Consider the following 65,629-nt stretch of genomic DNA (forward strand, 5'->3'; position numbering starts at 1 on the left):
GTGATTTTGATTTGTATTTCGCTGATGAGGAGGGATGCTGAGCATCGTTTCATGTGTCTGTTGGCCATCTGGATATCCTCTTTGGAGAAGTGTCTGTTCATGTCTTCTGCCCATTTCTTTACTGGGTTGTTTGTTTTTTAGATGTGGTGTTTGGTGAGTTCCTTATAGATTTTGGATATTAACCCTTTATCTGATATGTCATTTGCAACTATCTTTTCCCATTCCATTGGTCTGAGCCTTAGTTTCTTACACATAGTTGTAGTAATAATACCTCTTTTGGGTTTATTATATGGAAGGCCTGCTGGTTAGCAGATGCAAGTAGCTACCAACCGCTATATCAGTAATGGAAGCAATATCATCTATTATAACTATCTTATTTCAGCCATTTTTTCAGTGAATGGAGTATCAGTCACTTTTGCTTCCAATGTCATACATTATTTTCCAAAAAATTTGTGGGAAAAATAAATTTTTGCTCCTATGGTTTCTACTTATCACAGACGAATGCCCCTAATGAAATAGAACAGCTAATGAGAAATATGTTTAAATTCTAGAATAAGATAAATTTTCTTAGCTGAAGTGTAACTTTGAAATTGGTCAAATGAAGAGACTGTGACACTGTGAATAATGTGTTAAACTGGGGTAACCCAGCAAATCTGCTTATGTGGGAGTATCTTAAAAAAAACTACTGCCAATAAAAACAGACATCCTTATAAAACTTTTGTCTGGAGCGAGTTTTAACAGAATTGAGGACCTTTGGGATCAACTGTGGTAGGGTAGGCCTAAAATGTTATTGACCACATTTCCAATATATTTATGTTAGAATTCAGAGAAATTGTATTTATTTCAGGAATTCTACCCAAATGAGTATTGTAATCATGTAACAAAAACTCATTTCATAATATTGTAGGCTTTCTTTCTTTTTTAAAATGTTTTTTATTTATTTCTGAGAGAGAGAGAGAGGCAGCATGAGCAGGGGAGGGTCAGAGAGAGAGGGAGGTACAGAATTTGAAGCAGGCTCCAGGCTCTGAGCTGACTGTCAGCACAGATCCTGACGCAGGGCTCAAACCCACAAACCATGAGATCATGACCTGAGCCGAAGTCGGCCGCTTAACCGACTGAGCCACCGACGCACCCCTATTTCTTTCATAAAAGAAAGCAATCCAGAAGGTATTTTTATGAGAACTTATTTTCTCCCACACTAACTTAAGGAAACCACTTTTCCTGATCTGTGTGTATCAAAGGAGAGGTTTAATGTTAATTTCACTTAATGGGAAAATGTACATGGTTGGTAACAATAGAGTGTGAACTTTGAAGCTTTCACACTTTAACTTTTCCTGATCAGGTTTTGTCTGGCATGAATTCTGAAAAGGAGCTCAGTGCAATCTGATTAAAAAAGAGATAGCCTTTATTTAATTACCCAGCTCTACTGGAGGGAACTGAAATCTTTCACCTAATAGGATTGGAAAATGCAACACTAAGAGGATTTTGCACTTTCTGCTAAAGATGGGCATTTTAAAAGTGTGATTAAATCTTTAGAAAAAGATGTTTTGCTTGAAATTAAAATCAAGGATTAATATAAAATAGGTTTTTAAAATGTATAGCTGGTTGTGAAATATATTACTTGATTGTATCACTTCAGAGCAAAAATTCCCACTTAAAAATTTCTTTTTGGCTCAGAGTTATTCTATTTTTTAATCTTTCTAATTAGTAAGTTTTATATGGTCTGTTCCATACAATTTATTAAAATACTCACTTTACCCAAAGTAAAGCGCTATGAAGTAGGGAAAATTATTGTTGAAGCTTTACAGATAAGGAAATGGAAACACTGCCTATGACCTACCATGGTCCTTCAATAGACCAATGTTGAGTAGAAGAATAGCGTAAGTGGCTGGTGAGAGGTGGTGCACCCAGATGGAGAGCTTTGGTCTGAGTCACAGAACCAGCATTTGAGCTGTCTTCTGCCATTTCCTACTGTGTGGCCATGGTCACTTCAATTAACTTCTAACATTTTATCTGGAGTTAGAACAACTTTTTTAAGGAACAGCTTTGCTTCTTCAACTTAATGTAACCATTAGATCATCTGATGGGTTGAATTTATTTTCTTATATTTTTCTAAAAACAGCAAAAATGTCTGAAAATGTGAAAATACTATCCAACGCTCATCATAATACTTAGACCAATAGTATCACTGCTGTATATCAAATTTATCTTATATTGTTGTCATTTAAAAATGTATCTAAAAGGCTCTGACATAATAAAGCTTCTCTTTAGTTTGGATTCCTGCAATGAAAACTACTGTTAAAAATTATAAGTTTATGATAGTTTAGAAAGCTAGATAAAATAGGTTTTAGCAAAATTCTGACATTTTCCCTGCTATGAATCCAAACATCTAAATATCTAGTTAAATCCAAGGGGCTTACTGAATTTATGTCTTCTGAGAATATACTAGTGTCTTAAAGTCATAGACTCTATTACTACATTTGATAGTTTTCTTTCCCTGTTGCAAATCAAGTAAAGAAATACCTGATAGGAAACCCTGACTAGTAGAACCAAAACAGAAAAAAAATTGATGTGGCCATTAAAATGGAAATGGTTAGAATATGAAAGAATGCTTATCTCAAGACTTTTTCTATGAAAAAGCTCTGAAAATGATAAAGGCTGTAAAATGCTAGTTCTGATTTTGTAACGTTTTTTAGAGAAGCACTAAAAATGGTAAGGTAGAAAATTACGATCAAGGAAAACTTGGGGTTACTGAATCACTAAGTACTTTTCTAAGGACTTTTACAAGTATCCTATTTATAAACACATAGAAAAAAAATGCAGCCTTTTTTTAAACTTAAAACATTTTTACTTTTTTAATTATTGCAAATGCAATTATTTAACAACCTCTGAATCATTTGAGCATGTCTCTTGTTAAAATATGAGATTATATATTAAATTATCCCCAAATTTACAGTTTAGGAAAATGCCTAGCATTAGAAATAGTACCATGCACACTAGAAATGTTTCTCAACAATGTTAACATTGATAGACAATCCTGCTAGATCTATAAAAATTCAAATGAAAACAATTATCAAAATATTAATGTGGATCATGAATAGGAAGAATGCTTTTTCTGCTATCCACAATAATACAAACTTTTTAAAAAGTTTCATATATTTCCTTCAGGGGCTCTTTTCTGAATGACCTGAGAATTATCGTTTTACCTTAATATGCTGATAATTGTTCTTTATCAGAGATGTGAAAAATAGTAAAACATAAGTGTACATCTTAATGACTTACCATATCAAATATTCATAGAGGTTTGCTAACAAACCAGCAGGTCTCTGCTGTTCCTTTCTTAAGCATAGTTTTACCCTGTCGCCTAAAGGTAAATACTGTTTTATATTTGTTGGTAATAGATGCCTTGCTTTTTTGAAAAGTTTTTCATGAGTAAAATGAGTTCTTAAACAATACAGTTTAAAAACCTATACATGGAATAGTAAATGTTTTTTAATGGCTGGTTTCTTTTGTTTAACTTTGTGTTCTTAAGGTCCACATTGTTAAATGTGGCTATAGTTTATTCATATTTGTGGCTGCATGATAATCCATTTTATGAATATAACAGAATTTGCTTATCCATTCTGTTGATGGTCATTTTGTTGTCACTATTTTGGCCATTATGAATAATGCTGGTCTATATATTCCTGCTCATGTGTGCCCATTTCTAGTGTATTCACTTTGGAGTGGAATTGCCATTTCCTCATGTTTATTATAGCAATTTACACCACTCGATCATTGCCAGTTCTTGATATTGTCAGACTTTCAATTTTTATCTATTGGTGTGTAGTTGTGGTTTAATATACTGCTTTTATTTTTTATTTTCTTTTTTTCTAATGAGGTTGAGCCCCTTTTATTGCATTTATTAGCCATTCAGATTTCTTTATTCTGATATACCTGTTTTAATCTTTTGTCCATTTTTTTAACCAAATTACCTGTCTTTTCCTTATTGAGTTATAGCAATTCCCCATACATTTTAGGTATGGGCCACTTTAGTTACACATATGGTAAGTATCTTCCATCATTCTGTCATTTCCCCTTTTTATTTAATAGTATCTTTTTAATAATAAAAAACTTTTAATTTAAAAAATCAAATTGAACACATTTTTTTCTTTAATTTTTTTGTGATACTAAAATAACCTTTTTCATCTTTGAGCATCAGTATATTTCTAGACGTCATCAAGACATTTCCTTATTTTCTAAAATTCTCTCTTCCAGTCATCCAAAAAGGCTTTTGTCCCCTACTTGCCTGAAAGTGTAATGCTATCAAATTCATATTTGCAGTTCTATCCCTTCTCTGAGCTGCAGATATGAATTTACAGTTGTTTACCTGACCTGATTGCTTGTACATTTCTAATGTAACGGATTCAGAAAGAAACTCTTAATTCCCCGCCCTCAAACTGGGTCCCCCTCCCAAATTTTCCTTTCAATTGTTCAGGCTCAAAATTTGAGTCAACCTTGATTACTTCCTTACCCTCAGTCCCCAAATCTGGTTAATCAGAAATTTCTGCTGTTTCTTTCTACAAATATTTCCTGAATTCAAGTACTTTTCACCAACTTCCCTGCTAGCTCCTCATTCCAAGTCAGTCCCATCATTTTCCGAGGTTTCTGCAGTAGTCTTCTGACTCATCTCCCTTCTACCTTTGTTCTATTGTAGCTGTTTCTCTTAGAGTGGTCATATTAATCTTTAGAAAATGGAGAATTTTCTTCACATAAGGCAGCAAGAAGTGCCAAGCCTTTAGAGTCTACTTAGCAGTTCTCTTGCGGAGAACCAATTACATAAACTGTTTTAGATTTTTTTTTTTTTTATGAATCATAATGTTAATAAATACTCATGCAGGAAAATTATTTTAAAAGAGTTTATTTGTTATAAGGTATACCAACAATCTGTGTACATATTTCACCAAGTTAGTTAAATTTGCCACTTCTTTTCCTTGAGGTAAATGACTTCAGTGTAGGTCGTTTCATAGTTTACATGAGGAGATACAAGATTTCATCACAATGCATGGAGCTGTCCTGATACCCAGGTGTTGTGATTCTCCTCCAAAATCTTGCCTTCAAATTGAGAATAAAATCAAAACTTCTTTGTATGGCCCATGTGGCTATTTCTTCAACGTCTTCTAACACCAGTTTCTCTTCAGTAGTTTTACTCCAACCACATTGACTTCTTACTGTTCCTCAAACTCACAAACTTGTCACCTCAGGACATTTATACTTGCTTATTTCTCTGCCTGGCCTGCTATTTCCTAGAAGATGGCTTGACTAGCTCAGAATAATGTTTGGCTCAAAAGCTACTGATAAATGGATGGGTGGAAGAATGAATGGACTGGTTAGATGGATGAATTTTGTAGGGAAAAACCCTTTTATTAATGTATTACCTGATTTTTATTGCATTAGTAATTTCAGTCTAATTTGTAAGATTGGAGGGTAAAGATAGAGGTTGCCCTGGAAAATGCCCTGTGAGTTTTGTTTGCTTTTTGAATTCCTCATTTTTTCCCCTCCAAAATGGATTTCTAGTTTATTTGAATTTTGGTTGCTTTTATTTCTTTACTCTAGAAGATTTATGTTTTATGGCTGCATACCAGCTTAAACAATGTCCAAATACTCTGAAATTTCTCTTTCTCTCAGAGATCTTATGCTCCTCCCAAACTATTTCCTTATCATGAGTAGAATCTTAGCCTGGAGGGGACCATGAAAATGATCTGCTTTTAAGCCTGACTTTTTGCAGAAGTCCTCTAAAACATTTTGCAGATGATCATCCAGCTTCTGCCTAAGGACTTCCCTTGATAAAGGACCTGTCCTTAAAAAGACAAGAAATATGTGGGGGAAAGATCTATTTTCCCCATAGGAGATTAATTAACTGATTGATTAGAAAAGAAAAGGACTGTGTTTTGATATTTGGATTACATAAACATATGAAAAATATAAAGAAAAAACTCATTTTGGATCTATTTGAACCATTTAATATTTAACAAATTGGAAAATAGGAATTGAATTGTGTAAATTACATCCTGTGACAGATTTAGATAAATAATCTAAGAAGTTCTCTGTTCGATTCTCATATAAACTACAGAGTAATTATTATTCATGGCAAAGTGATGCTCTGAAAAACTCACTTTTGATATTATAAAATATTTCCCCTGAATCTTTTAGGACCTCCCATAAATATTAAAATTGCTTTCATGGAGTTACTTAGGTCTCAGGAAAATGGAACCCTTCAGTATATTAAAAATAAATAAGGGGCTCCTGAGTGGCTCAGTCGGTTAAGCATCCAACATAGGCTCAGGTCATGATCTCGCAGTTCGTGAGTTCAAGCCCCACGTCAGGCTCTGTGCTGACAGCTCAGAGCCTGGAACTTGCTTTGGATTCTGTGTCTCCCTCTCATTCTGCCCCTCCCCTGTTTGCATTCTGTCTCCCTCTCTCAAAAATAAATAAACATTTAAAATAAATAAATGAAAGAAAGAATGAAAGATGGTCCTCAGATATCCCTTCTCTTCATAAAAATAAACGTATTTGTTAAATAATTTATCTTCAATAAGCTGAATTTGTTCTATTTTCTGTTAAATAAGTACTTTATATAGCTTTCAATACATAGGAATAAATAAAAATGTTTGTGACTATGTGAGGGCATGTACACACACACAAACACACACACGTACACACCAACACATGTATACACAAAAACCCATTCAAAGTTTTGAGGCTTACTTGAAATTACCAGTTTAATGTTGTCCTCACAGGGTGAAACCAGGGAGTGTCAAGTTGGATGCTTGCCTCAGTTATAGAGCTTGATTATAAGGCAGCAGAAAGTACCAAGCCTTTAGAGTCTGCTTGGCAATTCTCTTGTTGGAGAACCAATTAAATAAATTGTTTTGGATTGTCTTTCATAAATCATAACTTCCATAAATTCTTAGGTGGGGGAATCATTTTAAAAGAGTTCATTTGAAATGAGGTGTACCAATAATTTGCACATTTCACCAAGTTGGTTAAATTTTCAACTTGTTTTCCTTAAAAGTAAATGACTTCACTGTAGGTGTCTTTACAATTTATGTGAGGAAATGCAAGTTTTCATCACAATGCATGTTGTAGTTCTGATACCCATGTGTTGTGAGTTAGCTTTTAGAAGGAGGAAGCGCTGACACATAGGTGGTCAGGCATAACCAAGCTTTAATTAATGTCAGGATCCCATAAAAATTCAGTCACATTCATGATTCAGACTATATAAATTACCGTGCCATTAAATTTTAATGGATTTTATTTACATTCATTGGTAATGTGTAAGGGAGAGAAAGGGAGAAAAAAAGGAGAGAGAAACATTCCTTTCCTAAGAGTTTTATTGAAATTAAACAGTTTAACCTTTCTATTTGCAAAACAACTCTTCACATATGACTTAAAATTCATTACTTGGATTTAGCTATTGAGGGTCCTTACGTTCTCAAAAATAACTGCCACTGGGTGATCTTTAGTTCTTAAGATTACTCCTGTTTAGTTATTTAAAAGCACTGTATAGTTGGAAGTTACCTAAGAAGGTTGCATAGGTGCATTTCATCAGTTTATGAAAGAAGTAAATTCTCTCTTTCATATAGGTGAGAGATGTTTTATAAAGTTTATTTTAAGAGAGAGAGCAAGTGGGGGAGGTGCAGAGAGAGCGAGAGCGAGAGCGAGAGAGAGAGAGAGAGAGAGAGAGAGAATACCAAGCAGGCTCCACGCTGTCAGTTTAGAGCCTGACTCAAGGCTTGATCTCACGAAGTGTGAGATCATGACCTGAGCTGAAACCAAGAGTCAGATGCTTAACTGACTGAGCCACCCAGGTGCCCCAAGATATACTTAATAAAAGTCATCATAAAAATTATAATTCTTTGGGTCTCAGTTGAGGAGTGACTATTTTAGCTTTGATCTTAAATGTCTGAAATTCATCAGTTTCTATGGGAGTGTGCTCTTACAGGGTAATTAAGATTGTTGTACAGTGACTTCACATACTTAATTTTAGGACTTATACCACCTATAGAATATTGGATAATCAGAAATTTCAAATATTTTTATTTCTTCATGCTATTCTTTCTGTCTTGAATATTATTCTACCACTCCTTCCTTTGCAACTTTATACGCTTTGCTAACTTGTCAGCTTCAGTGAGACGTTTCAGAGAAGGCAACTTTGACATTGCAGACTTGTCCAGATTCCTCTAGTATCAACTCTCAGGATACCCATTTTTCTAAATATGAGCTCTTATCACAACTGTAATAAAATTGTTACCTCTGTAACTCATTTCCATGTTTCCTCTGGCACACAGCCACAAAACTATGCAACATTCATATAGCTTTCTTGAGAAAACAAAATCCATAGTTATAAAGAACAAATCGTGTTTATGAAATGACATTTATGTGACAGGATGTTAAAATAGGGCAACTTCAGTTTCTTTTGCAGCTGAAAGGCAAGGTTTTGGAATTTTAGACATACACCTGCATACAGACTTTGCCGCAGAGATGCCTTTATTGTTCTAGACCCCAGTTTTCTCGGTTATCCAATCACGGTAGGCTGTCACTCGCGTGTATACTCCTGGCTTATCTGGCAGACCACATTGATCCCCCCAGCTTACTATCCCCACAAGGAACCAAATCCGACGTGAGTCCTCTTGAACAAGTGGGCCACCAGAGTCACCCTAAAGGAAACACAATGACTGGTTATTTACCTGTGAGGCAACCCTGAAGTATTAAGGAGTTTATTTCTATCAGTAGAAGTCACACCCTTTATGACAGTAGCTATAATCTGACATTTCCTCTTGAAATGTTACACCAAGTTGAAATATTATACCATTCTCAAGTGAAAATTACCAAAATCCTTTAAGAACACACGTTGTTCCTTCCACAGGTGTGAGAAGATGAGGAGCATGTTTCCTAGACTGTCCTCAGTCACCTGGCTGACTGCTTCCCATCCCACACTTTGCCTCCTCCAGGAAGCCTTCCCTGGGCTGTGCCTTCTTCCCCACCATCACCCCTTCTAGCTTTGGGCTGGATCAGTTTTTCACTGCCTGTGTCCCCCATCTTGTGTGTATCTCTTTCACTGCTTCTATAGTATTTTATATAAACACATTGTATGCCTATTTAAACTTACTCCTTGAACCCTTATTCCCCTTGTGACAGCCTCACATTGCTGCAAAACTCACAGCATTTAGGATACTTTTTCAGTGTCTGTTTTTCTGGTTATTCTGTAAGGTCTACCAGGGAAGGCATACCTATTCTGGACACTGCTATATCCTAAGCTTCTAGCTCACAGGAGATGCTAAGAAAATATTTGTTGAATGGATGAATTTTCAGACATTTTGCTTATCTTCCTATTCATAGTACCCTGCATGGTGTCTGTTGCATAACAACATCTTATCAAAAAGTATTCTTTGGTGAATAATCAAAAAGTTTATAAGGCAATGAGTAAAACCCTCCTTATGACATACTGGCCAATTATGATAAACCAATGAACAAATATTTGTACATGCAATAATCTAGTTGGGGAGACAAATTTAGTCCATTTTACGTGCTGTGCTGCATGTTAAATTGAGTCTGTGGGTTCTGAAGTTAGATAGCCTGGGTTGGAATCCTCCACTTTTCAGCCATATGACGTTCAGTAAACTGATAGCTTTCTGTGGTCTCCGGTTCCTCATCTGTGAATAATGTTTCTATATGTTTAAATGAGTTTTATATACGTAACACTTTCAGTACAGCCTGCCATATAGTCTGTACTACTAATAAAAGTCAGCTATTACCGAGTGTGCTTTTAGAATAGTTTGCTATTCATTTGACTACTCTTAGTAGCTAGCTCTTTTAATTACTGATCTAGATGGGGAAAAGGGCCAATGCGTGAATCACTGATTGCATGGCAAGCGCTGCTTGACCTGATTGGCACCTGCCTCCTTTGGGTTGTGTGTTTGTGCTCCATTTGCCCAGGTCTTTTCGTCATTGTGCTTTTGCTGCTATTCTTTCTAGTAAGAAATTTCTCTGCATAATGTCTTTTTAAGAATGGGCAAGAAGATGTTGAACTAAGAGGGAGTTGTAACTTATCCTGTATCTGGACAGCTTCACTGCCTGTTGGGCAGGCATTTCAGCTTGTGTTTCCCCTTCTAGACTATAGCTTGGTTAAGTGCAGGGAACATGTTGCTGTGCTAGCACTGTATCTGGTACACAGAAAATAATTCATACAGTTTGTATGAATAAATGAACTGAAGCAAGTATGATCTCTAAAGCTCTTTTGTAAAGTGCTAGTTCTTTTTGATACACAAACTCTATGTATTGTAGTATTTCAGTTGAAAATTAGTGAGGTCTGGAGTGAAACACATAGGGGAAGATTCATGATGATTTATGGCTTGATCTGGGCTTGAGAGGAAGAGTAGAAATTGTGTATGCAGGAGGTAAGGGACATCTTGGGTAAAGCATGAGTAACGCCCTTTTATATTTCATATGTTTCCCTAAGTTGATTCTAATTAATGCTCTAGGTACAGCTAGCATTGTCAATGTAGATATGTATTACTTATTTGGTGTATTTTTTTGAAAACTATGAAGTTTAGAATTTGTTGTTACAGAACTAGCAATAAAATGAAATAAGAACAAGAAGTGTTCCCTGTCTCAAAGATGTCTCCACTTAAAAGGAACAAAGGGCTAATGGCTAATTAATGGTTTCTTGAAAATTGATAAACAGTGCCTCTCCATTTACACACAACTGTAGTCAATAAAAAATGTTTCATTTTGGGTAAAAATGCCCAATAGTAAAAAAAAAAAAAAAAAACTGTGGAAGAGCTACTTCTTATCCACTTTTCAAGAATGCAAAAAACCTATAAAACTACAGTTATAAAACTATAAAAGTCAGTACTGTTTGCCAACCATAAGAAACTCTCAAAGATAGAGAACAAACTGAGGGCTGGTGGAGGGAGACGAGTATGGGGATGGGCCAGATGGGTGATGGGCATTAAGGGGAGCACTTGCTGTGATGAGTACTGGGTGTTGTATGTAAGTGATAAATCACTAAATTCTACACCTGAAACTAATTTTGCCATATATGTCAACTAGAATTTAAATAAAAAATTGAAATTAAAAAATGTCAGTTGTGTTTCAGGAAAGAATAAACCTGGTTTTTCTGCAAACTATTTCCCCTACCCCCAAAACAGCAGCAGATTCCACAAGAAAAGATTAATTTTTCTTAATTCCAGAAATGTAATTTCTAATACTAAGTAGTTATTGTTGTTACTATATGGGGTTGGATATCAGACATGGGATCAAAACCTATTAAAGGACACAACCACATTAATTGCTTAGATAATTTAATTAAAATGTTAGTGTTAAAATCCTATTCTAATTACTTTAATATAAGAATTTCATAGTTATTTGCATTTTTATGTTTGGTTAAAAATGACAGACCTCATCTAAATAGTTCCCCCCTCCCTCATTTGTGCTGTTTTACAATTATAGAAACTGTTATGACTGAAATAACTAAGCTTTTGCATACATATATTTTTATCTTCAAGGTACTGATATTCAGGTGTTATTTATATTAAAAAATCAGTTGTTGTCTATGACTTTTAGATGAGCAATTATTTACACTTTTATAGTAATTAAAAGTTTGAGATTGAAGTTATTAATATCAGTGGTCGCAGTCTAGGTTAACAGCAAAAATAGCCAAGATACATAAGATTTCTTTGTTGCTTAGCATATATAAGACATATTTAAGATTCAGATAATCTTGAGTGTTATCTAAAAAGCTAGGTACTATTATTACCCTCTTTGTATAGATAAAAGGATTGGTTATAGAGGTTAGGGGGTTCAAACAGAGTTCTGAGTTGTTCTTGATCATAGATGGTTTACCGCTCAGGAATTAGGTTTCTCAACATTTATGTTGGATCAGCTTCCTAAGAGAATTTTAGCTGTAAAATCTAGGTAACAAATTTTTGGAGGATCAGGGATGTATATTATAATTATGTTATTTCTGTGCTTATCACAGTATCACGTGCCAGTAAGTGCTTATGAACTTGGATGGTGACATGATAACCTTGTTTTGAACTTACTCGACATGCATCCACTCCACCTTCCGGTAGTCCAGCACATAGCATTCCAGACGTGACAGCTCCATTATAACTTCTTGGTGCATTACATACGTCATTACTTATTATTCTGACCCTTGCTTGCTCTAGATCTGGAACTGTGCTACCTGTGAAGTATAAAGCAGAAATAAGATGGGTAAATTAATGATTCTATGTCAAATACGGAAGGAATAAATGTTCTCAAAAATGCTATATCTTATTTAGCAAAGCAGGCTATTGAAAGTGTACTGGGAGTTTCTTTTCTGCAGAATGCCCATAGTAGAGAAGAAAAACCCTTTTACACAGATCAATTTTATTTTTTTGCCTTACTTTGTGATGCAGTACCTCTTGGATCTTAAGAGCAAAACAAATCTGATTTTTTTTTTTAGATTGACTAGTAGCATTTAAGTTATTCACTGACTGACTTTGAATTGGACAATTACATATTGCGTAACCTTTAATCTAACAATGAAAGAGAAACCAGTCTGGTTTCAAGAATAAAGAAATAATTTATTTTATTTATAGAGATGTTCCTTCAAAATGGCACTGCCATTTTTGTGATTGGCACATATTTCATCTATTACATCAAATTACTTCGGGTGGTGAAAACACAAGGAGATATTTTCTAGGACAATTAAGACTTCATACTATTTCCTGGAGACCAATCTATAGCATGAGTTGAAGCATGTGGAATTGTTAATACTATGTCCTTCTACACCCTGGTTGATATTCTCTTCACCAGGGCCCTATTCATTCTTTTACATTGCTCTCATTTTTATTTCTATTCTATTCATTAAATAAATAAGAGTGAGTAATGTTTATGTATGTGGAGTTTCTTGCTTTAGAGACAGAATTTGTTTCATCTCAGAATACCTTCATGATTGTTAATACTTTAAAGGGTGGTAAAACCCTTAGAGAATACCTATCCAAATCTTTTCAAATTTTAAAATTTTCTTTACACGAGAGACATTGAGACCTATAATTTATTGAAGAACTCATGTTTCTTCATTACTTTTATTTTATGTTTCCCTATTACTATAGTATTCCCCATAGTTTCTAGGGATACTGCTTTGCTTTGCTGAGGAAACTTCGTAGTAACTAGAGGTTGGGCTTCTTAGAATATGGGATAGTTCCTTCCATAGAACATGTCCTTCAGGTGTTCTCTAATTTAAAAAATTTACATAACAGCAAGTCCCAGGAGATTTTGTTGTTGTTATTTTCCCAGAGACACTTACCACCATATTCTCGAGATCCCCATCCTGTTACATAAGCAATAGAACCAGATGGAATATTCAGGGTAGCCTCTGGGAGACACACCTTATGGATATTTTTGGTAAAAGTGATGCCTCTGTCAAGTTGTATAGCTGCAATATCATTTTCATGAGTTGCAGAGTTATAATTGCTATGGATTATAATAGTCCTTACTCCTCTTCTCTGTTTAGGAAATGTTGTTGAAACACCAAAAGTGACAGTCCATTGACGAGGATTAGAGTAGCTAAAAAAAATATGAAAATGTGTTTTGAATAGTGAATTTATGATCATTTCAAATATTTGAATTTTGTGTTTGCCATCCCTTCCCCAGCTAGCAACTATTTGTTTTGTGTTCCCCAGCTAGCAACTATTTGATCAATATATCTTTGGTATATGTTTTCTGGATTACATAGCTAGTAAATGAATGATAATTTGTCTAAAGGGTCTGTGGATTGAAGAGTTGACTAACTCAGTGTGGCTCCTAAGCTTGAATAAAAATAAAATGTATCACACAACAATTTAAGAGTTTTGTGGAGTTTAGGTATAGATGATACAGAAATAAAAATTATATGTCCAGGAGACATAGGGCTCAAACTCATGAACCACGGGATCATGACCTGAACTGAAGCAGGATGCTTAACCAACTAAACCATCCAGGTACCCCAGGGCATTCCTATTTTTAACTTTTTGAAGAAACCTGAGTGGCTGTACCAGTTTGTATTCCCATCAACATTCAAGAAGGTTTCCCTTTCTCCATAGCCTCACCAACACCTGTTGTTTCTTGTGTTGTTGATTTTAGCCATTCTAACAAGTGTGAGGTGATATCTTATTGTAATTTTGATTTGTATTTCTCTGATGATCAGCGATGTTGAACATCTTTTCACATGTCTGCTGGCCATCTGTATGTCTTCTTTGGAAAAGTGTTCATGTCTTCTGCTCAATTTTCAATTGGGTTATTTTTTGGGTGTTGACATAAAAGTTCTTTATATGTTTTGGATACTAACCCTTTAGCGAATACATCATTTGCAGATGTCTTCTCCCATTATGAAGGTTGCCTTTTAGTTTTCATTCACTGTGCAGAAGCCTTTTATTTCAATGTAATCCCAATAGTTTATTTTTGCTTTTGTTTCCCTTGCGCTTCCCTTTTCTCATATCTAGAAAGAAGCTGCTATAGCTGATGTCAAAGAATTTTCCACCTGTGTTCTCATCTAGGATGTTTATGGTTTCAGGTCTCACATTAAGGTCTTTCATCCATTTACAATTTATTTTTGTGCATGGTGTAAGAAATTGGTCCAGGTTCATTCTTCTGCATGTTGCTGTCCAGTTTTTCCAACAGCAACCATTGAAGAGATAGTCTTTTTCACATTGGGCATTCTTTCCTGCTTTGTTGAAGATTAGTTGGCCATACATTTGTGGGTCCAATTCTGGGTTCTCTCTTCTGTTCCATTGATCTAGATGTCTTGTTTTTGTTCCAGTACAATTCTGTCTTGATGATTCTAGCTTTGTAATACAGCTTGAAATCCAGAATTGTGATGCCTCCAGTTTTGTTTTTCATTTCCAACATTACTTTGGCTGTTTGGGGTCTTTCCTGGTTCCATAAAAATTTTAGAATTGCTTGTTCTAGCTCTGTGAAGAATGCTGGTATTATTTCAATAGAGAGAGCATTGAATACAGAGATTGCTTTGGGTAATATAGACATATTAACAATATTTGTTCTTCCAATACATGAGCGTGGACTGTTTCTCCATTTCTTTGTGTCTTCTTCAATTTCTTTCATAAGCTTTCTATAGTTTTCAGTGTACAGATCTCTTACCTCTTTGGTTACGATTATTCCTAGGTATTTTACTATTTTTGGTGCAATTGGAAAAGAGATTGGTTCCTAATTTCTCTTTTTCCTGCTTCGTTACTGGTGTACAGAAATGCAACAAATGTCTGTATGTTGATTTTGTATCTTGAGACTTTATTGAATTTGTTTATTACTTCCAGCAATTTTTTGTGGAGTCTTTAAGGTTTTTCTATATATAGTAAGTATCATGTCATCTGCAAATAGGGAAAGTTGTACTTCCTCCTTGCCAATCTGGATTGTTGTTTTATTCCTGTAGCACAGTTATTTATATTTTTATTCCCAGAGACTCATACTGATTCTTATACAAAGTAAACATTTAGTAATGACTTGTTCAATGATATCTAATGCAAATAATAGTTATTTCCATTGAGTGCTTACCTTGTATGCCAAGGTATGACACACTTGTTTCAATACTTAGAACTGTGTGAGAGCATATAATCAATTGCATTTTGTACAAAAACAAACTGAGAATTAGAGATATCAAATAAGTTGCCCTATATAATACAGTTAATATATGGCATAGCCAAGATTTAAATCTAATTATGACTGGTTCCAAAATCATTCTCTTATTCATTGCTGGAAGAAAGAAAAGGAAGAGAGGACTAAATGAAATAAGTCAATCAGAGAAAGACAAATACTATATGATTTCACTCATGTGTGGAATTTAAGAAACAAAACAAATGAGCAAAGGGGGAAAGAGGAGAGAAAAAGAGGCAATCTTAGAAATGGACTCTTAACTATAGAGAAGAAATTGATGGCTACCAGAGGGGAAGGGGATGGGGGATGGGTTAAATAGATGATGAGGACTAAAGAGTGCACTTGTGTTGAGCACCGGGGGGTTGTATGGAAGTGTTGAATCACTGATACTAGAATTACACTGTATGCTAACTTACTGGGCTCTAAAAACCTAAAAAAATAGAAATAACTATTATCTCTTTTTGTGAGCAGCTTCACATGCTAATGGAGACTACGAGAGACAATTAATTATCCTAAATCAGAGGGACTACTGCTAAAGAAAATTGAGCAGATTTCTGTGGGAGTACCATGGGGGAGAGAAGAAAGCATCAGGGAAGGCTTCATAGAGGAGGTGATAACAATCTTTTCTTGGACTCTTTGGAGGGCCTCATCACATCTATGTATCTTGGTGTAAGGTTGGCCATGTCCTCTAAAATCCTTGTTGACAGGCTCTCAGTAACAATCAGGCCTACTGGAAGGGTGCCAGTATAAGGTTCACATAGTTTGTTAGTTCTCCTGGATCAACTTAGTAGTGAATAGAAGGATTGGGGGAGGTAAAATTCAAAGATGATCCAAGCATTTAAAATCATAAATTATGGAGTGCCTCAGTGGCTCAGTTGGGTAAATGTCTGGCTCTTGATCTTAGCTCAGGTCGTGATCTCACGGTCTGTGAGATCTGTGCTGACAGTGCAGAGCCTACTTTGGATTCTCTATTTCCCCTCTCTCTGCCCCTTCCCCACTCACTCTTTGTCTCTCAAAATAAACAAATTTAAAAAATAGTTAAAATCATGAATTACTTTGGTAATTGATGATTTTTACAATGGTGGTTTTCATTATAGTGATATCCTTTAGTTAGCTTTTGATAGTTGGGTTTGCATATGGCTTAGAATCCAGACGTTTACCTATTACATCCTTGATTATGCTAAGTGCCTCCTAAGTCCAAGTATCTGCATTTCTGGTTCCCACTCTCAGAAGTGATTAAAATCAATTAGTTCACAGTTGTTCTTTGGCCTTCAAGTGGTAATAAAGATTGAAACTTGAGCTCCAGCCAGATTGCTTTATTCTCTTCCTACTTTTTCAGGTTTAAGAACATTTTCTTAATCTGCTGCTTCTCCCTAAAATGTTAATATCTCTTCCTCTATTTCTTTTTATTGGAATTCTGAAAAATCTTCGCTATTTCTAAGAAGTTCTTTGCAGATTTGAGAGTACTGATGTATAATGTAGTGCCTGTTACAAAACTATTAAGAGGAAGTAAAGTTTGACAAGACTAGTGCGCAATGCTCTTAAACCTGAAAAAGTAGACAGAATCCAGGAGGAGAGAATAAAGCAGTCTAGGAGCTTAAAGTTCATGCTTTGTGAAAGAAATATGGATTGATTGGATAGGAAGGCTCCGGGTGTATAGTAAGTTGGATTTTAGACTGTGAATATTGAGTGAGTCTGAGAAGAGAATAGATATGGTCAGAGGCACATTTGAGTTTAGACAGCTTCACTTTTCTGAGTGAATGTTTGAGATTAATTTCCAGCAACTGTTGAAGTCTAGGATGGTCCAGTAATAAGGTGTGTCAGAGCCTCACAGATTTTAGTCATCTAGGTCTAAAGTTCTTCTATCCTACTTTCCACTGGCGTTTATTACCCTCACGTTAACAATATCCTTTAGTGACATCTGTGAAGAATTTTCTAGAAGTTGTTTAAATTTATTTTATTTATGTTACTGTTATTGATCATTATTTTTGTGCATGTCTATCTCCAACATTAGAGTGTAAGTTCCCTTAAAGTATAGGCAGTGTTTAATTAACTTCTGTGATAATACTATGCTCATAGTAGATACTCAATAATTGTTTTGAAAGAATTAATTAATGGCATAAGGGAGTCTCAGATCAGCCATGAGCCTGCTGATAAGCTTGTATGATGTATTGTGAAAATTTCCTACCTTAATTCATTTTGCTAACACCTAACTGTATGTTTGCATTAGTGTATTTAATCCTATCAATAACACTAAGGCACAGATAATAGTATTGCCCTAATTTTGAAAAAAAAAAAAAAAAAGAGGCTTATAAAGGTTCAGTAAATTTCTCAAGTTTTCATGGCTAGGATTTAAATTAAACAATCTGACATATAAATCATTGTTTGTTTTTTTACCATGATGGCACACTATTACCTGAAAGAGAAAAATAGTATTAAATTAGCCAACTGAAGGAGGAAAAAAAAATGTTTGTGCAATCATGAATAGGAAGAAAAACTCATCAATTTTTTTTCACATGCAATTACATCTAGTACAATCCAATCATGTTCAGCCCAGGGTGGAGTCCTGTATCTGTCTCTGCTAGTTGTTCCCAGGTGGGTAGGTAAGCTGTGGCCTTACCTTCTGAAGCAGTGAGCTGCTGTCAGGATCCACACACTGCTGATCAGGACGCCTCCACAGTGGTGAACATTTTTCGTCTGTAGACTGACTTGCCATGGCCAGTCTCCTTCCTCAGCCTTAGTGCCTCCTAGGATCCTCTCCGCAGACAGAGTTATTAGGTCTGGACGGGCCCCACATCCTAATAATAAAACAGCATTAATGTGCTGGAAAGATCATGGTTCATTTACGTTTGAGAGATGCTGCCAGAGTCTCTCCATCTTTTACAGATTTTCTGTCTTTTGTGTATTCTTCCATAGAGCCAGCTAGTCTTTCCAAAGCTATGATTAATGTGTTGTTTTTTAGGGTACCTTTGTGACTACTGTTGCCTATAGTGTGCATTTTAGAGAATATTTCTGAACTTAATTGCCATAGAGACTTCAAATTCTGAAGCAACTTTAGAGTTCTTTGGAATTCCTCATGAATGGGGGTTAAGATAGGTTAGTTAGTGCTGGATGTACCAGCTCAGGCCACAATTTCACTAGGAAATTTCCATCTTCTCCATAGCTTTGCTACTCAAAATTATGGTCTGTGGACCCCCACTATGGGTATATCCTGGAAGTTTATTAGAAGTGTTGACATGTTGACACTGTGTAGAAATAATTTAAGGCTCTATCTTTGGATGAGTTAGTCAAGAGAATGTTGAGATACATATATACATACATACATACATATATATATACATACATATATATATACACCTCTCACATAGGGATATTATTTAGCCTTAAAAAAAGAAGGAAATCCTGTTGTTGGCAACAATAGGAATGAGCCTGGAGGGTATCATGCTAAGTAAAATAAGCCAGACAAAGACAAATACTGCATGATACTTACCTGTGGAATCTTAAAAAAAAAAAAAAGTCAAACTCCTAGAAAGTAGAAAGTAGTTTCCAGTGGCTGGAGGGTGGGGGAAATACAGATAATTTGGTAAAAGGGGACAAACATTCAGCTATAAGGTGAATAAGGTCTGAAGATCTAGTGCAAAACATGATGATTATAGTTGATAACACTGTTGTATAATTGAAATTTTCTAGGAGTGTGGAACTTAAATGTTCTCACCAAAAAAAAAAAAAAAAGGGTGGGGGTAAATATGTGAGGTGCTAAATATGTTAACTAGGTGAGGGAGTCTTTTCATAATCTAAATGTGTAACAAGTCATAATGTTGTATACCTCAAAGCTGGAAAAAAATGGACTCTAAGAACCACACTAGGAAAAACAATCAGAAGCTGCATTCCCCTCCTCTCCAAGTTTATTGTGGAATAATTGACAAATATAATTCTATATATTTAGAGTGTATAGTGTGATGAGTTGATATCCATATACATTGTTGATTACCACCATCAAGACAACCAACACCTCCATCACATTACATAGTTAACTCTGTGTGTGTGTGTGTGTGTGTGTGTGTGTGTGTGATGAAAGTGCTTGAGGTCTACTCAGCAACTTTCAAGCATACAATACCATATTATTAGCCATAGTCACCATGCTGTATGTTAGAAGCTACATTCTTATGAGTGATTCATGTCTACATTGAAGTTGGAAGAAAACTGCTCCCATCAAGAAATCACCATAGTGGTAATCCAGCTCATCAAGGAAGTTCCAGTCTGCCTCCATAACTGACTCTATATTACCAAATGTGCCCTTTTGCAAAGGCATATTTCACAGAATATTCTTGAAGGTAACTGAGGGTTTCTAAGTATCTAGATGAAGTTTATCTAAATGTCTTAAGAGAGACAGCCCATGCACACTCCAATGGCCAAAGTTTGAAATGATCATTCAACTCCTCTTAATCCTCATTCCCATGATTTATTTTTTTTTTCATTTAGTCTGTTACTTAGAAATTAGAAGTAAGTCACCACCACCAACTTCTATTGTTCTAAAATGGTGACACTACTTCAATAGGACATCCATCCAAAGGAAGTTTATTTTTTTTTTCTAACAGACCTCCAGACTTCCATTAAGAATATAAAAACAACAGGGGTGCCTGGCTGGTTCAGTCGATTAAGCGTCCAATTCTAGATTTTGGCTCAGGTCATGATCTCAGGGTTCTGAGGTCGAGCCCCAGGTCCAGCTGGGCACTGGCAGTGTGGAGCCTGCTTGGGATTCTCTCCCTCCCCTTTCTCTGTCCCTCCCCAGCTTGCACTCTCTCTCTCTCTCTCTCTCAAAGTAAATAAATAAGCTTAGGGAAAAAAAGAATATACATAGAACGTAAGTTCCTCTGCTGTATCCTTCAACCAAATTCCCTAGTAAATTACTTAAGCACATTTTCATTAAAGAAGCATGAATTAAATATAAAATGAAGTTGAAAAAGGTACTATTACCTTGTAACATCACTTAAATATCTGAGATAGGTCAGCTATTGAGGCACATTGAACAACTTTCTAACTATGTTTCATCAGTCTGAGAAGTAAACAGCTGTTTTCTAAGGATTATATTTCTGGTATCCCAGCCTGAGAGTATACAGGATTATATTAAGATTTGAAACATAAAACTAACAGCATTTTTTATAATTATTTTTTACTGTACTTTTTGATTAACCTAAATCCACAACAAAGCAAGCTATTCTTGTGGTTAGGAGAAGCCATATAAATGGTGTTACCAAACAATTTATAAGTCTAAGGGAGTGCCACTATAGAACTAGGGCAAGAAAAGCTTCCCAAAGCTGCCAAAAAAATTCTCCTGAGGTCAAACTCGACACAGAATGCCATTGCTGGCAGCTCCTTTATCTAAAAGGAGGGCAAAACCTAAACATCTCTCCACGGTCCAGTGGAATCAGCAATGTCTTAGCTCAACAACAGCCCACAGGTGTGAACTAAGAATAAAGACAACATCTCAATAGAAACTGCCTTAGCAAATAATGTAAATACTTGAATGTATTTATTATATATTTGGAATGTACTTTCCAAAAATGGAAACCATTTTTATAAGGTAGTTTTGAAACTTACCTTGAGTGAACATAACCACTGTATCCTGGTCAGTAATTGCTGGTGTTAAAAAAAAGTGAGAATAAGATCAATACAATAAGGATTTTATATTATTTCATCCTAATTTCTTAAATGCAATCTTCAGACAACCATCATCAGGATCACTTAGGGCCTGATAAGATACAGATTTCTAGGCTTCATCTCAGATCTGCTGAAAGAATCTCTGAGTTGTAAGTCCTAGATATCTCCATGTTTACAATCTTCCCCCAATTTATTGTTATCTATACTTAAGTTTGTGCTTTAATTTCTCATCAAACACTGAAAGATACTTAAAAGATATTTAAAAGATATTCTTGCTCTCAAGTCACTCAGTTTAGTTTGGAAAACAGAAACATAAGAAAGTTGTTGAGATATGGTGTGATAAGTCATATAAGAGAAGTTAAATTTTCATTTACCTGAATACATATGTAGGTATATATCGATATATCTGTATTACTCTACTGATACTATTCTTCGTTTCTGAAGATGTAGCAGTGAGAAAAATATAGGAGGTCAGCCCTCACATAACTGACAGCTTAGAAATTAATTAAAAAATCATTCAAATAAATTTAAGTATGAAGTAGAGAAGGGAAAGGAGAGGGTGGTCATGCTGAGATATTCACCAAGTTATTATGGTGAGAAAAACATTTGAGCTGTATTTTAAAGACTTAAAAGGGATTTTCTAGGCAGACAAGCAGTGAAAATGTATTCCAGCTGGAAAGTGTAGTGGGCACAAGTACATGGAGATGTGTGATGTTCGTGGAGCAATCAAGTCAGTAGAGCCAGGAGTGCAAGTGTGGCAAAAGAGGAGGAGGGTGCAGACAGAAAACTATGTTGGTAACAGATAGCGAAGGCCCTCTCAAACTCCGTGCCACCAAATTTCACCCCAGATTTGCTACTTTTGTTATATTTCCTCTTTCAGGAAATGATTCTGCTTCTACCAATGGCTTGTATTCTGAAACAGTCTCTAATTCCTCCCTTTCTGTCATCTTCACATTTTATTGGCTTTCAGATTCTATACCTTCTAGCCCCTAACTATCCTTTTTATTAGGCCCATCCTCCTTATCCCTTTGGCTACTACTTTAGTTCATGCTTTCATCATTTAACATCTGTATTACTACAATAACCTTTAGTCTGGGTTACCTGCCTCCAGGTTTGCACTTTTCAGTGTGTCCATCTATACATTACCAGGCTTCTTTTCCCGCCTAAAAATGAATGTCAGATCATATCCTTCCTTGGTTGAAGGCTTTTAAAGAGAAACCAGTTTCTTATTTCCTATAAAAGATATCTAAATTTATCAGGTTTTCATGCTTTCTAAAACCAGTTTTTGCAAACTTACTTACTGCCAGAACTTTCACAGAGTTTGGTAAGTGTCAGAGCCCAAATATCCTTTTGGAGACAAAGAATAAAAAGATATGACCACTCTTTTTCATTCTTTGAGTGAGAGAGACTTGAGTTCAAATCTTGCCTCCCTACATGCAGATTGAATGACTCTGGGCAATTCTCCAACATTTCTGAGTGGGAACAATAAAAGTAGAGTCTATGGGTGTTTTGGGGATTAAGCAAACTATAATGGATGAGCATCAGCCAGTCATAGCCATGGAACTAGAGTGGTGTCTTGGAAGTCCCTAGGCATTAACTCCTCAGTTGCAAGGGGACAAGCCAAGAGTCCAGGGTAGGGATGGGAGGATTTTGAGAAGCCAAGGAGATACCTTTGTGGGCCTGGTGCAGTGGTAGTTTACCAATAGATAGCAAAGCTTTTCAATGTCTTAACACTTAATACAGCTATAACAGGCATACACTGATCGTATACAAGTCCAGTGTGGGATCTACCAAAATCTTTTAATCTTGAGCTTTTTATGAGGGAATCATGGTTTATTAATGGCAAATGACAAAGTTGGGGGAGTGTCCTTAAATTCTATGCACATATTAAGTCTTTTTAGTCATGCAAGAAATAAATATTAATAGAGTATCTATTATGAACTAGATAGTGGGTAGTAGAAGGACACTGGGATGAATAAGACTGGTTCTTGCCTTTAGGAAGCATACGGAGTAGGATGAAGACAAACAATAGAAATATCACACAAATAATTTTGTAGATTTGATTGTGATAAATGTTATGAAGGAAAATGGAGTCCATGACACAGGTAATAGAAGTTAGAAAAGGCTTAAATTAGAAAACAGTGACCCAGACGAGATGTGATGGGTGCAAAGGGATAATCTAGAGAGTATTATAAGAAACTGAAACAATGTATGCAAAGGCCCTGAGGGAGGAGGAGAGGAGTTTGACAGGTGGAGGAAATGAAAGTATGACCGGATTATGGTGAATAAGGAAGAGTAGATTAATAAGTAGCTGAAGGGGTAAGTTTGAACTAGATCATGCAGTGCTTTAAATGAGATGGTCATATCATTTATTGTCCAAACCAAGATACTTAAGGATCAATATTAATAATGGTTCTTGGACAATTGGCATGAACTGGGACTGTCCTGGGTAAGCCTGGGTATCCCAGTTACAGGTATTTGTTTGCTTGTTTTTTATTTTTGTGGAAAGTCATGGGAGGCTTTTAAATAATGTTTCAAATTATGTTTTTAAAAATATTTCCTTGATCAGTATGTGGACAATAGTTTGGAAGGGGACAAGAGTATGTAAAAAGAGTAGTATGGAGGCAAGTGCAATAGTTCAAGACAGAAATGATGCTGACTTGGACCAAAGTGGTAGCAACTGGGATGGAAAAAAAAGTGGAAATAGATTCAAGACAAGCAGAGGTACAGATATTTTCAGAGATGAGTTAGGGGTACTGCTATATCTTCTAATTTTCTTCTTTATTCTGTAAGTATTAATCAGACACCTTCTGATTGCATGCTGTGTTCTGGGTGAGGTAGAGTGTTAATTCAATTGTCCTCTGACCTTGAGCAGCTATTTACCATTCCTACAGAATACCTGCAGATTGAAGATCTGACAATAACGTCTCTCCTGTTGAGATATATATGAGGAGTGTCCAGAGGGAAATTAATAAAGTGTTTTTAGCAAATAAAATTTCCTATCTCAATGCTAAATGATTCTTTAAACTTTAGAATGTTTTATATTAGAGAACTATGTATTATGTCTAGCTTTATAATATATTGTTTTCATGAAGTTTAATTCCAAGGAAAGAAAAGTCAGTATCATTAAATTAAAATATGAATTTAAACTGGTTTAATTGATATATTGGGATAAATGATATATAAAAATGGTACTTGCGTGTTATCTCAGTTGAAGGGTTTATTTCCAAGTTTCCAGAGTTATTCAACATTTGGTGTAAAACAGACTCAATTCTTCTTTTCATTGATGCTCCATTGTTATTTCTAGTGAATTTAAATTTCATAACAACATCTGCTATCACACCATCACCCTCTTTCCTGAAAGCCATAAATATATTAAAAATAGATAATTATAGTTTTCTGTTATATACTTTTATTTATTAAACTTTAAAAAGCTTCATTTATGGAATTTAACTTTAGAACAGATTCACATAACAGTGTTTGCATACTTAATGATATATCACACAATGATGTTCCACAAATATTTGATTTCAGTGAGTAGTCTGCTGTATCCACCATTTGGTATAGCTTGCTTTGAAGTCAGAATGCCAGAATTTGGATACTGTTTGCCATTTACTGTTTGACCTTGGTAAGTTATTTGTTTCTTATCTTTCTGTATCTAAGTCTCATCACATTAAAATAGGTTGTTCAGAAGATTATGTCAATTAATATATGCAAAACTTTTGGGAAAAGTAAATAGCATATAGTTAGTGCATTATATATATTAGCTTTTATTAGACCTCACAAATCTTAAAAAAAAAAAAAAAAGCACCCTTATCTCATTAAACAAACTTGTAAGGAGAGAGGTTCCAAATTTATGTGACTTAAAGCCTCAGGTTAATTTTCTGTTACCTAAACCCTTTGATCTGGCTACAAAAGCAAATTTTAACTTTTGTAGTTATATATTAAAATTTTACCTCTATATCAGTTAACTACAGATATTTCTCACAGTACAGAACCTTAATAATTAGACTAAGGGCTATAATTATCAATATTGATATAATTTCCACTTCTTTCCATGTAAATTACCATGTAAATCATTTCTTCCATCTAACATTGGCCATCTTCTTTCCTGAAAATATGCTTTAGACAAATTTGTCTCTCGTATTCATTCCAGGCCTCCTCTTCTCCTCTCCATAGCCAGTTCTGCCATAATATTTATTCCAGATATTAATATTTACTTAGCAATATTAAATAGGCACCTTCTTGCGCTGGGCACTGTTTTTTATTTCAGAAATTAGTTGCAACCAGGATTCACATATGCTATTCTTATGGATTTTGCAGTTTAAATGGAGGAGCAGACACTGAATATAGTTTAGTGAATATGAATATAAAATAGGTATAGCTATTGAATATGAAATAGGTATAGCTTCCATTTCTATCATCTTGACTGCCTAAATGATTAAAAAAAACTTTTCTATAAAATAACCGGAAGGGCTTGATAAAATATAATACATTCATTTGGAATACAAAGCTAAAGTCATGTTAAAGGAAGGGAAATCTTGGTAAACCAAAAGTAAAGAACATGAGTGTTATGTGGTAAGCACTAGAATATCCAGCAGACTTGACTTTCAGCATTTACATAGGTTCTGGAGAGGATGCTTTGGGCAGTGCTAAACAGATGAATATGAGTTTTCTAAATAAGACCAGGATTCTCAGAGAACTAAACCCTTAGTGAAAGCATGGGCTGTAAAGAAAAAAATGTGTTCATCATGTCATAAAAAAAAGGACTATGAGTCTTAGGATTCCAGATCTAGACAGAAAAAAGAAGATTCTCCTCATAATTCATGATCATGAGCTAAGCTACCTGAAAGTTTTGGATTTGTATTACTACTACCTGCATGGATCCAGAAATTTTAAGAAATTAACAAACAAACAAACAATGATCCATGTGCTGCTGATCCTCCTAGAGTGTCTGATAGAAGCAAATGCTCTGTAAGATTGAATGTTAAATCCAGGATACATAGTATCTCACTTAAGAAGTGGGATTAAATACAGGCATACAATCCCAATGGCAAACAACATATCATGAGCTAGAATCAGCAGAATAAGGAGAGCATCCTCAAAAACTTCACATAATAAAATTAACAGATAGATAACTATACTTGTAATGACTAGTGACATAAAAGGAGGAATCTCAAAACAGACCAGACAGGTTCACAAAAGAAACAAATAGAGCTTGCAGACAGGCGTACATAATCATAGCTTTTCATTGAAATTGAAAACTCAATGGGTGAGTTACAAAGAATATGACAAAGCTGAAGAGAAATTAGTGAACTGAAAGATAAACATAAAGAAATGTCACACAAAATGTAACAAAGAGATGAAGCATATCAAATAGAGGCTAAGAGACTAGAAAAGACTCAATGTTTACTTGAAAGCATAAGAAGAGCACTGAAAAACAAAGGAAAAGCAATATTGCAAGAGATGATGAGAGTTATCCAGAATTGATGAAAACATGAAGCCTTAGATCACAATGAGTCTGAAGCATACTAAATAAAAGAAAATCCACACATACAAATACATCATTAAAAAATTCTGAACTCCAAAGACAAATGAAAGATATTCAAACAATAGAGAAAAGATTCGCTACCAAAGAACATTTTGACTGAAGGACAGTTTCTTTAATAGCAATGAAAAAGGTGGTATATAATTGTATCTTCAAAGCAACCAGAGACCAGAGCTATTAATTTAGAATTTTATGTCCATACTAAAGTATTATTCAATTATGAAAATAAAAATAGGACATTTTTTAGACCAAAGCAAAATAAAAAAGGATACCTTATAGATCATTTACCCTTGTGAAAATTTACTTATTTTATTTTAAATGTTTATTTTTTAAATGTTTTGTTCATTTCTGAGAGAGAGAAGAGAGTCAGCATGAACAGGGGAGGATCAGAGAGAGAGGGAGATATAGAATCCGAAACAGGCTCCAGTCTCTGAGCTAGCTGTCAGCACAGAGCCCGACGTGGGGCTCAAACCCACAAACCTTGAGATCATGACCTGAGCCGAAGTCGGACGCTTAACCAACTGAGCCACCCAGGAACCACTATTTATTTTATTTTAGAGCAAAAGCATGAACAGGGGAGTGGGTCATAGGGAGAGAGAGAATCTTAAGAGGATTCCATGCTTGGCATGGAGTCCGAAGCAGGGCTCAGTCTCACAATGTGGGATCATGACATGAGCCACAATCAAGAGTTGTATGCTTAACCAACTGAGCCACCCAGATGCTCTGACTCTTGTGAAAATATATAAATAAAGTACTTGAGAAAGAAGGAGATTGAACCTTGAAGGAGAGTTGAGGTACAGTAAGAAACAGGGAACAAAGGAAGTGGCAAATTGGTAATCTATCATTATAATGACTGATTTGGTATTATTACAATAAGGTGGAGCTAAAATATCCTTCATAATAACATGGATAAGAGTTCCAAATAGAAGAAAAGTGGTGATTAAGCCAACTCTCCTTATTTAAATTTAAAAAATAATCACTAAAATAAGGCAAAGATGAGAATGTATTGAAAATATGATCTAGCTGTTTTTCTGTTTTAGGAGAAATGTCTAACGCATAAGAATATGTAAATAATGAAAATAAAAGGATAATAAATATACTGAAAAGTGATAGCCACAAGAAAGTCAATGTAGCCATAATAGTATCAGATACAAGAGATTTTAAGACTGGGGTGCCCCTGGGTGGCTCTGTTGGTTGAGTGTCCGAATTCAGCTCAGGTCACGATCTCATGGTTTGCAAGTTCGAGCCCCATGTTAGACTTGCTGCTGTCAGCACCAAATCTGCTTGGATCCCCTGTCCCTCTCTCTCTGCCCCTCCTCTCGTGCACATACACTCTCTTATTCAAAAATAAATAAACATTAAAAAATTTAAGATTAAAAACCATTAATAAGGGATAAAAAAGATTAATATCTTGATAAAAATGAACATTCCTGAGGAAGATATGCCATTTCTAAACATAAAAGTATTTGACACTGTGTCCTCAAAATATATTGCATAAGGAGAAATAGATAAATGTATAGTGGTAGATTTTATTTGAATGACAAGTATTAAGCTTGATAGGAAGGAGCAGAATTAATGACCAGAAACTAATTCTTTGAAATATGTAAACAGTATATCACAGAAGTGGTATCACAAATCTGAAAGAAAATGACTTAGATGGAAAAATTTAAAGAAGATTTAATAAAATTTTAATTTAATGTAGTAAAATTTTTAAATTTAAAAAAATTAAAAAGAATTAATAAAATTAAATCTCTCATATCATATCCAAAGTACCTGAATATGAACAAAAAAATTTTAAGGCTTACAAGAAAATATGAGAGAATGTCTTTATATGCACGAATAGAAAGGATTTCTTAAAAAAGACTATTTGCAATTGACCTTTTACCATAAAAGATGCCATAAAGTTTGAAAATATGCTATGGACAAGGAGAATATATTTGCAACACAGAAAGTGACAAATGATTGCTACCTACTATAAATACAGAATTCCCACAAATCAATAAGAAGAAGACTAACAAAAATAGAAGAACCAATTCAAAGAAGAGGGATCTTTAGTGAATGACAGACTTTGAATTAGATACTCAAACAGGACCATGTGTTTTACACTAATTTATTTGATCTTCATAACAACTCTACCAAAGAGGTATGTACCCTCCTCTTGGGAACATTGAGTTACAAACTATCTTAAGGGTAATCCTTTCCTGATTTTTTTGACTTACTGTACCTTAAGCTTTCTATTTACAAACTATATTTTATCTTTTTTTAAAATGTTTTATTTATTTCTGTGAGAGAGAGACAGCGTGAGCAGGGAAGAGTCAGAGAGAGAGGGAGACACAGAATCCTAAACAGGCTCCAGGCTCCAAACTGGCTGTCAGCACAGAGCCTGACCCGGGGATCGAACCCACGAATCGTGAGATCGTGACCTGAGCCGAAGTCGGAGGCTCAACCGACTGAGCCACCCAGGCGCCCCTACAAACTATATTTTAAAATTGAAGGGGAAAGGGTAAAGTAGTGTGTGTACATTTCCAGCCGAGAAGCTTATATGATGGTCTTGAGGTTAGGGTTAGTGAGGAACTGAAAGAAATCTAGTTGGATGGTAGTGAAAGATAATTCCAGAGATGGAGATGGTAAAAGGAAGTCAGGTAAAGGAAGGTTTAGTATACTTTGTTACATATATATGTATAAAAATGTCTCTATATATCTCTGTACACATGTATGTACACACAAATATATATATCAAGAATATATGTATCTTTGATATGCATATGTTATATTTATATATAATATATGTCATATTGCAAGGGTAAGGAGAGAACGATGGGAGGATTTTACCAGGGGAATAATATGTTTAGAATTTTGTTTCAAAAAGTCTTTCTGACTGCTTTGTAGATTGTGGAGTGGAACAAGACTGGAGGGAAGGAAACTCATTAGGAGACGCTCATAGTCCAGGAGAGAGATGGTTAAGAGCACTATTTGAAGAAAAGTTACGGATTTTAGGAATATTTAGGAAATAGGATTGAAAGATTAGACGATTGAATGTGTGGGTTGAGAGAGAGAAGTAATTAAAGATGACTTGCATATTTCTTGAGCAACGAGGTTAAAGGTAATGCCATTGATTGAGGTAGGCCACAGTAGAAGAGTGACATTCGGTGGGGGAGAGATGATAGGTTCAGGTCTGGATATGGTAAATTGAGTTGTCTGTGAGATACCTGTATGATTACATTAAGTAGAAGGCTGTGTACAGTCATGTCTAGAGGTGAGAAGAGGGAACTGGCCCAGAAATACAACCTTGAGAATAATGAACATATAGGGGGGCAATGAAGCCACTGAAAAGAGAGAATGTGAACTGAGAAGAGGAGAGGCTGATAGCACAGCCTAACATCCAACATTTGAAGGATGTGCAGAGAAGGAATAAGAGCTGGCAAAGATTGAGGAGTGAATGGAGAGGTAAAAGGAAAATAGGGGTGTGTTGGGTCATAGAAACTACAGAATGGTACTATTTCAAGAAGGATTGAAAATACAACAGTATCAAATATCATTAAGAGATCCAAACCGAAGATTGATATAACTTGCTTGGAGCTTGTGATTTGGTTGTCCTTGTTAAATCTGGCAAAGGCAATTAGCATTTTCTGCTGGTATCAGTAGCAAGATTGCAGGGGATTGAGCAGGAAGTGGGAAGTGAACAAGCACAGATGACTCATCTAATCCTACAAGTTTTGAGAGCCGGTGGCTAGAACAAAGATTTTCACAGGACAGTGCTAAGGCAAATGTGCACTGAACTGATTGAAATTCATTTTCGTCAATACTCTTCCCATGGATTCTTCCTTCCCTTCTCATTTCTCAACAAAACTTACCTGACCAGATGTTCATACTCTGGACTTACTAAGTGATTCTACAGAAAATAAGAACTATTAATTTTCTTGTGGTGGTGGTATTTGAGAAACATCTACCTTCCAAAGGACTTTTGCATATTATTTGAAGGATCAGGTAATGTGGGCATTTGAGGCATTTGTGGGAAGGCCAGTATTTTAGCTGGGAGGGTCTGTCTCATCACATCACACAGATAGGTACATATTCAACTAAGGCAGGGATGTCAAATAACTAGAATGCTTGCTGCTATTTCCCTTATTATTCATTCATGCCAGACATGCTTGGATTTGGTCACAATGTACTTTGTGTTATAGCATTTCAGGTAGATACAAACAAAAAGCTTGATGTTGGTCATAGTGTTCTGATCTTGGCTGAATATACCCAGGACTACAGAAGTGCACAGCCCCAGGAGGCACTCTTTACATAGACTGTATGGTGAATGGTATCCACTGGGTTTATACAGTAGGATGGCCTTGTTACCATACCCTCACCCAACTCTCTTTAACCTTTCTTCTTTTCCTATCATGCATTCCTGTGATATACTTACTTACATTAGTAATAGATCAAAATGTGGCATGTGTTGGTTTTGTTTATTTGCATCGTTTTTTTAAGCTGCCCATGATACTACTTTCATAGCATTGCAACAAATTACGTGTATGTCTCATTATCTATGCTGTGAACAGAAGTCAAATGGGCCAAATTGCATCTAAGCTTATATATAAATATATATATATATATATTTAATGTTTATTTATTTTTTAGAGAGAGAGTGAGAGAGAGAGCTAGGGAGGGGCAGAGAGGAGACACAGAATCTGAAGCAGGATCCAGGCTCTGAGTTGTCTACACAGAGCCCAATCTGGGGCTCAAACCCATGAACCATGAGATCATGACCCGAGCTGAAGTCTGACACTTAACCGACTGAGCCACCCAGGCACCCCTATGCTTATATATTTTATATAGTTCCACTTACCTCAGTTTGACAACATGAGCTCTGATGAATTGATTTTTTAAATTTGATTGTTGGAATGTTTTAGTAATCTGTAAAACAAAAGAGGAAAATCATTTTTTATACTTCCAGCTGTTCTTCTCCCTCCTCCCAAACTTGCAACATAGGACTTAAGTTAATGAGGAATAGTGACTAGTGTTTTCAGTTCAGTCCATTTTAGTTCAAGTTCATCTCAGAACACTTGGGATAGATTTAGACTGGGGAAATGGCCTTTTGGTGCAGTGCCTCTTTCTTCACTTATGATATAAACATGATAATGGACTGGATGCATCTTTACCAGAAGGCATCAAAACATCAGATGTGGTACTCAGTGTGATTTGGTGGCTCTTCCCAAGGGTGTTGGGCAAAAATCAAGTAAACAATGAAAAACAGTACTATTTTACATTTCTTTACTGGTTGAGGGTGTCAGTACTATCTTTGTATTCTAGAAAAGTCTAGAATCCTCATGCCTCAGTATGAGGATCAAGTTATTCACAGTTGATAAGAATTGAATTAAGATGTGGATTATTTAAAGTGTTACAAAGTGAATCATTAAATTTGTTAATATACCAGTCATTAAAGTGTAAAACATTACATATAGAATGTTTGCAATTATCACACATTTTCATTATTAGAGAAAAAAGATCCATGAAAATAAATCACCTTATTTTTAGTGTCTTCTTATTGGATAGGTATGGTTTTGTTCATATTATTCATGAGCTGAATAATAGAAATGATGTTGTTTTTGTGATTTCAACCACCCTCAAGTTACCACTTTCTTTTCTGTTTAACCAGATCTGGAACATTTAGTTTTCAAGAAAAAGAAAATATGTGGTAATATGATCTGTTATTACAGTGGTCTCCAAATGTTTTTGATTATGCATTTCTATGGATGAAATATTTTGGACATGAGGTAGCCAAAACATATATATTTATTTATAAATTATATATATGCAATAACACTGTACTGCTAACAACATATATTATAAAACATTGACAAATTTAGAAATTAAAGAGACTGAGTTAACAGCTAACATTTAGTCATTTTATTCCATTTATATTTAATAATACTATTTTCACTGATAATATGACTGGATAAAATTTGTAATTTTGGAAATACTTTGTGATAAAATGATTCAAAGTTACAAATTTAAATTTAATTTAAACACTTGGTTTGGAATGCTGAAGATGTTTCCATACAATTACGTGACTCCAAATGCATAAAATAAATCATTAGCAGAATTTAATAAATCATGACACAAAGTTGTTAGTTTGTCCCATCAATCGTGCAAAAGTTTTGTTGGAATTTAGCAAGTGGCTTTCCATCTTTCCTGATTTCAGTTGGTTATACTTGCAAAACAAATGGAATGTGTTTCATTTTATATTTTTTTTTTTTAAAGAAGTATGTTTAGGGGCACCTGGCCACGTGGCTCAGTCGGTTAGGCATATGATTTCAGCTCAGGTCATGATCTCAGGGTTCGTGGGTTTGAGCCTCACTTTGGGCTCTGTGCTCACAATGCAGAGCCATGTCAAATACTCTGTTCCTCCTCACTCCCCCTTTCCTGCTTGTGTTCTCTCTCTCAAAAATAAACATTGAAAAATTATTAAAAGAAATATGTTCAAAATGAACCAAACATGATGGTTAATCATTCCCCCTACCCAGTTGTTATGTGTGCATGTGTAAACACTTTTATAGATAAGATGCATCACTTTCAGTAAAACAGAAGAAAACCCAAGCACCTCATGATGGACCCATTGCTAAACATATTTTCAAGGTCTCCTCTCCATGGTATGAGTTTTATTTAAAAAGCACCTAATTTCTTTCTCACACCTTGAAGAGACAGGGGTTGTATATATGTTTGTATTTGTGTGTATTAAATATCTTCTAAGAAAGATATTGCTTCACCTGGTAACTTGCTTCAGTCAGAAGCAGTAAAGTGTCAGTTCTGCTATTACCTTACTATTCTTTTACTTGTTCATTACTGTCCTTGCATATTAGATTTATCTCCAAATTGCACATTTAAAATTTTCCAGGATTCTTTTCAGTTCCCTTATTGAGTTCAGTGAGGCTTGTTTAGTTTTAGAACTAGGTAATAAAATCTTTAAATCCAGTTGAAACTGCACATTGCTGAAATCTACTCAGAGCAGGTAAGATAGGCTGAAGACTAGTCAGTTCTGCTGTTTTACTGTCCTTCCCCTCTTCCCTCAAGATACTTTTACAAACGTTGTGTGAGACCAGCTGACCTAAAACCAAACAAGGGTGCCAATCTACTTATTAAATAGTAACAAAACACTTCCCTCTAAAAATTTATGAGAATAAGAATACATGTAGAGTGACATCTGAATATTTGAGTATTCATAATTAATTACTGTGAATCCATTCCTGGGAAGCACAACCCCATTTTGGAGACCACTGTGAGCCCCTGACTACAATGATACCTTTATTTTGTATCCCTAAGACTTGGTACAGGAACCAACAGGTAGAATGCATCATTTATTTATTCATTCAAAAAATATTTCATTGTCAGGCACATATCAAATTTTATTTTTGGCATTAAGTAACAATCAATGCTTTTAAAAAATGTTTATTTATTTTGAGAGCCCATGCATAAGCAGGGGAAAGGCAGAGAGAGACGGAGAGAGAATCACAAGCAGACTCTGTGCTGTTAGCATTGAGTCCATCTCAGGGCTCAGTCTCATGAACTATGAGATCATGACCTGAGCTGAAATCAAGAGTCAGGTGCTGAACCAACTGAGCCACCCAGGCACCCCAATAATTAATGGTTGTTAAATGGAAATAACCGAAATGAATTTTATCCAGAAGCCCTGATGGTATAAGCGATTTGATAAAATTAATCTCAAATGGATACTGTTTTCTTTCTCTTCCTATGCACTAGTTTATTTACGGGACTATAATTAGGTATATTTTGGAAAAAGTGGCAATTGTTTGCAGAATTTGTTGCATTATCATACCTGATAACAAAGGGGAGTTCCAACAGTTCAGTTGATCCCAGGTATGAATCCTGACTGAAATCTTTTGTTTTATTGAGAAAGATCCATCATTCAGTCGGAATGCACTCATGGTTTTGATACATATATTTTGCAAACTGGTGCCTTCAATATTTCTAGATGGCCTTGTTCATTTTTTCACTCATTCATCAACAGTTTTTGAGTAACTTTTTTGCTGCACACCCCTTCTATCAAGAACTGGGATGCAATGGTGAGAGAAATAAATAGTCCTTGCCATTATGGAGCTTACATTTAATGGTGGCAGACAAGCACTAATCAAGTTATCACCCACATTTAAGTAAAATTATAAGTGATAAGTACAGAAATATAGTAAAGGAATTGGATCCAATCAATATTAGAGAGGTTTCTCAGAGGAAATGCTTATGGAGTTGAGACTGTTAGGAAGAATCAAAGTTAGCTAGTTGAAGAGGAGGGAAAAAGCCTCACAGGTGAAGTGAAGGGCACATGCAAAGTCCTGAGGTAGGAACACACAAGTTGTGTTTCAGGAATGAAAGAAGGTCAGTGCAGCTCTAGCATAGAGAGCATGGAGGCTAGGTTGACAGAAAGGCCAGATCATGCAGGTCTTGTTAGTGGTCTTTATCATAAATAATGGAACATTATTATGAGCTGAAATGTTTTAAACAGAAGGATAATATAATTAGAGTTGCAATTTGAGAATTATTTCTTTTGCTGCATATGGATATTCAGATTTAGGGAAGAAATGCAAAGCAGTTAATGCTGTTTTAGTAGTTCAGAGTAGAGGTGATGGCTTGGATGGACATGGTATTTGTAGGTATGAAGAGAAATGCATGGATTAGAGGGAAATAGAGAAGATAAAACCTGCAGAGATTGGTAATAGATTGGGTATTTGGAATACTTTGAGGGCTACTGAGGGCAGTAGGTCAAAGATGTATTCTAGGGTTTGGGTTTGGACTTCCAGCACTATGTTAAACAACAGTGGTGAGAGTGGACATCCCTGTCGTGTTCCTGATCTCAGGGGGAAAGCTCTCAATTTTTCCCCATTGAGGATGATGTTAGCTGAGGGCTTGTCATAGATGGCTTTTATGATGTTTAAGTAGGTTCCTTCTATCCCGACTTTCTCGAGGGTCTTTATTAAGAAGGGATGTTGTATTTTGTCAAATGCTTAAAACTGAATAAATGATTTGTTTTTAATGGGGACAGGATTACTGGAAGGAAGCTGGGATGCTCTGAGGAAATCATGAGTTTGATTTGGGGACAGAATAAATTTAAGATAAAAAAACCCCAGCCAAGTGGAGATACTGGGCTGGCAGCGGGGTGAAAAGATCTGAAGTACAGAAGAGAAGTCTGGACTGGAGACCGAACGAGTCATTAGTGTACAAGTATTGGTTGAACTAACTCTCATTGATGAGATCATCTACAGGTAGAAAACAGTGTGAGAAAAGAGGAGACCATAGGTCAAAGCCTTGGGGGAATTTTAACATTTAACGGCAGTGTAAAGTAGGGTAAGCCTGTAAAGACACAGAGGAGTGGCCAGAGAGGCAGGATAGGAAAAACAGATGAATAAATATATTGCATGGAAGTCATAAAATCATAGACTTTTTGAGTTAGAATGTACTGTAAAAATTATCTGGTCCAATAACTTTATTTCACTGATAAGTAAACTGAGAGCTAGAAAAGAGGGATGAATTAATTGCCTAATAGACATTTCTGGGACTATTCTTCTGCTAATGAAAGAAAACAGTGTTGTCAGTGGGACAAGGATAATGATGACACTCATGTTACCATTGGGAAACGCTATGATACTTGGATTTGGAGTCAGGAGACCTTGGTTTGAATTCTGGTTCTACTACTCTCCAGTTGAAAGGCCTTTGACATGTTTCCCAATTTCACAACCTTTACTTTATGCATCTATAAAAGTGATTTATCAATTTATATGGCTGTTGGGAACTGAAGATTAGATAATACACGTGAAAGTGCTTTGTAAACTATAGATTAGCACCTTATTAGAATATCATTCATGCAATGTTTTAAATGTTCAAAGTGTTTTTATAGAAGGATACATAAATGAGATTATGGAAATCATACATCAGAAGAATTTCAAGGGAAATCTTTTTCTGCCCAGTGTTTAAATATATTATAAAACCATGGTACTCTCAATAGCTTGGCACTAAACACTGAAATTATAAAATTATAAAAAGAAAATGGTTAATATTTTAAAGGGTATTTAAATACTCTAAAAGGGTATTTAGAGTGAATAAAGCCATTTTTAAAATGACACAAAATGAGAAATCATAAAAAGGATTGATAATTTGGCTATACAAATATATAAAATATATGTGAAATATATAAAAATGAAATATTTAGCATTAAAAAAATCCCTACGTCATAAATAAGATTGAGAGTCAAATCACATTATTAGAGGAATATATGCAATGTGAATGACATGCAAACTTTAGTATGCTCGTAGGAATAAGGTTTTTTTTTCAAATCCATATAAAATAGAAAAATGTTCCAGTAAGTAAATGGGCAAGCAATTGACAAATGAAGTTATAAAAAAAGACCTATTAATATACGAAGACAGATTAAATCTTAGTAATCAAAGAAATATAAATCAAATCAATAGTGAGATATTATTTCTCACCTACTGGATTAGCAACAATTAAAATGACTTACAACACTGAGTGTTAATGCTGTGAGGAAATAAGCATACCTGTGCATACTTATGTGCTGCTGGTGAAAATTTAAACTGGAGCACTTCTGGCATCCAGTCCAAAAATTAATCTTAAAAATGCAGAGACCACTATATTGATATAAGCAAGCGGTTAATAAATACGTTGGGAGAATAGACTGAAGATTTTAAACATTCTTCAAATATTCAAAGCTTAATGCTCTATGCCTCTACTCCTCATGTGTGGCTTGCACACAGTGTCTTTCTTCCAAAGAGAGGGAGTAACTTTACAACCTAGAAACCTGACAAACACTACTTCAGCTGGGTGATCAAGTTGACAGTGATAGGTCATTTTGACAATGTAATGAACCCTTTTCATGTGATGGAATGAAAATGATACTCTTACTCTATGGTCTTCCTCCCCTAAACCTGTAATTCCACCCTAAGCATGAGGAAATATTTTTAGATAGCTCAGTTATGGCATTTTACAAACTGCCTGCTTAGTACTCTGCAAAACTCTCAAGGTTCTCAAACACAAGGAAAATCTTAGGATCTGTCATAGATTCTCCTCCCAAATCACCGATTCAGCTGCTTATTCTGATCTCATTAAACATTTAAGTGATATACTTAACTTTCCTTGCTCTAATCCCATGCTAACAAAGCATTTGTCCCATAAGTTGGCATCTAGTGAGGTTTGCCTCTGGGGAAACGTGTTAAACAAGCCAATGATTCAGTCCTCCAGCCGTGAGAGTCCTCATTTAGATTAATTTAGTGGTTCCCAACATGTAGTCCTTGGACCATTAGCATCAGCACCACTTGGGAACTTAGAAATGCAAATTCTTCAGTTCACCCCAGACCTATTGAATCAGGAACTTTCACATCAGGACCCAGAAATCTGTGTTTTGAAAAGCCTGCCAGGTGATTCTGTTAATGTTTAAGTTTTAGAGCCACTGGATTAATTTATATTCTTAGGACTCTAAAAAGGTAAAGGTAAGTAAACAATCTTGATACTGGTCAACTCTGACTCTGTGGGCAAAAGGCCACACACTGGTCCATGGTCATAAATGAATGCAAAGGATCCACTTCTGAGGTTTCCTGGCAGTCCTCTTCAACTGAAAGCTTGAGCTTACTTTGCATAATTTCTACATCTATCATTGAGCCAAAGTAGGGTGTTGTCTAACCTATATTATTATGGACATGTAAACATATCTTTTAACACCTTTTAACACCTACTTGTGTGTTTAGTTGGGTATGAAAAAGAAGGCAAAATGGAAAGGATTTAGAAAGGCAATTACAAGGAGAGCAGTAATTAATGCTCAACTTGCACAAACAATAGACTTCTAGGCTTTGAAGTCATAATCATATAAAATTTTGATTAAGACTCTTCTGACGCTTTTCGCTTAGGACTTAAAAAATGTAAAGAAGAACAGTGTACTAGCAAATTAACTTGGAAAAATCATAAAGAAACACATCTTTCAGTATTCAGAGAAGAAAATGATGTAGAGCATCTAGCAATTACAAATATATCACAAAATATTATTTATTATCAAATTTGTTTTATGATGGGATAAAGATCAAAGAGAAATATTAACTTACCATAGATTCAATTCTTCCACTTAAATCCCTATATTCCTGGGTAGCTGGTGAATTTAACTGATTACTATATTTGACATTTAGGATTTGAAAGCTGCTATGGTAAAAATAAGACTTTTGATCTGTAAAACAAAGAAAAGACAGAATCAGTCTCTCTACTAAGTATTTTAATCCTTAATTTATTTAGGATTATGGGAGGGTATATTATACAATTAAAAAATTTGTTTCTCTTAAAATTCTAAACTTACTATAAATGTAATTTTTTTAAATTGACAAAGCTGAAATTGTTAAAGATGTAGGAAAATCAGAGCAGCATCATTTGTAAAATCAAACTGCTCAGAAGTATCATAATTTTTATGTTTCCTATATTTTTGGGGGATTTGTGACTGCAGATTTATTAATTCAAGAAATATTAATGAATATCTATAATATGCTTTCACAAAGGAATAACCCAAAGTAATTCTGAATCATTTTAAAAATTATTTCAAATAATAATCTTTTTAGAGGTATTAGTGACTTGTCATTAGTTTTTTAGACTAAACTAGAAAATAAGCCTTTGAACAGGATATCTAATTGGTTGTCCAGTGTGAATTGTTTTCATCAAAAATGTCTTCCAGAAGACACATTCAGCTATGTGAAGAAAATAAAGACCCCCAAAACACTGCATACATCTTAGAAACATTATGAACATGGACATAACCTAACCTGTCTCAGGAAAAATGCCTGCTTTCTTTTGATCATTCATATGTAATAACTAATGCAAAGAATACCTCAATCAGGTGAAAAAGTTGGAGATCCTCGTGGAAGGGATGTGTATTCCTTTGTACTGAAGGGACAAGTCTTTCAAGGGCTGTCAGTGGTCACTGGGACACATTCTGAAGGGGATTAACCTAGGCTCTGTTTGTGTGACAATATAGTACCATAAAGAGTGAAAACTCATTAATTTAACTGGAAACTTCAGGTTTCTTTTTCATGCCTCTGTAATTCACCTAAGACATAGTTGACTCTGAGTGATTTGACAGCAAAATGTAGCAACAACTTTATAATTAGATTGGCTGATAAAGATCATTCCTCAGTACTGTTTTTTCTCAATGTTGGTAATTTTATTGTGCCATTGGGAGTTTTTCAACTTTCACACAAATAAGCATTTTTGCCTATTTACAATAGAATATACAATAAGTTATGTACTCTTTCTCTCTACATTCATGGATACCCATATACCTACACCCACACATATGATTTAAATGATTTAACAGAATTATAGCTGAAATAAAATAATCCAGAGTGGATTTTTTAAGTGATAAAATTAGATTATAGCCTATGTTATCTAGTGAAATTTGACATATTTTATTTATCTACATTAAAACATCTGAAGGAATGTCCACTGAAGTATTAAGGAGTGTTGTTTATGAATGAGTGAGGAATATGTGTTCTTTATACTGTTTCTTGTCATGTGTCCTACATTTTTCTTATAATAATAAGAGAAAAAATAAAAGGACAGATCTTTTTTAAAATTTGTTTTTACTCCCTATCTTTCATAAGTGTTTTCTTAACTAAGACCGTTTTATCAGGAATAGATCATGAATTAACAAATAATTAGGTACATCCATGTTTTAGATGTTGAAACTTAAAGTTCTTTGTAATATTTCACTTTTACAGTTTTATCAGGTTATTATATGAAGAAGAAAACCATGAGATTCAATGAAAAAACATAGTAGGCAAATTCTAGTGTCAGATAAGAATTTAGGGATCTTTTTCCTTTGGCTAGAGTAATTCTTGCCTGGGTAATAATGTTTATTCCAAAAAAAGAGAGAGAGGGGAGAAAAATACTGATTGAGGGAAAATATAGACACAAACATGTATTTAGAGATGTATAGGACCCTCAATTGTGTTGTATCAGAAAATAAAAGTGTCAATAAAGAGAGAATGCCAGACTTGTCATCTGAAGGTATATTTAGTTATTTGGTCTAAAAAGTGGTACTTTTAGTCTTCTAGTACTTACCAAAGGCTAAAAAGTGGATGAGTAGAGCTATGGTCACCGCCAGGATTACCACCCCTGCCACAACAATGAAGCACACTACATATGGATTCAGGAATCTTGAGGTTGATGGTATCCGTGATGGCCTTAGAACAAGAGAAAATGATCAGACTAATCTTTTTACTTAGAGAAGCCATGGTTTGTTTCAGTGCTCATGATCATTTTCTGCCTTCCCAAGTTTTTTAGCCTACGCATCGTTCTATTTATAGGAAACTGCTGTGATTATTGATCAGAACATAATCCTGGAAATGAACCTGAACTAACATTCTCCTTAATGATTTTTCTTTCAAATTTCTTTCAGCACACAGAACTGTTGACATTTTGTAGGTGATTGAAAATTAAGTAAATCTGACCCATGCTTTGCAGTTATTTTCCCTTCTTCTGCCCATTGATGAAGTTCTCAAAAATGACAACTAATTGTTCTGTTTTGCTGTAAGTCTTTCTAAGACCCTATGTTGGACACTTACTGTAGTAAGTTTCCTTAACTGAGCACTATCCCCAGTGGTTTATAGAAGAGAAATCATTTTAGGTGGGGAGAACAGGAGAGGGAGTCAGAACAGTAGCATTCCTCACTGTCATATTCTCCATATTATTGAAAGTCAGGGTGTGACCAAAGGATGAGTGCTGAGATCTAGGAAGAGTAGCAAGCCCCTGAAATGAATTAGAACTGTACCAACAGAGGAAGATTTGTGTCATTTATCATTCCCCCCACCTCCATGAATTTGTCAACTGCAATGTAAACCATTAGATTCGTACTAATACAGTACATGGTATTATATTGGGTATATAGCACCGGTACTATCTTATTCCCTGGCTCCCTCCCCACAACCATGTACACTTGCACTGGGGAAGTAACCAGAAGGGCTAAGTGTGAATTTCTGTTTTATCCCTTGTGTACTTGGAGATCATATTGTCATTGATCTGACACTTTCCTAGTCTGACAAATGGAATTAATAATATCTGCCTCACAGGCTGTCTTAAAGATCAATGAAGTTATGTTAGGAAATATATTTCTAGTTAAATAGGTTACCTACTGGGCTGCGTCCCTTTTGAGGGGAAAGACTGTGTGCATGCTTATGTTTCAGACACTTTACAGGGTATCTGGCACAAATAGGTGATAAATATCTATGCTATTTGTAAATATTTGTGGCCTGTGTTAACTTTGAAGCATGTTTCAGATTTAAAAGCCATAGCAGAGCTGAAAAGCAGTTACGTTTGGCAGAATATAGTCTTTCATTTTTGCTATTTGTTTTGGCAACATCCTGATATAAGTGTGAAAAGAATGCTCTGAGGGTCAGTGATTCCCAGACATTGAGGTTTCATTGCCGGGTTGCCTGATCTTGTTTGGGCCTCTACATAACTCACAGACTTAGAGAAGGGCACTTCCTGCTATTTTGCAATGTACCACCTGCACATTGTATTCTGTGGTTCTGGGACTGCTAACATTTCAAAAGATTGTTAGGGGCAGACCTAGACTTGCCAACCTTCAATTCTGGTGAATAAACATATTAAAAATAAAAAAAAAATACCATGCTCAAAATTATCGTTTAAAGAAAGAGCACTGAAGTACCTAGAAGTAGGAAGGACATAACCTCAGGCTATCAAAAAATAAATAACTTAGCTCTAACATTATGATACCTTTTTATTCTATTCCTCTTCTATGTTCATTTTGCTAAATCACTACTGTGGTAAATTTCCAATTGGAGAAAATTAGCACAACTTGAAATTTACCACAGTAGTGATTTTCAAATGTCAGACTCTCAACCAGCTTCAGTGAAAGTCAGTTTTCACCGGTTTAGCAACATGAACATAGAAGAGCAATAGAATCCCTATCTCCTTTTGACTGTCACCAGATCTGCGACCTTATGTGGTCACTGTGCCAATGACATGCAATCACAAATGCACAGAGTTTGGCATTTGTGATTTCAGAGAATGTTAGTGGCTGCTGAGTGGTGACAGCCAAAAGAAGATAGATTTGGAGTCCAGGGTAAACCCAAAAGCCTAAGTAAGTTTCCAACGGATTGATCCTTCTCCTCAACCAGAGATGAACCAATGTGTTAAGATTAATGAGTATGGAGAGAGAAGTACTGAAACACTAGGAGTAGGTTGGAGGCTGAAAAGCAAAAGCCAAAGGCTCAAGTTAGCATATGCTTTAGCTTGGACGAGGCTCCCATGGGAATGACTTTAGCACCCACTTTGCTGCAGTACATGGAAAACACCTTAAACTCAATGACTAAAAAGCACCATGAAATATATGACTCAATAAACAGAGGGTGTGGAGCTCATCTTCTAATCTCAAAAGCCATAATTAATTGCATAAGAATGGGTTGTTCCACCCTGTAGAAACTGCTGAAGAAATATCTGCTTTCTTATTGATAGTGAACCTTGTCATTGAATCTCTGTATGTGACTGATTACAAAGCTTATGCCAACACAAAGTAAATTGTGCACAATATTTACTTTGTAAAGTAGAGAAAACATGATTGTAAACACTGAATTTTTGCTCAATGCAATGGAAATCTGTGCAAGAAAATACTTTGCTTTTAAAGCTGGTTCCTGATTAGTGAGATTTTTAGTGCTTACATTTAATCAGCAAAACAGTTTGGTTGTAACATGTTTAACCAGCTCCCTCCTCTCTTTTTTTCTGTTATTGACTTGAAAAAGTTACGTTAATGCTGGAAAACATATTCTATACTTTTATTATGAGAGTCTAAGTGTCAGGCATTATACATGTATATTGCCATTCCTCACAGTTGTAAAGCAGGTAGTATGATCCCTGTTTTGAACATAGGGGAACTGAGGCTCAGAGAATAAATAACTCAAAATTACTCAGGAGTGACAGAGCTGAAAATTGAGACTAAATTTGTTTGAATCAAAGCACATGCACTTCCTTTCGTATACAGTTCCTCCCACACACTATAGGAGATAGGAAAGCTTTGGGATCTCTATCCTCTGACTTCACTTGGGGAAAGCAAAGGGATCAGCATATATTACTGAGAGCTGGAATTTGTCTTAAACATAGTAAATGTGCAATAAAGTAACTGTTGATTTAATTTTAATTTGAGAGTAAATCTTACATTAATATATCAAACTTGTATAGGAATACTGTGTTAATTAATCTTTGCCATTGACACACACAACCATTAGAGGGCTGTGGATTAACAGAGCCATTGGCAATAATTTCTGTTATCTGCAAAAATGGAGGAAAACAGAGACAGGGTAACTGCAAATTGAGATGCATATGATACGTATACAAAGGACTTTCTGACAATTTTGTGTCCTTTTAAATAAAATTTCAGCTATCTTAGTAACAATGATTTGGTCCACAGTTGTCTTCTCCTGTGAAACATTCTTCTCAATAATCACACTTTATGTCATGGTTTCAGGAAGCATTCTATAGGATAATATTTTCTAGGGGCACCTGGGTGGCTCAGTTGGTTAAGTGTCCAAATTTGGCTCAGGTCATGATCTCATGGTTTGTGAGTTCGAGCGCCATGTTGGGCTCTGCTGATGGCTCAGAGCCTAGAGCCCCCTTCAGATTATGTGTCTTCCCCGCTCTCTGCCCCTCCTGCTCATGCTCTGTCTCTCTCTTTCTCTCAATAATAAATAAAAACATGAATTTTTTTTTAGAAAAGGATAATATTTTCTAGGATAGATCTTCAGCCCAGACCTCTGTCTTTGCCGTTACTGCCAATTATCACAAGACATCTTATGGATGTTTTACAACCTCCTTAAACATAACAGTTCAGTTCAAAATTAAATTTTCCCTCAGCACTACACTTACTCTGCACTGTTTCTAAAATTGGTGAATGTCACTGCTATCTACCTTGTATCCTTAGGTAGAGACCTAAGAATTAGCTGCATCCGCTCTCTTTTAGTCACTTTCCATATTTAAGAGATCACTAAACAGTGCTTATCTTACACCTAAATCTTTTTTCCCCCTATACCGTCTATTTTGTTCTTAATTTTGACAGTTATCACCTGACTTGTATTACTTGAAATGCCTCTTAACTGGTCTCCCTTCTTTCATTAACTACTCAATCATTAATTAGTTAATGCAACAGAGACATTTGGTGAGTGACTGCAATGTTCTAGATGCTGGGAATACAATGAAAAGAAACAGACAAATATAGCAGTCCTAATGATGAAGGTATGCAGAGATGAATAAGTAAAATAAAGGAAAAAAGCCAAAAGTTGGGAAAGGAAGTGTGTATGCGGTACTGAAAATTTAGATAGAGTGCCCAAGAAAGGCCATATTGAGAAGGGTACATTTGAATAAAGACCAGAAGCAGGTGAGTGAGCCAGCTATGAAGATACTAGGAGAAGAATGATTTTGGTGGAGGGAAAAGCAGGCTCTGAGTCAGGAGCTAACCTGGTAAATCTGGAGAAGAGCAAGAGTGGCAGCTGGACTGGGATGGAATGATCAAGGTAGAAGTAGAGGATGTGAGAGGGAGATAAGGTCAGAACATAGGAGTAGGAGTCAGCAGGTGGAGCAGAGCTTTTAGGGCTTTGCATGTAAGGGCTTTGGTCTGCCTTCTGAGTGAAATAAAAAGTCTTTGAGTATTTTGAGCAAAGGAGTGATGTCAGATCTATTTAATAGGATCACTCTGGGGGATGGGATGGAGGGCATATAACTTGTCATTCAGTAGTTGAGGTGGGAAATCATGGTAGTTTAGACAAGCGTGGGAGCAGTGGAGGTGGTGAGAGAAATGTCAGAGTCTGGATATATTTTTAATTTAGACCCTAGAGGATTTGCTGATGATTCACTTATGGGATATGGGAAAAAGAAGACTCTAGATTGAATTCACGATTTTGGCTTCTTTCCAATCAACCCTTTTCAGATTCTTCCAGGGATTTTTTGAATTTAAGTCTTAGGTTCTGACTTTCTCTCCCTCCCTTCCCTCATTTGAAAATTTATCTATAGCTTGTCAAGCTCCTCAAGATGGCATCCAAACCTTCCACATGGCATTGAAAGCCCTTCATAGTCACGTCTGCAGCTGCATTTTCTCCTATATCCTCATGTGCCCACTTAACCCCAGACAGAACAAATGGGACAGCCAGGTCTGTGTGTGTGATGACCCTTTGCCTAGAAAATGTTATACCTCAACTGCCTGGCAGATTCCCATCTTGTTCTGAAGATAGTTTAACCATCTTTATTTTCCCTCCAGGTAGATACCTTCTTCTCCCCCAGCTTCCTCCTGTCATTTGATCTCATAATGTCCAGTGAATTTCCCTCTTCTAGTCCTTATCCCTTCATGTGGGAAACAATGATCTTCTTGCCTGCACCCACCTCCAGGCCGTATTTCATGAAAAGTAGATCTGCCTCTTATCTGTTAGGACATGCTTCATCCCTAGCATAATACCCATTCCAGAGCCAGCATCAGGCTTTGTTTATGAAAAAATGGTAATGACACTGCAAAGAAGGATTTAAAAATAATTTATAGTTTGGAGGGACTTCATATAAGATTGTATGATGTGCATTTTCATTTTAAATACTGACAAATAAAATGTAGATCAGAGAATAGTCTCTGCCATCTAATGAGTGCTTACCATGTACCTGGCACTGTGTTGACTTTTTCTACATCATTGAATTTAATCCTTACAAATAGCCCTAAGTTTACAGATGATGAAATAGAGGCTTACTTACTCAGCTAGTAAATGACAGAGATGAAATGTGAATCCAAGTCTGTCAAGCTCAAACTGCAAATGTCCACATCAGATGGGAGGAGATTTTTCTGTTAATTATCATGTTGTTGTTATCCATTTCTATCCCCCACCTTATCACTGATGCTAAGAAATGGAAAGTTCAAAACTATTTCTATAGACTTTGTGTTATAGGATATACAAACACATATATTTGAGTGTGTGTCTGTGTGTGTGTGTGTGTGTGTGTGTGTGTTTACATTATGCATTGGAGTTATAAAGACTCAGAAATGGTTCCAGTAGGCAGGCAGTAGAGATCATCTAAATCAATGTTTTAATTTTTTTAGGTTGAGAAACAGTTTGTTTCAAGGTCTTGCTTGGAAGCTGAATAATGGAAAACAGATTAAATGGTATAGCTTTTCAGTTTGAATTTGGGATGGGAGAAAAAGCTCCCCTCCCCCTATTTCTAGTAAAATTTCCCTGATCTACTCCAAAATTTTTCTTTTTCTCTTAAATTTTTCTGTTCTGTTAAATTTAGGCACAGGAAAGAGAGACACAAGAGGATTATTTCGATTGCATGACTGGATGGTGACACAGTCAGTGCCACAGTTTTAAGAGTTCTTGAATATACTTATTTTATTAAGCCAAAGCGCATTCTGAAAACTCTAAGTTAATATGGAAGAATCTTATCCTTGAATCACAAACCCACACCACTCTATGTATGTGTACCTTTGGGATGTACTACCTGACTTTCTTTTAATTCAATCTTTTACTTGCCAATTTATTTTTGTTTTGGGTAGCATTGAAATAAATTTACATTCCTTGGAGATATAAATCACTTTATGCTTCCTGAGGATACAGAGGCTGGGCAAGTGGTGAAGGACTTGAGCTAACTGATGTAATATTTTGGTGAAAATTAGGAAAAGGCAGCTTTTCTGGGACACAGAGACAATCATGAAAGCTGCTCCTTGGGCTGCATGCAGCAACACTCAGATACAGACAGGTTGGCAGGGAGCATAGGCTCCATCTCAGCTTCCAGTCTTTCTCCCAAGCCATACAATTTAGTGCCTTGCACAAACTTCACAACTCTATATAGCCGACCTGAAATGATGTGCTAAAGTTCTGGAATCTGTTACTTGTAGGGAAAGCTAATCCAGGATTCAAATTCTTCTCACCAAATTTGCAAGTTGATATGAACAAATGATTAATAGATGTGTGTGTGTGTGTGCGTGTGCGTGTGTGTGTGTGTGTGTGTATGAAGTTGTGGAGTTGGGAGTTGATGATGGTTTATGAGACTCTGCTGCCAATGAAGCTAAGAGTGCAGGCTCAATTCCTTCACTGGCTTGTTAAATTTTTTTCTTTCCTAGGACTCAGGCTAATCTCTGGAACTCAGGCTCATAGAATGAGGTCATAGAGTGAACCCCATGAGAAAGTGTGGTCACAATAGGGCAAATAAACCTTTACTGCTGGGGGAAAAATACATGCCTTCATAATGATGCTCTATTCATACTTCGTGTAACTGGGCCTCAACTTGAATGAATCATTTTCATATACTGGAAATCAATGGACATTCTTTTCCATTTTATTATTTTTATTATAGCATTGAAATGCATTTCAAGATAACTTAGCCCAATTATTATTTTTAAACATTTATTTATTTTCAAGAGACAGAGTACAAGTAGGGGAAGGGCAGAGAGAGAGAGAGGGAGACACAGAATCCGAAGCAGCCTCCAGAGTCTGAGCTGTCAGCACAGAGCCTGATGCTGGGCTCGAACTCATGAACTGTGAGATTGTGACCTGAGCCAAAATTGGATGCTTAACTGACTGAACCACCCAGGTGCCCCAAGTTACTGCAATTATTAACTGGTTTAGAAAAATTTCACTGGGTCCTAGTGATTGAAGCTGCATTAAACAACTACTAGAGAAAGAAAATATTGTAAATTGTACTTCATCATAGTGTATTAAATCTTGATTTATTTGAACCCTGCTAAGTTGAAAAATAGTTTCAGTTTTGTAATATTTTCAGTTTTGTTAATAATGTTCACCTTATGTTTCTACAATAAGCAAGTCAGGCATTGAAATTTTTGCAATTACAAATGACTCTTCTTTTATGAGATTTCCTTTGTTCTAACATCAGCCATGTTTTTGAAAGAGAAGATTTGATATATGAAAGGTTCTTTTAATTTTAAACCTCTGAGCATCGTGTTTAATTCTCTCATTATAAAAGATTTCTAAGGGGGATATGGAAAAAGACATGGAGTTAGGAGACTTACATTGTAGAGTCAGTCTTATGTAATTATTAATAGAAGATGTCTGAAGACTACTGACTGACAGAGTCAGTTAAGGACCTGGAGGCGTATTTTGGTTACTCTCCTCCTATACTTAATATACACTTGCTTTTATAAGGAAGGCAATCTTTGCCAGCACTCTACAGCTGCCCAAAGGATGGGTTCTTGCTTCCATAACTGGGATTATAGAGCCTTCTCAGTGGGAAAATGGGCACAGTGGCATTATGGTAGACGGTGGCATGGTCTATAAAGGTGAGCTACCTAGGTGATTTGAAAACAACGGAACAGATGGAAATATTTCTACTCAAACTTCATGATGCTAACATTTTAAGTGTGTTTCTCTAGACATCATCAAAGTTATAGGAGCAATCTTTTGTTGACTATCATTGTCAAAAAATGTATGCCTATTGTTTCAATACCAGCAGTGATGACAGAGAAATTCCTGCCACAGGTTACCTATCTTCTTGATAATTAATGTTAGAGAGAACGTAGTGTACTAGAGAGGGCACTGCTATTCAACGTTAGTATTCCCTCTGAGCTCTAGAAAGAGTAGTTATTGACAGAGCCTTTGAACTTAGAGCAGGTTCTAGGCAAGATACAATTATTTAGTTGAAGATTTGCTTCCTTGTCTATTTTCCTCCAGATAGCATTTTTTCCCTATCTGGATTGAGTTTTAATAAGCTAGTTTAGTTTTCTCCCTTTCTTTTCTTCTTTCCCTTCTTTTCCTTTCCTTTTTTGCTTATTTTTAACTGAAGATGATCTGTAAACTTTATTGGCATCAACATTATTTGCCAACTTCCTGAAAATTACAAAGAAATATTCATGGCAGTATAAACATATGACATTTTATTGTCAAAGTGTTCTTTAGGAAATGAGTAAATGAAAAACTTAAATGTATCTGTGGCAATGATGAAAATGTTGAAATGCCGGGCGCCTGGGTGGTTTAGTCGGTTAAGTGTCCAACTTTCGCTTAGGTCATGATCTCGCGGTTCGTGTGTTCGAGCCCCGCGTCGGGCTCTGTGCTGACTGCCAGCTCAGAGCCTGGAGCCTGTTTCAGTCTGTGACTCCCTCTCTCTATGACCCTCCCCTCCTCACGCTGTCTGTCTCTCTCTCTCCTAGAAATAAATAAAACATTAAAAAAAAAAAGAAAGAAAATATTGAAATGCAATTCAAATGAAAATGCAATGATGAAACAGCTCCATAAATATGCTAGTAACCACTGACTCGTACATTTAAACAAGTGAGATTTATGTATGGAATTACACCTCAATAAAGCTGTTAAAATTATATCCATATTTTAATGATTATTAACTTACTGCAATAACGAAATTACCAACCTGTCAGAAAATAATTGACAGTGAGGATGGGCTTGAACTCACAGAAAGAGAAAAGACCTCAATAATCCATTCAGTTCAAGTTTCATTGTCATTGCCATGCAATTCTCCATGAAGTATTGGAATACAGTGATGTATTATTGTTGATAGCAAGCGATTTATTACAAATAATAGTTAAAGCATCAGAGTTTTGAAATAATTTACTTCTTACACAATTTAGAGCAGATAATTCTAACATAACATTTCTCTTTCTGATTTGCATTTTCTTATATTTCTGAGTGGAGTTACGAGTAGTGCATGGCGAATTGCTTATCAGCCTGGTTAGATCCATGGGAGTGTGTCACACATATTCCTATCATACGTCAGGGTGGGGGAAAAAAGGCCATGAGGTCCCAGAAAAATGCTTATATTGAAATTTAAGCTGAGATGTGACAAACCAATTTGTTCTTTGCATAGTCCCTAATTCTGCTGTTTCTTTTTTCCCATTTGCACCCTGAGCTGACTGGATAATGTTTCCCAAGCTTATTTGTGCACAGAAGTATTTATTCCTGAAATACCTAACATTTTGAGGAGCACAGTGTTCCCAGAACTCAGTTAAGAAAATGCTGCTCTGTGAGTTCTAACTTGCCCAGGGCAATAAGTGTTTCTGCAGGAGAGGCATGGGAGCTATTGCACTCCTGGATTACAAGACATGATTATTCATATTTAAATATATAAGGAGGCTTCTTGCTGTTCCTCTGTCTCCACTTTGGATGCTTGAGAGACTACCACATAGCTGTTTCATTGTAATTGGAGCTGTTTAGCACTTCTTAAATTTTTTTAATAATATTTATTTTTGAGAGAGAGAGAGGGAAAGAGAGAGAGAGAGAGAACACAAGTGGGGGAAGGGCAGAGAGAGAGGGAGACACAGAATCCATAGCAGGCTCCAGGCTCTGAACTGTCAACCCAGAGCCCCATGTGAGGCTTGAACCCATGAACCATGAGATAATGCCCTGAGCTGAAGTTGGACTCCTAACCGACTGAGCCACCCAGAGGCCCCAGTACTTCTTAACTTTTAATGTATATGTGAATTGCCTTTTAAAATGCAAATTTTAATTTAGCAAATCTGGGTTTGGGCCCAAGATTCTGCATTTCCAACAAGCTCCCAAGTGATGTTGATGCTATTGGTCCAAGGAGCACACTATAGAACAAAGGTTTTGGATATGGTTAGATCAGAGTAGTTCCAAAATAGAAGTGTGATTTTAATGAAGGAGTACTAGTTCTTACTCTGTTTCCTAAAGTTCACGTATATAAAAAGTTCTCTCCTGTCATAAGATCATTATGAAATGTTCAAACCCTTAACACTTCGTCAAAATATACTGACCCTCATGTAGACCTAGGTATTTCTTTCTATAGAAAATAAATGAGTAAAGGATTTAGGGGCCCTTACTTCCAGTTCAATACTTGATTTAATATTAAATTGAAAATGTCTAGATGTTTCATTGTTTCTACAAGGTGAGTCCTACTGAAGTGAGGAATTTGGTATATCACACTCCAAAGAAGCACAAGGCAGCATTTTTGGCTCCAAATGTGTTCATTCTCCAATGTTTGATATGATTAATTATAGACCCCAATACAAAAAATTCTTACAATTGCCAGGAACAATCCTGCTTCGAATGAAAGAATATATGCCATATTTTTAACATTACTTGGTTTGGGAAGAGAGCAGGGAGGCAAGGAAGGCGGTACCATGGATGATGGGGTAGAAGGAAGAAAAAAAAGAAATATACTTTTAATGCACAAGTTAAGGAAGTAAAAATCCACTAGCAAAGAGTCTAAAGCCAAAAAGACAGTTCAGCACAATCTGGATGACATAGTATAATGGGCGTAATAGAGTAGGGAATCCAAAAACTTCCTGGAGGTATTCTCTTAGTTGAGGTTATTACCGAGAACTCACAGAAGAGGACTGGAATCAGAATTCCATGTGTATTCATCATGGTTAGTTATATTTAACTGTAGCTAGTATATGACCATTGTTCTCATAGGGAAAAAAAGGTGGCTTCTAATAAGTCATGGATAAAACCCAAGATTAGCTGTTTCAAATTCTCTTGAGTAATAGTTACATCAGTATGTTTTTAAAAACATCTAGTACTCAACCCCTTCTGAATTCAATTCTAGTGGCTGCTTGTCCAGTTTGTCTACAGAAACAGAGGAAAGAATTGAGATTCTCAGTATTATTTTCCCAGGATGGTTTTGTGTCATAATGAAATGAACAGAATTCCAAGGTCACTGATCCTAATATTTTTGAGTTCTACACAATAGAATATGTCCCTTGGAGCTTGGGAAAAATGCAGACATATCGCTTGTGTTGGGAAACACTATGATAGTGGGGCTAGAACACTGTTGAAGTGGTCAGAAAAAAACTGCTTGATGTGAGGCAAATCACTTCTCTGGACTCCAGTTTTTTCTTTTGTCATTGAACAAAGAATGGGCGAGTTTACTTGTCACCTTCACACTGTTCTTTCCTCCTCTGGAAGAACGACTCCTTCTTATTTCTGTGACCACTCTATTAGTAAGTTCTCTGACCTTTACTGCCCACTCTGTTTTTGCAAACACTATTTCTTAAGAAAGTCTGTCTGCTGACAAGGTCCTTATCCATCTCCCCATCCCCACATCCCTCCTCTCTAGTAGACTGTAAGCCCCACAAGAGGCAGCAGTTGAGAACATAGGCTCTGAAGGTGGACTGACTGGGTTCAAATTCCACTTCTGCCATTTGCTTACTATAAGAACCTAACTTCTCCTTAATTTCCTTATCTGCAAACTGAAGGTACCAATAGTGCCTACTTCCAGACTGTGAGGAGGACAAATGAGTTAAACATTTGTTAGCACAGCTAGAATTACAGTTGGCATTAGGTCCTCTGTTGGTGCTTGGTCAATCAAATAAACTAGGGTAGGCACTGCTTGTAATTAATTCTCCACTGTATCTCCCAAAGGTTTTAATGGTCTGTGTTTAAGTGGAGTTATTCAGGGATGAGGCTCTGTTTACTTGTGAACATGGCTCCTAACATGGGCATAAAGAGCCACACACATAGGGGTTCTTTTCTGTCTCCTGAACCAATGCATCCATTTACTGGGTTTCTTCTATTTTCATGTAAATATTCAAGGAATATTCTAGCCTAGTCCAGAAGCCTGTGTTTTTAATTGCTACACAAGTAATATAGGAAGATAATATCATACAATAGTGATAATCATGACTTTTGTAATCAGACAGACCTAACTGACAGCTGGCAAGTGATAAAACCTCTCTGAGCCTTAGTTTTTCCTCATTTATAAAATGAGGACAATCACATGCCTCAGAGTGTTGTGAGATTAAATGGGATACTATTTGTAAAGTATTTAGAACTCTAGCTTGTGTTCAATAAATGGTAAATTCTATATTCTTCTTTTAGGTAGAACCCTGGCTTAGCTGCAAATAATATAATTTTTTCTAATGACATTTTTCAAGAGTGATAACATTCTCTAGAATCACAGAACGTTAGCAATGGAGAAGAACTTCAGTAATGACCACTTCGACTTCCTGTTATGCAGAAGAATAAACTGATCTACAGGGAGTTTACGTGATGCTATGAAGCCTCTTGACTTTTTTTTGTCAGTGCCCCGTCTCTGATATTTTATTGTTTTTTGCAACCCAGGACAAGGTGGGCACTCTATTTAAACAATGTTTATTAAATAAATCTTTAAGAAAATCAATAGCTATTGAATACTTTATAACGCCATTCTGCTAGGCATTGGGGGCCTCTTAAAAATGGCCAAAACATTGTCCTTGCCATGAGGCTCTCCTGTCTTTCTGAGGGAGGCCAAGACATATCTGATAGTAGCATTTGGTACTATTGACTCATTCTTTTTTTATTGAAACACTGATCTCCCACCCTCCCCCCTACCCATGATTCTACATTCTATCTTTCTGATTCCTCTTTTTAAATGTCTTTTGCTGGTTGCTTCTCTTCTATTCAACCTAAAGTGTCTGATGTTGCTCCATGCTCTGTCTGGGTGTTTTCTTTTCTCTCTAGCTGATCTCATTCAATCAGCTTCAATTACCATCTAAACCAACAGCTCTCAAGTGTTTGTGTACATAAAAATCAACTGAGAAGCTTGGAAAAGCAAAGATACCTGCATCCAACACCCAGGCAGATTGCTTCAGTAGGTCTGGTCTTGCTACTCAGAAATCTTTATTTTTTTTTTAATTTTTAAATTTTATTTAAATCCAGGTTAGTTAACGTATAGTATAATAATTATTTTAAGAGTAGAATTTAGTGATTCATCTCTTAAATATAACACTTAACAAGTGCCTTAGGGGATTCAGAAAGAGATTATGCACTTTGAAATATTATTCACTCTGAAAAACACTGATCTACACATGATTTTAAAGCCAAAGTCTTCAACTACATCCTTTACATATTCTCATTTGGTGTTTAGAACTCAACATTTCTAAAGCTGAATTGTCTTCTCCCTTCTAACACTTAAAACCTGCTTCTGTCCCATCAAACAGACCCATTGTTGGCATTTCTTTTTCAGTAAATGACACCAACATCTCTCAAGTTACTCATGTGGAAAAACTGAAAGTCCTACTCAACACCTCTCTCATCTCTCATACTCAATTAAGTGCCAGTGCCCATCCTTTCTGCTTCTTATGTCTGTCTCCAGTTTTACTGGCACTCTCACCATGTCTGTCCATTCTATCTTCACTTTTTTTTTTTTCTGAAATACTGAACTAAGCTTCAACTGGTCTTCCTTCACCGATAGGTGTCTCTCCTTTCCCCAGGGGTTATTCTCTGTAGACAGCTAGAATGGTCTTTTAAAGAACCTAATATAGTAATGTCTCTGCCCTCACCAAACCTTTAATAGTTTTACATTTCTCTCAGGATGTAATTCCAGCTCCTTGTTATGGTGTTTAAAGACTAGCATAATCTGTTTCTTGCCTTTTAAGTTTCTGATTAGATAATATATCCTCAGAGAAACCTTCCATAATTGCCTAGTTTCCTCTATTATAATACTTATTTTAGTATCATCTCATTTAAAAAATCAAACTGAGATCACATATTTATATATCAATCACTGACAAGGTTGTCTCCTGGCCAGAAAGGTTGTGATTTTCAACAAAAACTACGTTTTGCTCTGCTGACATTTTCCATGAAGTAAATATGTTCAATGACAATTGCTTCCATTCATCTTAATTAATAAAAGCCATCCCAAGTTTTTTTCTGTAGTACTTACCAGAACTATAATTAGATAGGTACTTGCTTGTTTAAATATTTTAGTGCCTGTCTTCCCAATCAACAACATGAAAGCAGGGTCAAGTCCATTCTGTTCTGTTCTGTGTATATAGCACCCCACACTGTTTTAGTGCCACTCATGGGCACTGAAAAAGTGGGTATTTTTTAAATGGATGAATAATGAGTGAATGAATGCAGTATCCTTTAAGGAGTGTAAATAGCATAAAAGTTAAAAATAAAGTGCACGGGTATGTAGGATTCAAAATGGCTTATTTTGCCACATTGAGTTAAAAGTTGTTTTTAAGCAAGAAAATTTTGGGTTTTCCAATGAATGATTGAGGACTTGAGGGAACAATGCTTGCCCTTGGAAACCATAGGCCTACATAGTGGTGAAAACCATGGAACTGGTTGGAATCATACAGAAAGTAAGAATAGATACAGAAGAGAAATTGTACCTCAAATAACTCAGAAATTGGGCAATAGGAAAATGAAAAGAATCCAATAACAGCAATTCAGAAAGTTTGACCAATAGGATAGGATCAAATTCAGGAGACAATGGTGTTTTGGAAGCTTTATGAAGATTGTGTTTCAAGGAAGGAATGATGTACTCTGAAGCTGTTAAGTAAAAATGAGCGCTGAGACCAAACCATTGGGTTTTACAATGCAGACAAATGCTGAAGATCTGGACAAGAGCCATTTCAGAGCCATAGGGATGAGAAACTTTTTGTAGTGGGAGAAGAGGGAGTAGGTTAAAGATAAACATGCACACACTCTGTGACCTGGAAAATCCATTTTCAGGAGAAACTCTTGCACACTTGTACCACAGGATTCATTTGAAAATGTTCAAAGCTACAGTATTTGTAATGACAAAATACCAGAAGGGTGGATATGTAAGTTAGAATATATTCTTACAATGGAAAATCATATAGTTAGTGAATGAATAAATTATTACTACCCACCTTTTTAAAACATAATTTTGATTCCATTCATATCAATTTCAAATGTAGGTAGAACTAAATGATATGTTATTTGGGGATCCACCTATCAGCAGTAAAATCATAAAGAAAATCGAGGACATTTAGATAATATGCCAGATAACAGTTAGATTGGGCCAGGTGGGGAGAAGGCAGTGAGTAGACAGGATATAATTGGGGAGGGGTCACATAGTCTTCAAATATAATGGTGATGCTCTTTCCTTGAGGTTTATTTTGAAAATTAGTCTTTGTGCAATATATTTCACAATAAAAAATTTAAAGAAAAAGAGTAAATGGAAGAAGAAAATAGAAATGGAGGCAGTGTATCTAGACAAACATTTGGTAGAGTTTTGCTGTTGAAGGAAGGAAATGAGAAATAAGACACAAGCTGGAGTGAGAATGTAGGTCTGGGAAGGGCTTTTGTTTTGTTTTTAACTGGAAATAGCGTGGGAATATTCCAGCAGAGAAGCAAATGATAAGCTTTAATTCATTCTTTGTAATATAAACTCAGGCAGATATCCTGGCTAAGAAGTAAGATTTTCAGGGTAAAAATTTGTCTAAGCTAAAAAAAATATGTTCAATAGCTCTTTATTAATATACCTCCTTGAAGCTTGAGCTTACCTATCCTTTTATTAATCACTGATACACTTGTTCATATCAATACTGTAAATATTCAATAAAACCTGCCGTTTTCTTTCTGCCGAGTTAGTCATCAGTGTGAAAACTTTTCCAAAGTCAATTTTATTTTCAGTCATTTTAGATAGTTACCCAATGAATGGCTTTAGACTTGGGATGGTGCTTCTATTTTCCATGTCATGAACATATGATGTATTTAGACTTAAAGCATACTCTGAAAAACTGTGAAGTTTTCTTCGCTCAAGAGAGTGGGATCCTTCTAGTTGGAGCAATTAGATTGATTTTCTTTAAGTTTCCTTACAATAGTAACTGTCGATTCTTATCCTCATGACTTATTTTAGGAGTATCAACCATAGCCATGTTGGGGACTGAAGCAGCATAAAAGTCAGGTAAGTAACAAATTTCTGAGGAAATAACTTGGGAGTGCCTTCCAGAGGACAAATTGACAATGGACATGAGAAAATTAGCTTGAGAATATATGATCCTAGGTGAGTAATTGTAACCTATCCTCCTATATATCATAATGCCATGTTCCCACCTCCTAGCATGTACCAGCATTAGAAAAACAGTCTGGCCAAGTGTGGCAACTGTTTTGGTATGCAGCTTGTGGTTTTCATAGGCAAAAACTTGAGCTTTAAGTTGGCTATTTTTGGGTTATGTGTCTGTAAAGATAAATTGATACCCACTTGTCTAATTTCAATAAAGATATATTCTTTGCCTAACAATTTACAATTTTAAGCATGGTTTATGAAAGTTAAAATAGCAATTCATAAAGCAGGATTTAAGCAATAGGCAGAGTTTGGAATGTATTTTTGAGAGTTATGGCTTCCCTCCCCCTCCCCCCACTTTTGTCTCATGTTGCTTTGGACTGGTAGAAGGAAGAGCACCTGATTGGTTTTGGGATGTCTGTTTAGACAGTTCATCATATCATGAGCACAGACAAAAGGGAAGAAAATGGAAATAGGATCTGTTATGGTTTAAGGCTTACTGCAAAGACTTGTCTGTTCCTGAGCTGAAACATACTCTCTTACCTTTGAGTCTTTCCTTAAACTATATTCTGAATTCCAGCTTGTAAATATTTATCCTGTTTTCCAAACCATATTTCATACTTTTTAGTAATCTAGTGGACATAGATGCTCCCTATATAAACTTGACAAAATCTGGAATATCCAGGGATTTAAAGTGAATAATAATTATATCATTATAACATAGCTGTACAGGTTCCCTGTGGTAGGATTTCCTTCTTTGGAGAAGGGTGAACAAGGTAGACAAAGAAAGGAACACAGCACTTTTGCAACCTTTAGGAAAGGACAACCTGGAGTGGTCTGGGGCATTAATGTATAGGTAAAAGTAATCAAACCATACAAGCAATCCCATTTTCAACCAAAATATTACAGAATTTACCTAGAAATCTACCAAAAATTGCCTACAATTACCTGAAAAACATATTACATACTTTAATTTCTCTTCCCTTGCCCAATTTGGATACCATGCTTTTTTTCAGAGCATATGGAGGATTTGGAAAATCATGGAGTTTGAGATTTAAATTGGAGATAGTATGGCATGCCTTTATGTTGATGGGAATATTCTAACAGAGAAGGAAACACTATGTTTTAATTCATCCCTTGCAATATTAAACTCAGGCAAATGCCTTGGCTTTGAAGTAAAATTCTCAGAGTGAAAATTTGCCTAATTTTTAACTCCCCAGTCCATTCTAAGGGGAATACCATTTCCTCCTTCCACTGAAAAGTCTGCTCTTTATTCAGGTTAACAGGAAACACTATTTTATAGGCATGATTCTTCAAATTCGTAGATGAAGTTCCATAAATTATTTTCAAAATTTAGTCAGTTTGGCATGGTAACTCTGATGATCTTATTCTGATAAAACCCAACAAATGTGGGGTGCCTGGGTGGCTCAGTCAGCTGAACATCTGACTCTTGATTTCAGCTCAGTTCATGATATATGATCCCAATCAATCCGTGAACAAAATTAGTTGATAATTGTATATATTTTAGGTTAAAAAAGGAACACAAATTGATTTTTAGCAGTGCAGGGTATTTAAGAGATAAAAGAGTTCAGACTGTGATCTGTAGAAATCAAGGCTTCAAAGAAGAGTCTTTTGTGATTGGAAAATTTGGTTTTGATTGAGTGTCATATTTCATGTAAGGGTGGATCAATATAGGAATTATATCAAGGCTTTCCAAAATTGTACATATCTTTCATTATTTGCATTGTCTTTATATCTTTATTTTGCTTTGAATGATATTTTAATGCACTCATCATCAAACTTGCAATTTAACTCATTGTAAGGGTCAGTTTTTGCAAAATTAGAGAAATTTCTTTAAAAAGTTAAAAATGTTTCAGCCAAACGCATTTAAAATTGTATTGTGATTATCAAAACAATGTTACATTGTTATAGAAAATTTAAAATAAACGAAAAATATAATTAATAAGCTAGCCACTTTAATGCAACAAATATGATCAGCATTTTATATTCCTCAATAGACTTTATCACATGTATAGCTTTGTGACATGATAGTTGATGAGTAAATAAAACTCTGTGACTTTTTGTATACAGTGAGGACAGATACAGTATATAAATTCATAGATTTTAAACCCTTTTAATGAAGTCTTCATATCCATGTGAGTATGAAATTATTTTATTATATTATTAATTCTTAATTATTGTTAGAAACTTAGACAGCTACCTTTTTTCATTTGTGTATTTATATATATTCAAATGCACATAATTGTACATATATTTTATTAAAATGTTTTAAATTTTCATTGAGTATTCTAAAGTTTGGTAAATCTAAAGTAAACTCAACTAGACTTAACATAGCCAACACATTGCTAATGCTTTTACTTAGCACCTTTTTAAAATGACCTAATATCATATTTTTCTGTGTTCATGGAAAAACAAAATGAACAATAGGTGTAATCATAGATACACATACAAACACATCAAATTGTATAGTGACTTTTGAGATTGTACCATCCGAGTTTGGATTATACCATAATTAGTTGCCCTTTTTTTTTTTTAAATGATTTTTTTTAATGTTTTTTATTTATTTCTAGGAGAGAGAGAGAGAGACAGCGTGAGCAGGGGAGGGTCAGAGAGAGAGGGAGTCACAGACTGAAACAGGCTCCAGGCTCTGAGCTGGCAGTCAGCACATAGCCCAACGCGGGGCTCGAACCCACCAACCACGAGATCATGACCTGAGCGAAAGTCGGACGCTTAGCCGACTAAGCCACCCGGGCGCCCCAATTAGTTGCCCTTTTAAGGTAATGTGTATGAAAATAAATATTCATTAACTAAAAAGAAAACTAAACAAGTACTATTTTTTCTTAACTATTAAACAATTTACTTGAAAATAAGGATGTGGTAAGTATATTAAAAGTAAACAAATACTATCTTATTTTCTTAAAGAATGTTTCAGGTTTCATTACATATTTGATAGCTAGTAACGATACAGAAGTCAAAATACAGAATAATGGAAAAATTCTAAAACAACAGAAGAATTTTTTTACTGATTACATTTTTAAAATTACACTCATCACTTTTTGAAAAGTTAAGTATGAGAAAACAAAAATACTTCCTTATTTAAAGATATGTTTTCATAATCCTAAGCCGTCTCTTTAAGTTTACTAATTTGGTAAAAAGAAAAAAAAAATCAGTCACTCAGCCAAACACCTTATTTAAACAACATCAGACGTATTATGTAAACAGAATCTATAAGTTTCAGTGAAGTTTCTGGAAAAGTAGAAAATTGCTAGACACAGCCAAAATTTCTTCAGCTTCTGTATATTTTTCACAGCCTCTAAGACATAATAAAGCTTCTAAAACTACAGAGACCAAAAACAGGACTTACCTATACATTTTAATTCTTAATAATGAAGAGGTCTTTCCTTCTGCCTATCCAACTTCTCTGAGATTTCTACTCAAATGAATGACTCAAATGTATTATGTGTGATCTATGAAGGAGCTGAAAACAAAGGAGGAAATCCCACATAATTAAAATCTAACTTGCTAAACAAGTCTGAAGGAATCAACTGGAACCAATAGTATGACTTGTGGAATGGAATCAGAAAGAGGGAATTTCACAAATTAGTAAGAATTTTATTTATTTTGTTAACTTGTGACTAAACATAACAGGTGATAGGTATTTTGTTTTGCAAAAGCTTGCAACTGCTCCACATGCTCTAGTCACTTTTAATTCAAAAGGATATGACACTCTTGCCTGTGTTATATTGTTGTACACCTCTTTCTTTGCCACAGCAAGCTGAGGATGATCAGAAAATATTTTCCAAGCACTAATGGGTAGTACTACCTCCAAATTCCCCTTCTTTGTGATAAAATGCTGTTTTTCTCGTGGAATATGAGATAGAGATTCAGAGAAGTAATTGAATAGGTGTATATGTTGTGGGATAGGCAAACAGAACAGTTGGAACTATAATTGACTTTGGCTTTTTCTAAGTATGTCTTTTGAAAAAAATATTCTAACTCGCTATTGCTAGCAGATGAGTGGATAATAGAGCATAGAAAGAGTATGTGTGGGGTGAGAGTGAGGATAAAAAATATCAGCAGTGTTTGCATGCAAGGAAGAGCCCATGAAAATGCAGAGGCAGGAACAGCATGGAAGTAGAAAGGACATTTCTATCACATGTGTTGGGAACGAGTAGGAAATATATCTGGCAGGTTGTGCTGAGGTTACTTTGTGAGAAATACTGCATGCTAAAGAATTGGAATGTGTAATTGAATTAGATCAAGTATTAAAACTTAAATTTTAGTCTTGGCTTTTTCGCCAACTAATTGTGTAGCCTAAGAAGAAAAATCACTTATTCCTTTATGATTATCGTCAACCTACTAAGAAAGAAAGCTGAATCAGAAGATTTTAGAGGATTCTTTATCTTGTAAATCTATGCCTTTATCTTGTAAATCACTGATAGCTAATCATTAATGAATTCACTCCAGGACTTCAACTAGACAAGTGTTTAATTTCTTACACATTTTTTTATAAGATGCAAATCAGACAAGAGTGACAGGAAGGAGTGGGCTCCTCTCTACCCTTCACTTACATATTTCTATCAGATCTTATATCTCACGCCTGACATTCTGGTGATTGTTGTTTCTGGTTTTAGTAAAAACAATAAAAAATATTTTTAAAACTTTTGAACAGAGTTATCGAGACAAACCATTTTCATTTTATATGTTAATCTTTAAGTATTTTTAACATGTACAAGTTTTTATCATATAGTTATATTAGTGTATAACTTTGTATTATGCTCATTATACTTAATGTTATTTCTGTAAGCATACCCCTGTCTTATTAAATTTTTATTTCTAGTAGCTGCATATACAATTTTAATAGTTGTATACATACCTAATAGTTGTATAAAATGTACATTATAATTTTTTATTTTGATGTAATTTCAAACTGAAAGAAAACTTACAGATATAGTACATAGATTCATCAGTTATTACCAGTTTTAATGACTCTATTTGAAAGGGTGACAAATTTATCATAAAATACTAAAACCATCTCCCAATGTATTTAGATGTTTGTTTTACCTGTAGGTGATTCTTTTAATGATCGCCTTCACCTATATATGTTTTAGTTTTCACTACATTGCTAAATTTTTAATTGAAATAAGTAGAAAGGAAAAGTAACTTATTGGACCAAATTATATAAATATTTTAAGGGCTTTAAAAATTTACTTTTTTAAAAAATAATTTTTTCAAGGATATGAAGTAATCTTGTTTTTGTTGACAACACTTTCCCTCATTATACATGTTCTTTCTTCTCCATCTTTGATTGTCTGGAGTACTTAGCAAAGTCTTTTTTAGTGAGTAGGTGCCTAGTCAATATATATTACCTAAACGTCCAGTAACTGAATGTATTAATGCAGATCCTGGCGCCCTGTCATAGATTTACAGCAAAACTTGGGAGTGAGTCAGAGGAGTGGCATAGGGAAAAAAAAAAAAAAAAACAACTGCATTCAGTCTGAAAGTGACTTCCTGCTTGCCTGTGATGAGCTCAACACAGAAAAAGAAATGAGGCGTGACATTATGGTTTGTGAGGCAAAGGAATTGCTCTTAACAGGGGCTAGGTCAAAAGATGTTGAATCTTCAAATCCTCAGGGAGTGGTAGTGGGATAGGTCTTGACTCTTCTATTCTTAAGGGGCAGCCATTGCAAGAATAAAGTGTATAGGATGATGTTATAGAAAAAAATATCAGAATCTTCTTCCTCAATGCCATTGGCTTGATTTTATCACTCCAGTTTTGCATTTACAAAACCAAGACAACCTGACTTAGAAGGACTGACCTGGACAGGCTTCAGGGAGATAGAAGAGATCATGTTTTAGTGGAGAATAAATCATGCAGTGTACGATCTATCAAGATTGGTTCTTTTGCATGGCTAGGCTGAGGCAGAGAGATCCTGGTAAAAAGATTATCTCCAAATATGCAAATATGTGTTAATAACTCTTGCTTTGACAGATGTATGACTCATTGAATGGAGCCCGTCATAACAATATGAGCAGAGAAAACAACCAAAAAGCAGATGATCTAAGAAGGTGTGGACTATTGGTGTTTCTTTCAATTTAGAGCTTGTTTAGTCTTTAGGTTCAGGGCAGCACAGTAATATGGCTATGGTTGTTAATGTGTCATGACTCACAGAATTTTAACATAGATAGAAAAAGAAAGATAATGAATTTACCTACTTTTTGAAAGTTGTAAAATGTGATTTATTTTATTATTATTTTTTAAAATGTTTATTTTTGAGAGAGAGAGAGACAGAATGTGAGCTGGGGATGGGCAGACACACACACACACACACACACACACACACACACACACACACACACACAGAATCCGAAGCAGGCTCCAGGCTCTGAGCTGTCAGCACAGAGCCTGATGTGGGGCTTGAATCCACGAACTGTGAGACCATGACCTGAGCCAAAGTCAGTTGCTCAACTGACTGAGCCACCCAGGCACCCCATGTAAAATGTGATTTAAATAATCACATTAACATTTACTATAAATGTAAATTTTAGAATAAGCAGAAGAACCTAGATTTGATCCAGGTATATTCTAACCTCAAGGAGTATATGTTTCCACTACAAAGTGCCATCTGAATAGCCAAAGCCTTTGAAACATAGTGGGATATACTTATTCCCTTACTTCAAACTACCTACAAGTGACAATGTGTAAAATTAAACTTGGCCACACACACAAAATCCAATTATTACCTGATTTTTTTAGACCTCGGAAAAAGAGGTGGTTAGGTTATGAGCTCTGGATTGGTTGGTTTGCATATGAAGGACTCCATATTGTTTACTTCTGGGTTATTCTATCCACTATTCAGCAAATGTGTGATTTGGTAGTGTAATCTTTTACAAATATTTTCAATGTTTATTTATTTTTGAGAGAGAAAGAACACATGAGCACATGAGCAGAGGAGGGGGGAACAGCAGAGAGAGAGGGAGACAGAGAATCTGAACTGGCTCCACACTGTCAGTGCAGAGCCCGACACAGGACTTGAACTCAGGAAGTGTGAGATTTTGACCCAAGTGGAAGTCTGAGGCTTACCCAACTGAACCACCCAGGTGCCCCTACAACTATTTTAAGAGTATTTGAACCTCTATTCAATAGTCCAGTTTATTCAAATGAACATCAATGGGCAGGTTTTATATTGGTGTTTTACTCTTTCACCAAACTGAAATATATGACTGTAGAGAGGTACTTAAACAGGGCTTGAGGTCATTTGGAACCATGAAAGTGCAGAGTAACACCCTCTCACACAAGGTAACAATTCTAAATTACTGTCAGAAGAAGATGTACTTAAGTTCCTCTTTCTTGTTTTTGTTTTCAGTAATACTGATGCAATTCCACTGATTCATCCTCATTTATTTCTCAAGGCTTTTAGACCTTTAATACTATGATTTATACTTTTAATACTATGATAGTTGTCTGGGATTAGGAATAGTCTATAGTTATGGAACAGGGAGAAGCTATCCAGCTCACCCTGGAATCTAGTCTGTGTTTTCATGTCTGTGTATTTTTTGTCCTATGTCCTGTTGATCTGATCTTTTCAGAGATATCTAAAAAAGGATTTTGGATTAAATAGGTGATGGCATAATCAGAGTATGTTGTTAAGTTCTTTTTAAAATGGCCCAGTGAAAGGTTGTGTGAGGGAAAAACTGTTTCTAGAGTGCTTTTCATGAAAAGGCAGGTGTAATGTTTGTGCTTTTGCACCAAAGGCAATATTCATTGCATCAGACACAGTGGGAGAAAGGAGACAGAGCGGTTCTAGGCTGTGGGCATGACTCCTGACCTGGAAGGGGCTCCTCAGTGCCCGCCCAGACTCCTGGGAAAGCATGAGGGGCTTTGAGAGTTGGAGGCTCAGCCAGAAGCTTGTGCTGGACCACCATCATGTGTATGTGATGAAGCCAGACTCTTACTACTGAGGA

The 65,629-nt window shown here is 35.6% G+C and overlaps 1 protein-coding gene across 1 annotated transcript; it reads right to left on the minus strand.

Annotated features, from left to right (window-relative positions):
- Positions 1-8,537: 8,537 nt before the first annotated feature.
- On the minus strand, positions 8,538-41,120 carry LOC120222176 (transmembrane protease serine 11D-like; the record flags this gene model as incomplete). Its single annotated transcript, XM_039219887.1, has 10 exons — positions 8,538-8,699; positions 12,087-12,225; positions 13,333-13,596; positions 18,296-18,473; positions 19,166-19,174; positions 21,277-21,315; positions 24,536-24,693; positions 31,725-31,792; positions 38,995-39,113; positions 40,994-41,120. Coding segments are annotated over 10 exons (1,263 nt in total), but the record flags the coding sequence as incomplete, so codon positions are not given.
- Positions 41,121-65,629: the final 24,509 nt, after the last annotated feature.

The sequence above is a fragment of the Hyaena hyaena genome, unplaced genomic scaffold (genome assembly GCF_003009895.1).
Source record: "Hyaena hyaena isolate Hyena2069 unplaced genomic scaffold, ASM300989v1 scaffold_846, whole genome shotgun sequence".
NCBI lineage: Eukaryota > Metazoa > Chordata > Mammalia > Carnivora > Hyaenidae > Hyaena > Hyaena hyaena.